The sequence below is a fragment of the Carcharodon carcharias genome, chromosome 13, assembly GCF_017639515.1.
Source record: "Carcharodon carcharias isolate sCarCar2 chromosome 13, sCarCar2.pri, whole genome shotgun sequence".
Lineage (NCBI taxonomy): Eukaryota > Metazoa > Chordata > Chondrichthyes > Lamniformes > Lamnidae > Carcharodon > Carcharodon carcharias.
In genome coordinates, this window is record NC_054479.1 from 136,946,990 (window position 1) to 137,019,078 (window position 72,089).

Here is a 72,089-nt window from a genome sequence, read left to right on the forward strand (position 1 = left end):
CCTTGTGTCCAAGAAGCTCAAGTGAAATATTTACAATTTTTGAGAATGCCAGAGCCTTACTGTCAATAAACAGTGTTGGGTTGAGCGCTCACTTTATGTCTCTTTTCCCAAATACCCTCTTTGTGAAAGATTATTCTCCCTCTGCAGCTTTATTGGCACCATCGCATTTTGTTGTTCTGTTCCTGACCTGACCCCTCAGGGCCAGATGCTGGGCTGGGGACTTCCTTCAACCTGCTCTGTTCTCCGTCACCGTGACGCAGCCGGAAGGGCAGCGCAAATCCCACTTACGCAGGAAAATGGGAGTTCTGCCTCACTTCCGACAAAAGTTGCGGTGGCAAAACGTGACCAGCTCCAAGGAATTTTCCAACCCAATTTCCTGCCATTAAGGGACATCGGTTGGAACCCAAACGTCAGGCGATGCACAAAAGGTAATTGATGCCAGTCGTTTATTGGCAGACATTCAGACTCAAGGGACAGAGCAGGCTAGTGATGTCCTAGGTTAGCTACTATTATGGGTAACAAAAAGCCAATCAGAGTGCTCAGATTCTGCATCGGGCATGAGCCTATATTCCTCTTGAGGGAGCATGTTGTCAACTGAGGCCAACTGGCCCTTGATCCAGCCTATTGTAAAAAAAAACAAACCAACAATAAAGAATTATAAATGTACACTTCATTTGCAAACATCGCAAATTTGAATCTGGAAAAACTCAGCAGGTCTGGCAGCATCGGCGGAGAAGAAAAGAGTTGAGGTTTCGAGTCCTCATGACCCTTCGACAGTTCTTATGTCTTATGACCAACAGACCTCTGCCACACTCCACATCATGGTCCATCTGCAATCTAATTCTGTATATCTGCCTTTGCCCCTCGTCCCTTAATACCTTGGGCAAGATTTTGAGGTGGTCGGGTGGGCGCAGTTGGCAGGCCCAGGAATGGCCGGGAAATGGCTCGTTGCCCGCGATTGGCCCCCGACCACGACTTTACACCGGCAGCTCCACAGTGACCGGGAAGGGGCGGGCGAGGGCGGTGGTCTGTTGGCCACCGGGTCCAATGGCAATCCGGTGACCGATCTAAACGCGGCCCAGGCAGCCCCTGGAACGCTGCCACGGAAGGAAGTGTGTTCAGCGTTCCCAATGGAGCCGAGTGCGGCTGGACATGGCAGGTGGGAGGGCAGGTAGGGATGGCACTCGCCCCCCGCCCCCCCCCCCGCCCCCCTCCGCTTCTCCGACAAGGGCCTCGCCGTCCTCCTGGAGGAGGTGGCAACCAGGAGGGACACACTTGTCCCAGAGATGGGAGGAGGAGGTCAACGCACCTCACCAAGAGGGCATGGGAGGAAGTGGCAACAATGGTGAGCAGCCGTGACGTGGTGAGGTGCACCTGGGTGCAGTGCCGGAAGTGCTTTAATGACCTGCTGTGCTCAGGGAGGGTGAGTACCATGTTGGTGTGGGTCAGTGTGCAGATGAGTTAAGGTGTGGCCGTCCCTCTGTGGACCTCGGGGGTGTTAGGGTCTGAGTGCCAACTGTCAGTCACACCCAAGCTGGCCAAGAAGGTGAGGCCTGGCTGCTTGGACTGAGCGCTTTGTGGATCCAGGGCCATGACTCAGATGAGCCCTGCGAGGTGTCCCACAGCTGGGGTTGGTCAGGCTGCAATGGCGCTACAGGTAGAGAGTGGACTAAACAATGCTCCTCTGTTCTTTCAGGAGAAGAAAAGCCATAACCAGGCAGAAAGGCCACGTACATCCTCCTGCTTGCTCAACAGGTTTGAGCAAGTTCCCCTGGAGCCAGAGAGCCGGAACGCAACCGGGCATAGAGAGGCGGGGATGCCAGACAAAGGTAAGAGTGCAGTACACAGAGGTGAGAGTTTTGGATTGTGCAACCATTCTAGTGTAGTCTCTTCTTTGATGTCAGCCTCGAACCTGGAGTTCCTTTTGATAATTGAAAGACAATGGCACCATGATGCAGATCTCCATTGCCTCACCAGGGTGCCTGGCATGCACAGTGACAGTGTGATGACTTTAACTAATGACATGTCCTTGTTCTCCCTTTTATGTTCACCAGCAGGGATTTGCTTTGCAGATCACAGAGGGGCCACCGCTGATGCTGGAGGACCACTGAGCTTCTGTTGCAAATGCATCATACCCGCTCCCTGAAGCAGGTACCAGCGCAGATACCAGCACCTCGGTGTGCATTAATTCAGTGGCTAGTATCTCGGTGCACATTGGTGAGGGTACTTCACACTCGCTTGAGGTGCAGACGGAGGCAGAGAGTACCCAGGGCGCCTACAGTCGGAGACCAGGATGATACTCAGTCGAAGGCAGATGGTGAGCCTCTGGAGCCATCCATAAGGTGGTAGATGCTGGTTGTCCAGTGAGATCTGCAGGAGGATCTGGTGGAGACCCATGAGGGTGTGCATGCCATGGTCTTCGTTATGTAGGAGTCCATGTGGAGCATCAGCGCTGCATTGACTCTCATGGCTGAGAGCACTGCATTGAGAGTGTGGCGACTCTCGTGGAGAGGCAGCTCCAGGGACAGCATGAGGTGTTCCTGGGGTTGCACTCGGACCTGCAAGCCCTCACACAGGCAATGACCTCAGGTGGTCAGTGCCAGTGGGGGAGATGGAAGATGCACCCAGTATCCCAACAGTGGTGAGCAGGGAGGTCCAGAGTGATGTCACGTTGGCACACGAGCTGCTAGTCAGCTCTGCGGGTTCCTCTCAGGGCGCTCTGGATGATGACACCAGCTCCTCAACCCCTCCACCAGCATCTGATGAGGCTGCGATGACTGGGGAGATGCCAGCTGTGCCACTGGCTGCTCCCTCCCAGGCAGAGCCAGCACAGGCTCCACTGGCCAGAGGCTGACCACCAAGGTCATCAAGGCCAACAAGACAGCAGAGTCAGCAGGCTGTCTCCAATGCTGGTGCCAGCGAGGTTAGGTGCATCAATACCTAACACTCGCAAGTGTAAGTTAAAGGCACCACGAGCACAAGAGGGACTGGTCATGGGTGATTTTATGTGCATTTATGTTTACTTTATCTATACTGGTCAGGAATCAAGACCAGAGAGGTTTATGTAAATGGTTTTGCGGATTGTCAAAATTAGATCAATTTTGTTTTTGTCATCATGACCTGAGCATGCTTCACATTTTTATTTTATTGTTGCAGGGTATGTCAGTATGTAATGCTGGACATAACTGACTCTGAGCTTTATTGCACAGGCACTGAGTGTTCTTTGTGTTCAAATGAAAGGGTCCTTTCAGACATCCAGAATGGAGGTCGCAGCCTTGGCATGAGGTTGAAGCTAATCTTTGGTAGCCTAACTGAAGGAGTGCTGGATCAAGGCGTCCCTGGTGCCCCTGCCTCCCTGGAGGTTACCAAGGTCTGCCTCCATGCCCTCAGCATTCTTGTCACCGTGACTCACTACTGGGCTCACCATCTGTGGCCTGTGCAGCTGTGTCAAGACCCTCTTCCTTCAGTGGGTCCCATCTTGCCAGTGCCAGATTGTGGAGAGCGCTGCACACAACTACTATCAGTGACACCCACTCTGAGGAGTATTGTAGTGCACCCCCTGAACAGTCCAGACATCGAAACGCATCTTGACAAGACCTATAGTCCTCTCTACCACCGCCCTTGTGGAGACATGACACGTATTGTAACACTTCTCTGCCTCTGTTCTTGAGTGGTGGAGAGACGTCATGAGCCACCTCTTCAATGGATAACCCTTGTCACCCAGCAGCCATCCATCCATCCAGTCGGGCTGGAGCACTGAAGAGACTCGGTACCTGGGAGTGTCTGAGGATGTAGGCATCATGGGAGCTGCCAGGGTACCTTGCACAGACTTGCAGAATCTGCATCCTGTGGTCACACACTAACTGCATGTTCATGGAGTGGAATCCCTTCCTGTTGATGAAGACACTCGGCTGACCCGCTGGTGCCTTGATGGCCACATGTGTGCAGTCGATGGCACCCTGGATATGGGTGAACCGAGCAATTATGGCAAAGCCTCTGCCTCGCTCAACCTGGACAGTCTTGTCCGTGTGGTAAAGAATAAAGGTCAGTACCCACCTGAACAGAGATTCTGTCACCAGCTTGAAGCAACTGTGGACAGCTGATTGGGAGACTCCACACAGATTCCCCCAGTGAGCCCTGGAAAGAGCCGGAGGCATAGAAGTTGAGACCCACTGTGACCTCCAGAGCTACTGGCATGGAGTGTCCACCCACACAGCCAGAGCTGATCTCAGGCCCAATCATCTAACAGATGGAGGTCACAGTCTCCCTTGAGAGGTGAAGCGTCCTTCATCATTGCATCTCAGACATATTGAGGTAGCTGCATCACCGCCTGTAAACCCTGGCAGCAGGAGGGTGGCATCTTCTGTGGCCCCTTCCACCTTGGACTTCCTGGTGACCCTGCGCCCCTTGTGCCTGCGCCTCTCCTCCCACAGGTCCCTCCCCTGGCAGCTGAGTAGGGACACGTGGCCTCCTCTCCCTTCTGCCCCTCTCTTCCTCCTCAGAGGAGGTGTCACTAGCAGAGACCAGAATCCCCATTACCAGAGTAAGGGAAGGCTGCCTGATATCTGGAAGGGTCCACACTGTTTGAATCCTCCAAGGGCCTGGCAGACAGCAACGAGCCCTGAAATGAAGCTTGGAAATGCTAAGAATGAAGACCCGAACAGAGATGAGGCTGCCAAGTACCAATGAGTCACCAGCTCATCTACCAAACTCCTCACTACTCGCACTGATGATGCCACTGACCCTTTTTATCCCGCCCTTGGAAGAGGTTTTTGAAAATGTCGGCTGGCCGCCTGCCTGTTTTGCTCATCTGATGATCGCAAAATCACACGGGCAACAAAACATTGCCGTCATCTGGACTGTTAATGGCTTTAAGTGGCCTGTTAATTAATGGCGGGCACGGGTCCGGAACCCGCTCACACCCGCTGAGTCAAATATCGCACTACTGCGTGATGACGTCGGGACACTCGCCTAATGTCATCGTGCATTATATTACGCCCGATGGGTTCAGGCACGCACTCACCCACGGACGTACAATTCTGCCCCTTGCTACATGTTAGAACTGAAGAACATGAGAAATAGAACAGGAGTAGACCATTCAGCCTCTCGAGCCTGCTCCGCCATTCAATAAGGTCATGGCTGATCATCTTGTGTTTCGATTTCCACATTCCCATCTAACCCCAAAACCTTTGATTCCCTCGCCTAACAAGAATCTATCTACCTCTGCCTTAAAAATATTCAATGACCCCACCTCCACCACCGTCTGAAGCAGAGAGTTCCAAAGTGTCTCAACCCTCTGAGAAAACAATTTCTCCTCATCTCTGTCCTAAAAGGGCGACTCCTGATTTTAAAACAGTGACCCCTAGTTCTGGACTCACCCACAATAGGAAACATCCTTTCAATGTCCACCTCGTCAAGGCCGTTCAGGATCTTGTATACTTCAATCAAATCACCCCTCACTCTTCTAAACTCCAGTGGAAACAAGCCCAATCTGTCCAACCTTCACCATAAGACAAACTCAAACTCAGTCCACAAAACAGAGAAAGCTTTTAACTGACCTGGAGCCTGAATTTTACAAACACATTCCTAACGGCAGCTGAATTCTGATTGACCTTATCCCCTGTATCCCTATTACAGCAACTAGTCTAACAGTAAATCAGCTTGGTGGACTTCAATAGACGTGGCCCCATCATTACAACAGAAATACAATTCTCCTGTCCCTTTAAAATAGAGCATTTCCCCAACTCACTGTGAGCAATACCACAGGGCCGAGCGTCCTGATGTCATTGCGCAGCCGCGCGATATTTCAGTCGGTGGATGCGTGCGAGAGTTGGCAGTGCGCCCGCTGACAATTAAGAGGCTTATTAAGGCCATTAATGTTGTAATTAACGGAGATTTTTCGCTGCCTGTACAACGCTACGTTTGGTGGGTGGGCGAATCAGCCAGGTGGCCTTTGCCTTTTTGAGGAAACCTCATCTAAGGGCAGGATGAGGTTTCCGATATTAATTTTTAAAAAATGTTTGCACAGAATTTTCATCCTCCATACATTCAGGCGACTGATTCCATTGCTTGCACATCTCTTTTGGCATTTTTTAAATCTTTATTTATCGCTTTTGAATTCTTCAGCTCCCTGAGGCAGCTCTCTGCCTTCAGGCAGCTTCCATTCCGCACTCCCCTGAGCCCGCGCTGACTTCAGCCCTCACCACCCCCCAGCCCCACCACCACCCCCTCCCACCCCCGCTCCTGGCAGTGTTGAACACTTCAGCGCGCCTTTCCAGCTGGTTGCCCGTTAATTGGCCAGCCAGCGTGGAATCGCGGCCAGGGGCCGATCTTGGTCGGCGGTCTGTTCCCTGGCCACCCCTGAACTTGCCGACCGCGTGCACTCACCCAACAAAAAATCCTGCCCCAGGATGTTTCCTAGTGCACAATAATAATGATGACTCCCTTTTGATCAGCAATAGGACCAACCAAACTGGTCAACCTCAGGGAAATCTTAGGAATGGGATTTATGATTGGGAAATTCTATTTCAATCAATGTATATTTCTGGCAGTGATATGCATCAAAATCGCTTATACGTTATAGCAAGCTAAGTGTAGTTCCTAATGAACTAAACATCATAGGACTGGTAAATATTACTGAGGCTTTACTACTCAGTGGAAGGTAAATACTGACATGGGCTACTTGGAATGAATGGCCTGTTTTAACTTTGATGTCTTTCTTTCTGCTGTGTGTTTTTTTTAATCCCTCCTCTTCTGGACAATTCACATCTTGCTGGGATACAGTTCCTTCATCTATCAGGCGGGAAAGAATTTTCGGCACAGAAGGAAGCCACATTGCCCACCATGAATGCACTAATTCTCTGAACAAACTATCCACTTGGAAACACTCTCCTCCCTCTCCTTTTAGACGTTTCTTTCCGTTCATAGAACCCATTATGGATTTTGCTGTGGATTCAACTGTTTCCGGTAGAACATTCCATGTAGTCCCGCTTTCATCCTTTCAATATGACTTTAAATTTATACCAACTCCTCGATTGGTAAAAATAGTTTGCCCCAATTTATTTGGTCAAAACAACAACAGCATGCATTTATATACAGCCTTCAGTTGTAGAAAAAAACATCTCAAGGTCATTCACAGGAGCATTATCGAACAAAATTTGACACAGACACATAAGGGGATGGTGAGACAGGCAGGCAAAAACTCGATCAAAGAGGTAGGTTATAAGGACTATCATAAAGGAGGAAAGAGAAAGAGCGAGGTGGAGAGGTTTAGGGAAGCAGTTCTAGAGCTTAGGGCCCAGGCAGCTAGCACAGCTGCCAATGGTGGAGTGAAGTTAGGAGCTTAAAGATGATGATTTTTGTGTTACAGGATAAGAAGAGCACAGGGATCTCAGAGAGTTGAAGGTTTGGAGGAGCTTACAGAGATATGGAGGGGGTGAGGCTATGGAGGGATTTGAAAACAGGGTTGAGAATTTGAAAACTGAGACATTGCCTTTCAGTATTCGGAACACCTCCATCAGATCTTCTGTTTACCTTCCTGTTCTAAAGAAAAGTGCCTCAAAAATCTGACCACAGTAAGCTAAATTGGAAGATGGGGGTCATTTTTGCAAACAGGCTCATGATTTTCAGTCTGTAGGTCCGGCAGATAAGGAAAAAATTCAGAACATCAGCTCTGCCAAGCCTTCATTTCAGGCACTGGATTTTGCAGTTGGACAAAAGGGTAGACAAACCCAGTTTAAGTTAGACTACACTAAAAACAACAGATGTACAGCATTGCTTCAGTTGTCTCGATTTGACTCCTAGAATATTGTTCCCTCATGGTAACATGTTTCCCTTCTCAGGAACATGGCTGGAATACTTCAATAATGTGACAAAGAGAGGGAATGGATAAAGTCAACTTGCATCAGAAAACGACCTGCAGGAGGACTGTGGCAAAGTGAAAACAAAAAGCAATTTATTAAGTTGTTCAGAGAGTGTGCATGAACAAGAGACACCATAAGTTAATTTACACTAAAACATTTTATCGTTATGACAACACACTAATCACGTATGTCAACATGACAAATGAGTTTTGGGATATTTCCAAAAAACTATAAACTGCAGTGATTAACCTCCGTTAGCAGGAAGTAGACGGTTAAGGAAAATCTGTTTGTACTGATCCAGGATAAGATCTGCTGTGCATCCAAAGTAATCCTTGGTGTTCCAAAAACAAGCTCAGTTCAGCTACTTAGAACAGTCTGGGAGAGGTCCAGGTCATAAAATTACTTCAATAAAACAGGATATTCTAACAAATTTAGTTTCAGAATTTTTGTAAGTTGCTTTCTAATATTTGTTTATCGTTCCATTACAACATCCTGTTTTGTGGAACAGGAATGGGCTGGAACTGGCTAATTTAGTAAAAAAAAATGACACAGCATGGAATAAATGTTTTGAAGCTGAACTTACTCTTTGTTCAGACAAGACTGTTATACATTAGATTTGTACAATACCATGTACATGGTACTCAAATGGTAAAAGATCCCATAGGGCTATTTGAAGAAGAACAGGGGAGTTCTTCCCAATGTCCTGCCCAATATTTATCCCTCAATCAACAATCGCTAAAACTGATTCTCTGGTCAGTATCACTTTGCTATTAGTGGGAGATGTTGTGGACAAGTTTGCTGCTCTGTTTCCCTGCATGGAGTTTAATCCAGACAAATGTGAGGTAATGCATTTTGGAAGGTTTAATACAGGCAGGAATTATACAGTAAATGGCAGAACCCTTAAGTGCATTGACGGGCAGAGGGATCTGGGTGTACAGGTCCACAGGTCACTGAAAGTGGCAACGCAGGTGGATAAGGTAGTCAGGAATGTATATGGCATGCTTGCCTTCATTGGCAGGGGTATCGAGTATAAAAGCTGGGAAGTCATGCTGCAGCTGTATAGAACCTTGGTTAGGCCACACTTGGAATATTGCGTGCAATTCTGGTCGCCACATTACCAGAAGCATTGGAGAGGGTGCAGAGGAGGTTTACCAGGATGCTGCCTGGTCTGGAGGTTATTAGCTATGAGGACAGGTTGGAGAAACTCGGATTGTTCTCACTAGAGCGACGGAGATTGAGGGGCGACTTGATAGAAGTTTACAAAATTATGAGTGGCATGGACAGAGTAGATAGTCAGAAGCTTTTTGCCAGGGTGGAAGAGTCAATTACTAGGGGACATAGATTTAAGGTGAGAGGAGAAAACTATAGAGGGCCTGTGCAGGGCAAGTTTTTTACGTAGAGGGTAGTGAGTGTCTGGAATTTGCTGCCAGAGGAGGGGTGAAAGCAGGTACGATAGTGGTGTTTAAGAGGCAGCTTGACAAATACATGAATAGGATGGGAATAGGGGGATATGGACCCCGGAAGTGCAATATGCTTTAGTTGACGGGCAATATGATCGGCGCAGGCTTGGAGGGCCAAAGGGCCTGTTCCTGTGCTGTACTTTGTTCTTTATTCATTACAACAGTGACTATGCTTCAAAAACACTTCATTGGCTGTGAGCCACTTTGGAATATCCTGGGGTCATGAAGAGTGCTATATAAATGTAACCATTTCTTGTTTACTTAGTGCTAATGACTAAGCCTTATAGAATGGCATGCAGACAACTCTGGAAGCTGATTGTAGAGGATGGTAGCAGCATTGGAGTGCACCTACTTTATAAATCTTTTCCAATTATCAATGTACTAGAATTGATTGTGGGCAGACCATCTGTCTGGTGGTCAAGTTATATGGAGAGCGTTCACAACGTGCCAGCTAGCTGTTACCAGTAAGTCAAGAATGTGGAACGAGATCCCAAAAACATTTTCCTGGATTCAGCCTCTATCACTGTGCTTTTCTCTATCCTATGTTACTTTTCATAGTGTCCCAGCGTGCTTAGTCTAGGGATCCTCCTACTGTTCTATCAGTGATGTCCATCCAGCAGTAAAGAAGCCCAGGAGCTTCCATTCAATCAGTTCCAACTGTAGTACCACGTTTAGGGCCAGAATTCTATGTCATAAGCTTGGTGCATTCATGTGCTTGCTGACCTCTTTAAATGTTTGCTTGGATTTTGTATTCGGCTTATCATGCTGAGGAGCTATTGGCAAAGCTCTGTATGTTTAGTGGACCCATCAACTGAAGCTGTGGAACAGGGCCAGCTTCAGTCTTTGCTGGTATGGATACATTTACTATGCTGGAAACACCTGGCATCATACAGAAAACGTTCAAGCATGTTTTCACACTTCGATGATGGCAAGAATTTTGTAGTATTTAGTCTTTAAAGAATTGCAAGGTACATTTGTTTTGATGCCAGGATAGTAAATAAACTCACCTCAGAAAGTACAAAGCAGCTGATTGTTTTTTGAAGTAAGATCGTCAGCACTAAATTGGGTATCTCTCTGATGGAGGAACAGCTGATGCAAGGGAGGAAAAGGGTGCCTTCCATTACATAATCAGATCAGCCAGAAACATATAAAAGAGCTCACAAATGATGAATTACTTGGACATAGGATGTCACATTGGCAAGCACTGGAGTCATTCTACAGGGCAAGATCCCTCAAACAGTAAGGAAGCGAAGGAACAGTTCAAGGAGGATTGTGGGCTGGGACTTCAAGACAAACACTTGTTTTTGTTCACATTGTGCGATGGGATCTCACACATCCAACAGAACTGCTGCAATAGGCAGACGTTTTCACATCTTAGTAGCAACCTGCATTTTAGAAAGTATCGTCGATGTAACAAAGTGCCCCAAGGTGCTTCCGAAGAACATTACCAAACAAAACTTGACACCAGGCCACATAAGGAGATATTAGGACACATGATCAAAAGCTTGGCAAAGAGGTTTTAAGGAGTGTCTTAAAGGAGGGAAAAGGTGGAGAGGTTTAGGTGGGCATTTCAGACTTTTGGTTTAGGCAGCTGATGTCATCTGGATCAATGCAGCACTCCCTCAGTACTTCATTGGCGTGTCAGCCCGGGTGATGGCGTAATGGGCTGTGCTCTTCTGAAACAAAAACAGAATTACCTGGAAAAATTCAGCAGGTCTGGCAGCATCGGCGGAGAAGAAAAGAGTTGACGTTTCGAGTCCTCATGACCCTTCAACATCAGTTCTGTTAAAGGGTCATGAGGACTCGAAACGTCAACTCTTTTCTTCTCCGCCGATGCTGCCAGACCTGCTGAGTTTTTCCAGGCAATTCTGTTTTTGTTTTGGATTTCCAGCATCCGCAGTTTTTTGTTTTTATCTCAGTGCTCTTCTGATGCTGGTTGTCTTTTAACTGGTTTGCAAATACTCGATGCTGACACTGGGCACCTAATATGGAAAGTGTTTTACTTGCCAAGACTAACATCGCCTACCCTGAGGAGAAAAACATTCACAAAATTAAAGGTAAGAGTGACTGTCCCCATCAGGAAACATTATTTACACTTGAAGCAGTTCGTAAGATTAGAAATGACTTCCTTTTTTGTCTTTCAGTTGAGTTTCAACACTGTTGTTTAAACAATGATCTCATTGGGGAAGTCAAAATTGGGAGGAGTTACTGAACCCGACAGAGTAAGCAACTTGGGTACCTTGGCAGTTGGCTCACACTGAGCAATGAGGACTCGAAACGTCAACTCTTTTCTTCTCCGCCGATGCTGCCAGACCTGCTGAGTTTTTCCAGGTAATATATAAAGCTTACCTGGCAAGTTTGAACAGCTCCAGCATTTCCAGCCAAACATCAAACCATGCAGGTGTTTGGCCTACTGAGGAGGGTGTGAATGATTCATGCCCAGAATGATTTGTGTCCTTGCTCCTTGCAGTAATGAAGACTTGAAAGGGAAGCTAACTGAGGGTCAGAAATTCATCTGTATCGATTTCATACATTATTGGTGTCCTGTCAACAAAATAACGACAAATGATATAAATGCTATCAACTGTAAAAGACGACACGATACATATTCATCAGTAGGCTCAGAATCACAGCTTCGTTTTGGTGAACTTTACATTGTTGAAGGCAAAGGTCGTTGAAGCTGGGAGTGGAAGTCTTTGCCAGATTTATCACCCAGCTTCAGATTGTCAGAGATGGTGCGAGATAATTGCAGAGAGAAGCCTTTTCTTCCCCAATGTTATATTTAGCGCTTAGGTCTCCTGTGACTGAGTGGCATTTAGTGCAAAGTTACATCAACTGACATCAACCAAATTGTGAAAAAGATAGTTGAGGATTTTGCTAAAACCTCAGGTGCCTCCTCCTCCTTCTCTGCCTCTTGTGATAACGTGGAATTAAGCTAACAGGAAATGAAGGAAATGCAGTCCATATTGCTGAGCTAGTGCAGAGACCAATGTTGAGTGTTGAAGTGTCTACTGGATTGCTTACATGTGTGAGAGCACAGTTGGTAAATTGGGACGCTTAAATGAAGCTCTTGCCTTTGGAAAACTCTAGTTTTTAGCCGCATTAACCTCACTGTACCTGTGTTCTGCAACTGTACGTGGCTCTTGGAGCTATCAGTAGCCTTGGTCTCCAAGGTGCCTTTCTTGCAATCTTCTTTTCCTCTCAAATAATCCTGATGCTGGGGATTATGTTAAAATAAAACTGTCATGTTGAGAAGTGACCATTCACTTGCTGGAACCTATTTTAATGACCACAATCTCACTGCATATTGATGAAAAATGTTATCAACATGGAATTGTGTGTAGTGGCAGGGATATTATCAATAATACCTTACCTGTTTCGCTGTTGCTGGGCCCCAGAAGTTTCTCTCCTATCTCAGCTAGGGCATACAAGCATCACCCATGCCTCAGTTGGTAGCACTCAACCTCTGAGTCAGGAGTTTGTGGGTTCAAGTCTCTCTCCAGAGACCTGAGCACAGGAATTTAGAATGATATGGTAAACAGTTCCCTTTCATTATCTCACTTTTTTTTCAAAGCTGTTGTCACCACCCTCTCCTCAAATAAACCCACCCATGAACCTTCTTGGGGGTTGCAGACTAATGTTCCCTTACCACTGATTCCATTGCCCCCACCCCCACCCCCCTCAGCACCATCACAGGACGATTCTGACTGTTGCTCGGTCTGATCCTTGGCATGTAAGTTTGTCTTAGTATTTCAGGAATGGGGACCAGGGAAGGGAGATGCAGCCAGTGTTCCATTCCCTGGTTGTTGTCCAGTGACCTCTTCTGGGAACTGCTTGTGCGTGGGCACTAGGAGGCAATAAAATTGATTTCAATCATGGTGCTTTCTTTGCTTAAATGCTGCACCAGCAAAGAGTGGATTCACGCAAGAATAGTCACTTGGACAAGGCAGTCTAATGGCCTTCAGAGCCTGTGGAACTATGTACCAATGTAAGTCGCTTCCTTCAAGAGAGATGGAGCAAAAAGAGAAACCAGAACACAGTGCTTAATGTAATGTAGATTACCTTTTATAGACATTTTAAGGGCCTAAATCAGTTTATGTAATGTACAAAAGAGTAATCAGTGCATATTATAATGGGGAGAAAAGATAGGGGGTCATGCATTGAAAAATATGGTTTATAATGCCTTTTTAATAGATGTGGGCCAGTGAACGGGGTTAAATGAGTACATTATTTCTCATGACAGGAAGAACAGTGCACAATTAGCAGATAAAAAGCCAGACTGGCAATAGACTGTTGGGTGGGAGGGTCACATGGCAATTTGGCCAAAATTCAATTAAACAAAGCAAAGTGGCACTTATTATGACATGAATACATTTCCTTATCAATTTATGAAAACCCTCACTTTTCAAATGCATTTGCTGACAGGGCAACTTGCCAAGTATTTGCACACCAATGTGACGGTCTCCTGCTAAATTAGGTGAGATTGGTAACATGAAAAGCACTGAATCATTGACTGAAATTAGCTGCAGCAGATATACCAGCCTCAGATACTGTAATCTAAGCCAATGCGTTAATTGCAACTGCACATGGGATTCGCAGCAGAATCAGAAGCACAAACACAGAAACCCGATAGTCATAAACCAATTTGTTATCCACACAAACACTTCTACGACAATTTACCAAATTCCTGGCTCCTCTGACTCATTTGAATCTCTCCAGTTAAGTTTTAATTATGAGGCTCATTACGGAGTCAGGAAGCATCAAGCTTTCTTTATTTCCCTTAGATCATGGAAGGGGCTGTTTAACGTCTCTGATCCTGGAGACCACAGAGCTGATGTCGCCATGAAAAACTGTTGTTTGTGTCCTGATGACCACAATCAGAATTAACAATGTGCGTTGTTATGTTTAAATGAGGGCACTAAACGCACATCATTTACCCTGTATATTTCTTGCTGACTTTCCTCATAAGACCATAAGAACATAAGACATAGGAGCAGAAATTAGGCCATTCAGCCCATTGTGTCTGCTCCACCGTTCAATCATGGCTGATAAGTTTCTCAACCCCATTCTCCTGCCTTCTCCCCGTAACCTTTGATCCCCTTACCAATCAAGAACCTATCTATCTTGGTCTTAAATACACTCAATGACCTGGCCTCCACAGCCTTCTGTGGCAATGAATTCCATAGATTCACCACTCTCTGGCTAAAGAAGTTTCTCCTCATCTCTGTTCTAAAAGGTCTTCCGTTTACTCTGAGGCTGTGCCCTCAGGTCCTAGTCTCTCCTACTAATGGAAACATCTTCCCCACGTCCACTCTATCCAGGCCTTTCAGTGTTCTGTAAGTTTCAATCAGATCCCCCCTCCTCCTTCTAAACTCCATCAAGTATAGACCCAGAGTCCTCAAACGTTCCTCATATGTTAAGCCTTTCATTCCTGGGATCATTCTCGTGAACCTCCTCAGGACCCTCTCCAGGGTCAGCACATCCTTCCTGAGATACGGGGCCCAAAATTGCTCACAATATTCTAAATGTGGTCTGACCAGAGCCTTTTAAAGCCTCAGCAGCACATCCCTGCTTTTATATTCTAGTCCGTTCGAAATAAATGCCAACATTGCATTTGCCTTCCTAACTACTGACTCAACCTGCAAGTTAACCCTAAGAGAATCCTGGACTAGGACTCCCAAGTCCCTTTGCACTCCAGATTTCTGAATTCTCTCCCCATTTAGAAAATAGTCTATGCCTCTTCTTCTTACCAAAGTGCATGCCCTCACACTTCCCCACATTGTATTCCATCTGCCACTTCTTTGCCCATTCTCCTAACCTGTCCAAATACTTCTGCAGCCTCCCTGCCTCCTCAATACTACCTGTCCCTTCACCTATCTTTGTATCATCTGCAAACTTAGCCAGGATGCCTTCAGTTCCTTCGTCTAGGTCATTAATGTATAAAGTGAAAAGTTGTGGTCCCAACACTGACCCTTGCGGAACTCCACTAGTCACTGGCCGCCATCCTGAGAAGGACCCCCTTATCCCCACTCTCTGCCTCCTGCCAGACAGCCAATCTTCTCTCCATGCTAGTACCTTGCCTCTAACACCATGGGCTCTTATCTTACTGAGCAGCCTCCTGTGCTGCACCTTGTCAAAGGCCTTCTGGAAGTCCAAGTAGATAACATCCATTGGGTCTCCTTTGTCTAACCTACTCGTTACCTCCTCAAAGAATTCTAACAGATTTGTCAGGCATGACCTCCCTTTGATTAAACCATGCTGACTTTGCCCTATTTTACCCTGCAATTCTGAAGTATTTTGAAATCTCATCCTTAATAATGGACTCTAAAATCTTACCAACAATCAAGGTCAGGCTAATCGGCCTGTAATTTCCTGTCTTTTGCCTCACTCCCTTCTTAAACAGGGGGGTTACATTAGCAATTTTCCAGTCCTCTGGGACCGTCTCTGACTCCAGTGATTCCTGAAAGATCACCACTAATGCCTCCACTATCTCTTCAGCTATCTCCTTCAGAACCCTGGGGTGTAATCCATCTGGTCCAGGTGATTTATCCACCTTCAGACCTTTCAGGTTTCCTAGTACCTTCTCCTTGGTAATGGCCACCATACTCACCTCTGCCCCCCCGACTGTCTTGAACTTTGGGGATGTTACTCGTGTCTTCCACCGTGAAGACTGATGCAAAGTACCTATTCAGTTCCTCCACCATTTCTTTGTTCCCCACTACTACTTCTGCAGTCATTTTCCAGCTCATGTTGCACTCTGATTCCCTGGCAGTTCCCTGATCGGTGTAGAAGCCTTTTTTGGGATGGTCAGTGGGTGTAAAGGCACTTCAGCACTAGAAGAGTGTAGACAGCAGTGGATTTTAGTTCTCTTGCCATCATCTGGATGTTCAAATATAGACCAGCCTGGCCTGCAGGGTGTGTAGACGCAGGAAAATGGCATCTGAGGAAGGTGCCCATTTCAAGTAAGCCAAACATAACACGCAGATCTTGAACAGATAAGACACTCGGGGTTCTCAGACCTCTGCCAGTCGAAGTACAGAGACTGCCACTCGGTATCAAATACAAAGGGGGATTGGAAGGATGGGGGCCCACAGAGTTTCCTTTCCCGTAGGACAGGAATGAAAAGAACAGGAAAAGGCAAGTTTATTAGCACATTTAACAGTGTGCGAAAGAGCCATTATATTTTCCTTATCCAGATTTAATTAAGAGTGTTCCCAAATGATGCCTTTTCATGATGCACCCTTCATCTTGAGTTACATGGAGATCCGCTTCAAGAAGTATTTCTCCCTGCACTGATGTGAGGCAACGGGCTTTCCAACCTGTGAACTATCCAACGAGGCTGCCCCCTCAGCTTTGTGCCAGTTCCGAACTATAACCCAATTGGCTGACAATTCATTCGCTATTTTAGGCCCCATTGCATTTGCATTTTCACGGATCCTTAGTGGTATGAAAGCATACCAATAAACGAAATGATGAGGTAAACGTTTACCAAGTTAAAGCTGTGAGTGATTGTTCAGAAATGTCGTTGGCCCTGGTTGGAAGTTCTGGTGAAACTGCATTGAGAAACAAACATAAACAGGCATTTCCGGCTGCCATTCAGCACTGTCCATAGGTGAGTTGATCTATTAGTTTGTCATATAGAATGTCTCCTGACATCAAACTGAGTCTGAGCGTGTGCTTTTCTGGTTCTTTCAAGCCCCTGGTCTTCCCAGTTTTACAGGTCAGTGACCAGCTGCCCATTCCAAACGTATGCATTATGAACCGCAACTTAAAAGCAGTTTAACAAACCACCTTTGGCTAAGGAAAAAACAGAAAATTCTAGAAAAACACAGCAGGTCTGACAGCATCTATGGAGAGAGAATCAGAGTTGACATTTCAAGTCTGTATGAGGAAATGTCAGCTCTGTTTCTCTCTCCACAGATGCTATTTAGGCCTGCTGAGTTTTTCCAGCATTTCCTGTTTTTGATTCAGAGTTCCAGCATCCGCAATATTCTACTTTTATCTCTGGCAAAGGCAGTTTTGCAATGCAAAGCAAGCTATTTACATTTCTCAGTACTCTGGGCATTAAAGAACTACAACAGTTCCCTTTGTTGCTGTGAAAATCTTTCCGGCAAAGAAGCAGTTCCAGTTTCGGTGCACATTACTTTTGAATTTTTGACTGTCAGAGTTGATTCAGTGCTTTGTAGAGCTTTAACTGAAGCTGATGGATTTGACCACTTGCTTTGCCCCTTCCAACACAAGATGCATGACCAGTTCCCTGGGCAGCAGAAAGCACATTGCGCTCTGGAGCTGATGGCCAACACGGCCTTGAATAAATTCAATGACTCAGCGTCATTGTTCTCCGGGGTAGACAATTCCAAAGATTCACAACCGTCCTAGAGAAGAAATTCCTCCTCATTTCACTTAAATTCTCACTTCCACAACCTCTCCAATAGGAGATATTGAACAATTGCTTGCTGTTATCACATCCATAACACACACGCACCAGGCAAATTGAAGTATTCCTATTGGAACCTGAGCTAAGATCAGCTCATTCATTAGGACCTAGTGATGGAACACACACCTTTTTGGTTCAGAGTACATCACAGCAAGTGTTTTTTAGCAATTAAACCATTGGGGAGCTGGCGTGGCCTCTAACACACCCATATCGTGTTTTACCTTCAAAAAAACAAGGAGCTGAGTGTAAATTCTATCGGTCATGGTACAGTTGAAACATTTCTGAGCAGGGTCTCAGATTTCTTATGAAATTACGGAATTGAGATTGGGAGCCTGCACCACCGAAAGCAACCATGATGTTATGGTCCCTGTTGATTTTAACGTGATTTCAGTTCTTTGGGTCTGGGCCCAGTTTCAGGAGATAGTGACACATTCACATATTCCTAATGGAAGCTATTTTTGTTTAATCGGCCCACAGAAAAGAGAGTCAGATTTCTGCCGGCTTTTTTATTTGTTTCTGTCCAGTTGCTCAGAGTGCTGCAGTCCCTCTTAACCGAATAAAACCCATTGTCGTCTTGGCGCTACAGCAAACACTTTCTTCTACAGAAACCCATGGGGGTTATTTTTTGGAAACCCAAGACCCATAGGGTGAGGTTGAAGGCCAGAGTGGAATGAATAAGCATTGAGACAAATCAGGAACTGGTGACTACAGAGTGATGACAAGTTTGAGCTTAAGAAGCCTGAAGACCTGCAGACAGAAGTAAGCAAAGAGTTCCAAGGCACTTGCATTATGTTTACTTAATGCTTGATAGAGGGGAAAAGTGCAGTGAGTGTTTGAAAGACTTAGGAAAGTTGACCGAATAAGGTTTTGAAAGTAACCACAGAAGTAGCAAGGTTTAGAAGGGAGTAGGGCTTTGGTCGCTAAAGGCATGGCAACTAATAATAGACTAATAGTCGTTTGGTAATACGGAACTTGGGTATTACTGAAAAAGAGACATGGCGAAGCTTTTTGTCTTGCACTCAGGACACTTTGCAAGAACACCAACAAAAAGGGAAAATAACAATTTATGCTGTATGTGAAGACAGTGCTGATTGATGGTTGGCAAGTGGGATCTGATTGGTAGAGGCGTTGCTATGAGGGATGCACCAGTTATAGCGACTGACAGCTCACTGCCAAACTGCCAACTATCAAGCTCCCTGATCTAAATTTCAACCAATGCTTGGCAGTTAACTGTCAGTCACCTTCACTGGTGCATTCTCCATAGCACCGCTTCTACCAATCAGGGTCCACTTGCCAACCAATCAGCACTCTCATCACATACAGTATAAATTGTTGTTTATCCCTTATATGTATTCGTGCGAACTGTCCAGACAAGTGCGAGACAAAAAGCTTCGACATGACTCTTTTATCGGCAATGTACATGGGACCAGAGGATCAGAAGGAACCAGTGGGGGCATAGAGGTAAAGGGGGTTGCAAAGTTAGAAAAACTTGAAGCTATTGAAGGATTCATAGGTGAATTTAATTGAGGGCCCAGCTATATTGCCATGTTGATGTTAATGTGAAATAGTTTCAGGTTTGCCTTGATGCAAAACATGTTAGTATAGCTCAGCTGTTTGGCCTGTATCTGACACAATGGCAAAAATTTTCCCCTCCCACCAGCAGCAGTTGTCATGAGAGATGAGGGTGGAGAATATGAGGGGAGGGAAAAAAAAATCAGTTTCCTAATGGTGAGAAATGACGGTGGGACTGTCATGGTGGGATAATGTCGGGCCGCTATTCCCGCTGAAGGTCATCAGAAGCTGGATTGATGATATGAAAACAAGCAGCCGACCGGAATATTCCCCACTTCCCCCTGCAACCCCTTCCTGTCCGCCCCACCACACGAGGTAATGTAATCCTCCCGGCTGCATACTTAATCTGGTGAGCAGGACACGATTTGACGTAGCTCACCCACCCCGCTCTCCAGCTGGACTCCCTCTGACTTCCCACTTTCGCCACCAGATCTAGGCCCATTAAATCCGCTAAGGCAAAGAACTGGGAGATCACTTCCAGGAGGCCTTCTCAAAGAGCTTTGAATTTGCAGCAGGTGCAGTATAACTCAGGTCCAATGCAAACCGATGTCCAAACATTTAAAAAGCCTGGGAATTATAAACAAAAATGGAATGTTTTCATTGTTAGCAAAAGACAGATGCTCACACCACTCTCTCCTAATATGCACAGTGTTCCATTGTTGCTGTACTGGTCAGACTGGTAACTGTACTGTAACTGCAATCTGAGATTAGGAGACAATGTGACAAAGATTGATTTCAATGCAGTGATATATTGCCAAGTCAGTGTGGTGTGTGACTTGAAAATAACTTGCAAATAGTTGTGTTCTATACGCCGGCTGTCCTTGTTCTACTAGGTGGTGGAGGTTGCAAGTGTGAAGCATACTGTTGCAGCCTTGTCAAGTTGCAGCAGTGCAGACTGTAGATGGTACACATGCAGACGTGGTGTGCCAGTCATGGAGGGAGTGAATGTTTAAGATGGTGGATTGTGTGCCTGTCAAGTGTGCTGCTTTGTCCTGGATGGTGGGTGTTGTTAGAACTGCACTCATCCAAGAAAGTGGAGAGTATTCCAATGCACTCCACAATAGTGCCTTGGAGTTGGTGGACAGGCTTTGGGGAGTCAAGTGATGAGTCACTCACCGCAGAATTCCCTGCCTCTGGCCTGTTCTTGTAGCAACAGTATTTATGCAGCTGATGCTGTTAAATTTCTGCTCGATGGTGATCCCTAGGTTGTTGATTGTGGAGGAGTTAGCAATGGTAATAATGAATCCATCAGTTATATTGCAAAGACTGATAGCTAGTTCGGCAATGTGATCAAAGAGGATTCACCAATTAAGAAGAGAAAACATGGAAGAGATGTTTTTATTTGATTTAAAATTGATGGCATGTTAAGATCAAATAGCTGCTCATAAGAAAATGGGGGAAATTTTGACTTTCTGAGCTAGTGTAAAATGAAGTGGCAGCCGGCTTTCCATATCTCCTTATTTCTATTTGTATGCAAGCAAGGGAAAAGAGCATGGTGAGAGAGAGAGAAAAACAAAAAGAAAGAGAAGCATGGTGGAGAAATAACAAGAGAACAACAGATGCAGAGAAGGAACCACAAACACAAAGGGAGAGAAAGAGGGCGAGTCCAGCACAGAGAACAAGATGAACAATGAGTGGAAAAACACCGATAAAGAAAGAGAGAAAGAGCAATAATTACAGAGAAAATTACAGATCGACAGACAGAGAGAGAACCACAAATAGAAAGAAAGAACCACAAATAGAGAGAAAGAACCACAGATAAATAGGCGGAGATAGAAAAGGAACCACAGATGCACGGAGGGGAAGAGAGTGAGAGTGGTTTTGATCATTCACCAAAACCACTGTCAGAATGTATGTCCTGTAAATTAGTTCCATATGAAAGTGGTCACACAAATTATAAAAATGCTCCAATTAAATTGGGAGTGCCCACTCCTGCAGTCCTGAAAGAAAGTGCAGAGAGAATGCACCATACACCAATGATGCATAGATATTGGTTTGACTGCAATGATCATTTCCTTTCCCCATCTCACAGTTCAGTGGTCAGAATACAAGGGGATGATTGGAATGGGAATATCTCAGTCTTAAATGCTGTGCTGAATAAAACCTGGGTGAAAGGGAACATTCCACCTGAAGTTGAAAGAAGCAGATGAGAGAAGGTGATAACAAAGGACAGGAGAGAAGGGGGAGAGAGGGGAGGGGGAATGGGAGCGATCGGGAAGAGAGGTCAGGCAAGGAGTTTGAAAAGAATAAGGGGAAAGGAGAGATAAGGAAGGAAAATAAGAGAAGAAATGGAGAGAGACAAAAGGCAAGGGGTTGAGAGGAGATACAAAGAAAGGCAAGTGAGGGTGAGATGAGAGGAAAATGGAAGGGAAGACAAAGTGAGGAGGGAAAATTGAGGGAGAGGAGAGAATTGGAGGTAAAAAATAGTAATAAAGGAAAAACTGAAGATGTGAAGTAACAAGTCTCTTATGAGCAACTCAGAAATACCATTTCAAAGGGGTTGTACTCCGGCATCGAGATTCTCAGCAAAACTTCCTGTTCTACAGAGGAATTTTTGTAAACTGCAATATTTTTAAATGAGTTGAGGTGTATGAGTATACTCCGAATGTAAGTGCCTCTCCATAGCTTCTGCATTATGAATCTTTATCAAAACATGAAGCGCTTCAATAATTATGCTACGTTTAACTTGGTGTAATCTTCAGTTTAACTGAAAGAACGCATTATTATATTATAAGCCTTTGTTCTCAGATGTATTGGCCAATATTCAATGATGGTCCATTTGTAATTCCTGTAGTGTAAGATAATAAATTTACCACATTTGAATAAGAATTTCCTTGATAATTTTTTTCATATTATGTTCTAAATTATTGTTGTATTTATTGTTAATATTGCTCCCTTTTGAAAATTGCTATTCATTTTACACCCGCGGAGTCAGGAGGTGAGTTACTCATGAAAAAGTCTTGTAGCCACGCTATTTATATGGAATTTGGGTGAATGGAGGATCTGTCTCAGCTGTGAAATGTTCCACAGTTGAATAGCCTACCCGCATCTACACTCTTGGTTGACATGTGAAGAATGATCTTTTTGGTGACTTACCAGAGGGCTGGCAGCTGAGTTAATACCTTCAGGAAAGGAAGGAGAAAATCAGTGCAAGCCTCAGAAATTATGACCTTTTGGATAATACTGGATGCCTGTGAATAACAGGTATCAATGTCAACCAACCCCATTGTTTAGGCAACATCTAATTTTCTATGTGTGCTTATTGCTTGCACACTTGATATGTACACATGTAGTGCTTCACTCTCCAGCACCCAGGAGTGCTATGCTATTGCTCTGCACCCTGGTTCAAAATTAGCCTGGGAAAAATTGCTCTCAACAGCATAATCTATTGTGATGGGTTCTATTTTAGATACTGAGTTACATTCTATTCATCCTAAAGAGGATAAAAGTGTCAGCAGCAGCCAAGACCTGACATGCAACGAGGCCGTCACATCACCATCACTGTTCTGTGACAGCATGTCCCAAACCTGCGACCACTACCATCTAGAAGGACAAGGGCAACAGGCGCATGGGAACACGTGCAAGTTCCCATCCATGTCACACACCATCCTGACTTGGAACTATATCGCCGCACTGGGTCAAAATTGAACTCTCTTCCTAGCAGCACAGTGGGTATACCTGCACCAAATGGGCTGCCGAGATTCAAGAAGGCTGCTCACCACCACCTTCTCAAGGGAAAATGGGGATGGGAAATAAATACTAGCCTTGCCAGGAACAGCCACGTCCCATAAATGAACAAAGAAGGCTTGGAACAAACCTAACAAAGCTCTTGGGCTGTAGTGTAGTTTGATCTATCACTCGTAAAAATGGGACATGATAAGGACTATCAGATTTGAAAAGTAAGGTTCTTTTTTAATCCTGCTTACATGTATTTGTTACTGTCCTTTGATTTTCACGTGTTGCATTTCCAACCCCTCGCCTTTCCACCTCACAACCAAAAATTAGACCATGTTGTAGTGTAATGGTTTATAGAATAGCTGTGCTAATGAGTGATATAGGCTATGATGTATCTGTGACATCAGCAGTCACGTGCTACTGACTCTGTATAGAAGACAGGCAGCACTCAGTAACCCACCTTGTACATATTGTACTTAGCATAAATAAACTAGTTTTGAGGAACTACCTGAGTCAAGCTACAGTCCCTCTTCACAAGATACACGACATAGCACAACCTTCAAACACATATCACCACACATCTCAAGCATCTTAGCCCTGACTGTGCTGCATGAATTATACCACTAGAAGTCACACCTCAGCATAACCAAGTATGCTAAACCTTCCTGAGACACACTGACGCTTATGGGAGAAAGAAGGTCGTAGCAAGTATGTAACCCCTGTTGAATGCTGCCAACACGAGAGGAATCACGCTGCTCACTATCCAAAATAAAAATAGAAACCACTGGGAACACACATTAGGTTCCATCAACATCTGAAAAGACAGGTTAACGTTATATTCATCACAAGCGGTCACTGGAAGGTGAGTGAAAGCCTTAGCAGAATTGAAAAAAAAATAAAGGGAAGGAAGGATGATGGCAAAAGTCAAAAACTAGATGTGTTGATTCATGTTACAGAGAAGCAGCTAATAAATTTAATAATTGATGAACCCACCTTTAAAGCGCTCCTTAAACTCAAATTTTGACAATGCTTTCAGTCCACCCTTCTACTAACCCTTTTGTTACAAACAATTGTTTAAATAGTTACAGAGAGGCATGGAAACAACTGGCTGATAGAGAAAGTTAAGCAGTCAAAGCCATTAAAAGAATGAACAACTAAAAGAAAAATTTAAATGCACAATAGCTTTTCTATGGCGTTTTTGCAGTGAATTATCTAAGGTTTAAATAAAAGTGTAAACAGAGTTTTTCAAAATTCCCAGAGCAATCAGAGTAACTGAGAAAACAATTTGCGATAATTTGCCTCTGGAGATTGTTGTGACAGCTAGAAAGGTGAATGATTTGCCCTTGCTAAATATCACACAAGTGTGTAATTGTACCAAATACAGCATAGACTGGGCAAGTGCTGAACAGCTTCTTGAATCCAAAATTGCATGTTGTGTTTAGTCATGCTTATACTGCTACTGTTCTGATTCCAGGAATCTGTGATTTTTGCTGTTCCCTCCTACTGCCGGCAGACAGTTAGACGCAAATTTTTATGGGGTCTAATAATCTGCCAAAGGGATCAGGAAACCAGGTTTATCAGTGTAAACATGGGGAGCTGATCCACGGGTACTGATCTCCCCGAATCAGTAAGACGTTCAGTCCCTAGAGATAAAAACAAAAAACTGCGGATGCTGGAAATCCAAAACAAAGGCAGAATTACCTGGAAAAACTCAGCAGGTCTGGCAGCATCGGTGGAGAAGAAAAGAGTTGACGTTTTGAGTCCTTGTGACCCTTCGACAGAACTGTCATTTCTGTCGAAGGGTCACCAGGACTCGAAACGTCAACTCTTTTCTTCTCTGCCGATGCTGCCAGACCTGCTGAGTTTTTCCAGGTAATTCTCTTTTTGATTCAGTCCCTAGAGTTTGTTCAGCCGTTCTATTAGATCATGGCTGATCTGTAGCTTACTCCAGCTACCTGCCTTGGTCGTGTAAACCTTGCCTAACAAAAATCTGTCGATCTCAGTTTGTAAATTTTCAATTGACTGCACCTCAACAGCTTTTTGGCAGAGAGAGTTCTTGATTGGGTAAATAATTGAACACATAAAATCGCTGGACTATGGTGAAAGAACCCAGAAATGGGACATATTGGATAGCTCTTTCAATGGGCCAGTACATGCATGAAGGATCACTTGGCTCTCTTCTGTGCTGTCTCATTCTATGGTTGTATGATGTCAGCTACCCTTTGCACGAACTAGTGCCTCCTGACATCACTCCTGAATAGTTTAGCTCTGATTTTAAGGTTATACCACCTTGATTTGGACTTACCCACCAGAGAAAATAGTCTCTATCTACCCTTTCAAATGCTTTAATCATCTTAAATGTATTTGAGATAGCACATTCTGTACAGATAATCTGCACAGCTATGTAGTTAATTTCCAGCTTCAATAAACTCCAGCAAAATAAAAAGGAGAAGCAACATGCATCTTTCAGGTAGCTTAAATGCACCTGGAATACTGTGCACAGTTTTGGTCCCCTTACTTGAGGAAGGATGTAGTTGCACTGGAGGCGGTTCAGAGGAGGTTCACTAGATTGATTCCAGGGTCAAGGGGCTTGTCTTATGAGAAGAGATTGAGCAGTTTAGACCTATACTCGCTGGAGTTTAGAAGGATGGGAGGAGATCTAATTGAGGTATATAAGATGCTAAAGGGGGTAGACAAAGTAGACGTGGAACGGATTTTTCCCCTTCTGGGGCATTCTAGAACAAGAGGCCATAGTTTTAGGCTAAGGGGTGGTAGATTTAAATCAGAGATGAGGAGGAATTACTTTTCTCAAAGGGTCGTGAATCTGTGGAATTCACTACCTCAGAATGCAGTGGATGCTGGGACGCTGAATAAATTTAAGGAGGAGATAGACAGATTGTTAATTAGCAACGGGTTGAAAGGTTATGGGGAGAGGGCGGGAAATTGGAGTTGAGGCCGAAATGAGATCAGCCATGATCGTAATGAATGGCGGGGCAGGCTCGAGGGGCTGAATTGCCTACTCCTGCTCCTAGTTCTTATGTATATGTCTTTCTAGCTTCAGCTTTCTGGCTCTTGTTCCTTGTGGTTTTTTCAAGCTCTTTCCCAACTTGCTGAATATAGTATCCTAGGCTTTATTAATAGGGACATAGAGTGCAAGAGCAGGGAGGTTATACTGAATTTATTTAAGACATTCGTTAGACCTCAGCTGGAGCATTGTGTAAAGATCTGGACGCCACATTATAGGAAGGATGTGAACACATGGGAGAGAGTGCAGAAGATGTTTACAAGAATGGTTCCAGGGATGAGAAACTTCAGTTACGAGGATAGATTGGAGAGGTTGGGACTGTTCTCCTTGGAGAGAAGAAGACTAAGGAGGAGATTTGATTGCGATGTTCAAAATCATGAGGGGGCTGGACAGAGCAGATAGGGAGAAGCTGTTCCCATTTGTAAAAGGATCAAGAACGAGAAGGCACAGATTTAAAGTGATTTGCAAAAGAAGCAAATGTGATGTGAGAAACAACTTTTTTCACACAGCGAGTGGTTCGGGTCTGGAATGCACTGCCGGGGAGTGTAACAGAGGCAGGTTCAATCGAGGCATTGAAGAGGGAATTAGATGATTATTTGAATGGAACCATTGTGCAGGGGTATGGGGAAAAGGCAGGGCAATGGCACCAGGTCATAATGGCACTAGGTCCTAATGTCATAGTGCAGGCACGATGCGCTAAATGGCCTCCTTCTGTGCCGTTAAAATTCTGTAATTCTGTGATTCTGTGAATAATCCCTTGTCTGTACCAAAGGTGGATTTTGCTCATTTCTTTGGTCCTAGTTTCCTTCATTTAAAGCCCAAACAATAGATTAATAGGTTCCAGTGAGTGAAATGTTAATTGCGGAAATTACCGAAGAATCTGAAGGAACTATTTTGTCAATGTTGACTTGGCCAATCGGTCATACTCGGCTGCTAACTTTAAGGACAGCGCTGACTTTTGGGAGGCTCTAAGTAAAAATATATCAATAAACATTTTTTTCACTTTTTCACCTTAATTTTCCTTTCAACCTTATTCAAAGTCTTTCTTCTCCTGAGGACAGATCAACAAACTCAGCATATCTGGGGCATTATTGCACAGGTGCCAAAAACTTTTGATACCTTGCCCAAATGTATAATACCAGTCAATGAATGACAGCAGGCTGGTTGCCAAAGACTACAATTAAGATCGGACCTAATTCTGTTGTCAACTGATTCCACAAACATAGGCAGGAATTTTTAGCTCAGCGGACGGGCCCGTGATCAGCCTGGAAATGGACCGTTGACCACGAACGGCCCCTGACCACGATTTCGCGCTGGCCGGCCAATTAACGACCAGCCGGTGTGAAACGCGCACCGGAAAGCCCAGCGCTTCCGGGGTGGGGGCAGGGAGAGGGTGGGCGGTGACGTCAATGCCGGCGCGAGCGAGCGCTGAGAGATAGGTCCCCGAAGGCAGAGCGCTGCCTCAGGGAGCTGCAGACCCGAAAACCATCAAATTTAGTTTCAAAAAGCCGTAAAAAAAAGCAAATGTCCAAGCAGCAGAATTAAGCAGCTGAAAATATCGACAACAAAACTGCTGCCCACAGATTTTTACTTCTATTTTATTTCATAATGGCAACCTCGTCCCGCCCTTGGATGAGGTTTCATAAAATATGTAAAGGCCGCCTGGCCAATTTGCCGATCCGACATTCGTAAGGTTGGACGGACCACAAAAAATCGGAGTCAATTGTTCGGTGCTTAATTTCCCCTTAATTGTCGGCTGGTGCGCTTCCAACTTTTGCGCACGGCTGCCAACCGAAATATCACACGAGCGCTAGATGATGGCGGGACGCTCGCCCGACGCCATCTCATGCAATTTCACGTCCAATTGGGTCGGGCACGCGCCCGCCCAATCAGCGTAAAATTGTGCCCTCGTTGTTCCAGCTGTGTGCATTGGTTAGCAACCCTGAGAAGGAGGCCCGAGCGACTTTCCCTTTCTTTATCCTGAGGACATGGTTTGCCTTTATACGGTGGTCAATTTGAGGAAGCAATATACTAGCACTGGCTTCATTGTTTCTGGATTATGTTTTTTTCACATGGCCTGCAGCAGCTGTCATCATTCGGCTCAGAATATTGGGAAGCCCCCAGCCCCCCGCAAATATATAAACTTGCTCCCTACTCAATGCCGCTTCTACACTGCTTTGGCTCACTGGCTAGCACTCTTGCCTCTGAGTCATGGGCTTTTGGGCGCAAATTCCATTCCATGACTTGAGCACAACAATCAAGGGTGACACTCCTGTGCAGTACTGAGGAAGTGCTGCACTGTCAGAGGTGCCATCTTTAAGATGAGACCTCCAACATATCTACCTCTCAGGTAGACATAAAGGATCCATTGGCACAATTTTGAAGAGCAGGGGAGTTATTCCTGGTGCCCAGGCCAATATTTATCCCTCAATCAGCATCACAAAAACAGGTTATCTCGCCATTATCTCACTACTGTTATATAGGAGCTTTCTATGTACAAATTGGCTATTGCATCTCCCACCTTACAACAGTGACCACACTTCAAAATATTTAATTGACCTTATAGAGCTTTGGGATGTCCTGAGGTCATGAAAGGCATTATATAAAGGCAAGTCTGCCCTCCTTTTCACAACTTTGAAAATAAAACAAAATGGACTTTACATTTAATTCCTTATGCAGGGTCCTGAGTTTCAGATATCATTTCCATTCACAGTTTACTAAGGTCATGCTTTGAAAGCAAGTACTCTGGACTATTGGTGCCCCTGAATATCTTTATTGATGGAAAATATGATTAACATTGAATCTGCTAACACACCAAGACCAAATTAGACATGTCACATCCCCCATGGTGATAAGTTGCAGCCTCACCTCTTGAACTTTACCAAGAATAAGACAGCCTTTAGGTACAGGAGGTTTCTGAAAATGTTAACAGTGAGTAACTATGGAAATTACTTAAATCTTTTACACAATCTCTAGTTCCCCTCCCAAGTGGTTTGAAATCTTCTTGGAGCCTCTACGTGACAGACAAATGATTCCCCTTTGAGTGCAATACTCACATTTTAAGCCCATATTAAGCCTCCTACACACATTTACTGTTTCTTTTCTAAGTATCCCCAACAGAACCTGAGCCAAAGGAGTATGGATTAGTCAAATGAAAAACAAACCCATAGATAATAGCAATTTCATTTTACAGCAGTAAACTTGCATATTAAATGAAAAATATTGAATTGTTGGAAACTAGATCCTTGTGTCCATATATGAATATTTTCTAAAGTACAAACAGAAAACACTGGAAATATTCAGCAGGTCAGACAGCATCTGCGGAGAGGGAAACTGAGTTAGTGTTTCATGTCAGTGATGTTTCATAACTGAAAGAAGTTGGAGGTTCAGCAGTTTATAAGCTAGTCATCCACTTTGGGCCTAAAATGGGTAGAACACTGCACTTTCTAAATGGTGAAAAGCTATAAAGAGTGGAGGTCCAAAGAGGCTTAGGGATCCATCTACATAGGTTGTTAAAATGCCATGGACAGGTGTAAAATATAATCAAATAGGCTAATGGAATGATAGTTTTATACCTGGATGTCTACAATACAGGAAGGTAAAAGTAATGCTTTGTTCATAAAAAGCCATAGTTAGACCACAGCTGGAAGACAGTGTTGAGTTCTGGGCATTACACCTTAGGAAGGATCTATTGGCCTTGGAATGAATGCAGAATGATACTTAGACTCCAAGGGTTAAATTATGTCCAAACATTACACAAACTGGGGTTGTACTCCTTTGAATTTAGAAGGTTAAGGAGCGATTTGGTTGAAGTTTTCGAGATATTCTGCAGAACTGATAGGATAGATAGAAAGAAACTATTTTTACTGGTTGGGGAGTCCAAGACTAGGGGGCATTAGCAACAGATTAAAGCTAGACCTTTTGGAAGTAAAGATAGAAAATATTTCTACATATAGAGGGTGGTAGAAGTTTAAGATTATTTTCAACAAAAACAATAGCTTATATTTATTTAGCAACTTTAATGTAATAAAACATCTCAAGATGCTTCACAGGAGCATTCTAAAAATGTGTGACAGTGAGCCACATGGGGAGATATTAGATCAGAAAAGCTTGGTCAAAGGGGTTGGTTTTAAGAAGTGTCTTAAATGAGAGGAGTGAGGTAAAGAGACAGAGAGGTGCAGAGAGGGTTTTCCAGAGCTTGAGACCTTGGAGACTGAAGGCGTGGCCACCAATGGTGGAGTAATTAAAATCGGGGATGCATAGGAGGCCAGGATTAGAGGAGTGCAGGTATCTCAGAGGGTTTTGGGACTGGAGTAGATTAGGAATCGGGAGGGGCAAGGGAATGCAGGGATTTGAAAACAAGGATGAGAATTTTAAAATCAAGTGTTTGTTTGAGCCAGGACCAATGTAAGTACACAAGCACAGGAGTGAAAGGGGAACAGGACTTGGATGAATTTCTAATTTTAACTCTGAGAGTGATAGGGTTTTAGTATTAAGGATTATGCGGCAAAAGAAGGTATATGGAGTTAGGTTACACATCAGCCATGACTTTATTTAATAGCATAACAAATGGGCTACATGGCCTCCTCCTGTTTCCATGTTCATAAGGACAGAGCTAGGTATAAAAAGAGTGGAGGGAAGGAAAGAATAAAAGGGAAGGACTGTAATAGGGTAGATGTCGGAAGTGATTAACTGACAAGTGGTGATGGTGCAAGGCAAAAGTAGTGGTAATGGGACAAGCAAAGAGTGTTCCAATGAAAGGTCATTTTACCTGAAGCATTAATTCTGTTTCTCTCTCCAGGTGTTGCCTGACCTGCTGAGTATTTCCAGCATTTTCAGTTTTTATTAAAGAAACAGATGATGGGTCTAGAGTAAATGGCAGCAGCAAAGCCATTACCAACAACTACTCTCTGAAAAAAATGGGACCAGTGGTTGTGACCTGAAGTTATTGAATTCATTATTGAGAGTTATAGATCTTTTCAAACTCCCACCATTTTTTAAATTTCTGGGTCGTGAGTCATTGCTGAATGTGGTGCAGTAATTCATACACCTCCCACTTGCTGGCTTCTGTCTGCGGTTTCTTATGGGAAGTGTGCATCTTATAAATGCAGGTTCAGCTGTTTCATGCAGTGTTGAGGTTGAAGAAAAACTCCAGTGGTTGGTCCACCCCTCGAAAATACTGTGAGAGTGAGGACCCCACAATCTCTGATATGAAGCCACACTCCAGTCAGATATGACATGGAACTCAGAACAGTCTCCTCCTAAGCCTCAGAGAAACATCTTTCTATGAGTTGGGCGGTGAGTAAGTAAAAGATTTGAATGGGCTCAATGCAAATAACAGGCAAATTAAAACAGTATTAAACAAACTTGTGTTCAAAATTAACATTTAAATGGCCTCATTAGCAAGATCTAGATTGGCTTATAAAAATATTTTACAGAAAGCTTTTGTTAATTCATGTATCTCCCATGAAACAGCATCAATGACTTGCATTAATATATCACATTGAATATAACAAAATGTCCTAAGGTTCTCCATATGAATGTAATAAGATAGAAATGCACACTGAGCCAAATAGAAAAGAACATTAGGACAAGTGACCAAAAACTTGGTCAAAGACATAATTTTAAGGAGAGTCTTAGAGGAGAGAGACAAAGAGAAAGAGAGAGAAAGAGAAAGGCGAGTCAGAAACATTTAGGAATCTTTGGGCCCAGGGTAACTGCCAATAGTGGGACAAGTGAGTAGGGGATACACAAGACACCAGAATTTGAGGAATGGAACAATCTCAGAAAGTTGCAAGGCTGGATAAGTTTATAGAGATGGGGAGGGGCAAGGCCAAGGAGGAATTTGAACAAGAGGATAGTAATTTTTAAAAAAGAGGAATTGATGGATTGGGAGCCAATGTAGGTCAGTGAGCAGACGGATGGGGGGTAAGCAGGACTTGGTGCAGATAGCAAAGTCTTGGATGAACTCAAGTTTATGGAGGTAGGGAAATCCATTAATCAATTTGTCTACTTTTGGTTTTGCTTTGTTATTCCCTCAGTGTATTTAAAACGGATGCCTAGGGTTCCCTGATGCATATGCTGGCAAATATCCAAAATAGAACTTAGCTATTCAGACCAAAGATAACAGAAATCCAATTCCTGGCTTATTCTGAGAAAACCACAATGCCAGCTGGTAGGTATTGCAATATGCCTTTAAGGGGTAGCAGCATGTCATCACCACAAGGAAAGGGTGCCATGTGATCCAACCTCAGTTTCATTTCAACCTGTGAGCAGAGCAGAGCCCTGCTGCTGATGTCTTCAAGATTTCTATCCATGTATATATGCTCTCACGTTCCTAGTTTAAATAAATGAACCCACAGAGTGTTTACCTAATCTGTTATGAATGATTGGTGCTTTTATATCATTATAAAAATCCAACATGTTCAGCAGTGGTCAAACAGCGTAGCAGCAAGATTAAGTACAGGTATAATATGGTGAACAGCCTTAGATCCTGTTACATCAAAAACAGAAAATTCTGGAAAAACTCAGCAGGTAGACCTGCTGAGTTTTTCCAGCATTTTCTGTTTTTGTTTCAGATTTCCAGCATCCACAATATTTTGCTTTTATCTTAGTTCCCGCTACATGGCTTGAGGTGATCTTCAATGTTTTGTTCAAACCACAACGAATTTGCAACGTCGGAGGCTGTTGGAAGGGCAGCGAGCTGACTGCATTGAAAAGCTTGGAAGACACAGCAGGTTCGTGCTCCAGTAAAGAGCCGACAAGCAGATGGATCCCTCAGGGTGAGGTTGCAGCACGTAGCCTGTCAGTTCCGTGAGTGGGACAGGGCATTGAGAGGACCAATGGCAGGTTTGCTCCGTCAGGAAAGTCAAGTGACCAGGGTGTGGGCCAGATCAATAGTGAGCACGGGAGAGTCAAACAAAAAAAAAGCAAACAAAGCCGTCATAAAAACTGGGCCAGAGAAGGTGGAGATTATAATAGGTGGCTCGGGAGTTCCTGAACAATAAATTGAATAAAACAAAAAAGGAAAATCAAAGTCAAAATGTCCACAAAATTCCCCAGTTTGAATTGGGTTGCTGCTAACCTATTAGCCAAAATCAAAATTCTTTTCCAGTGTACAGATCTGTGATTTCTTGATTCAGGTGTGTCTGAACCAGACAAGCAAGCCATAAAAATTCACCGAGCAATTGGGAACGAAGGTCTACACAGGCTGAACACATCAGCATTAACAGAAGAAGAGCTAAAGGAGGATCCTCAAAAGATATGGACTACATTGGAAGACTGGTTCAGGATCAGGTTAATCTTCCATATTCATCGACTGGAGCTCTTGTCATTTTGACAACAGCCTACAGAATCCATAGACCACTTCATTAGCAGGTGTGGAGAAAAGGGTACGTACTGTGATTTTCAGATACAGAACGAGCAGACAAGATTGTTGAGTTGGTGATCACCTTCACTCCCATGGAAGTGTTCCAGAAAGATCTTCTAGACAAGCCCAAAATGTATAGCGTTGACCAACTACTCAAGGATGGACTTAAGTACAAAGAGATCCTCACATATCTATGAAGCTAATAGGTCCTAAGCACACTCACGAGGACACCCAGACCTAACAAAACATGTGGAAGATGTGGCCTTCTGCATGCAACAAGGAAATGTCCAGCTTTCCATCAATTCTACAAGGCATGTGGCGGAAAGAGACATTGGCAGCGGAAGTGCACTAGAGCAAAGGCTCATGCAGCTACAAAGAGCCATGCACTAATCCAAACAGACTGTACATAACGGGTATCTTTAAGCAATAAGATCGACCACCCACATGAGGTGATTGACAAACCAAAAAATGATGATAATGTGCACAAAGGGACGAAGAGTGATGAACAAAGGTTTCACACCATCAATCTTGTCGAAAACATAAATGCTATCACACCATCTGAGGTGTTTGCCAAGGTTCAAATCATCTGTCCTAGGAAAGTTGGTAACAACTCATTATTGGACAAGATTGACACAGAGGCAAGAGCCATTACACTATCCCAACGAATTCTAAAAGACAGTATCTACAGACATGGAAGTTCATGACGAAGGCTATTACTGCGCAACTTTCAACATACAACAGCGCACTAATTCCATTTGCAGGACCCATAGTCTAGATTGCAAGTACAACCAATGCTCCTGGGTGACCCAGATGCTCATAGAGACTAAAGGTCCAACAATTATAGGTCTACCAGCATGCTGTGACCTTGCACTGGTAACATCCCAAGAAATTATTCAAACTTCACAAGGTAGATCAACCTCAGAAACTATTCTTATTGCCTCAGTTCATGACCTAACATCAAAATATCCAGAATGACAAAACTGGCAGTTTCATGGGAGCTGCAATATTATATTTGCAGGAGAATGTAAGTTCATCAATTGATCCACCATGTAATTGCAGCATCCATATACAAGACAAATTGAAGATTGAACTAGACAAAATTGAGAAATTCGGGATAATTGGAAGAGTGCAAGAGCACACTGATTGGTACAGCTCAATTACATGTATCGTTGAGAGTATGCCTTGATCCACAATATTTAAAAGCAGTTTTCAAACATTGTCCTTATAAAATACCCACATTAGAAGAGTTAAGTTCCAGTTTTTCAGGTGAAGAGTTCTTCTCAAGTCTTGATGCCAAGCATGTCAGTACATCACATGGAGAAGTCCCATACCCTGTTCAGACAATACTGTTTTCAATGACTTTCTTTTGGGCTATTTGTTAGCCAGGATTTCTTTCAAGCTCACATGAAGTGCATTACATGCACTGTGCCAGGATACAAATGTATCACAAATGTACTGTAGGCAGAACGAAACAAGAACATGACCATAATCTGCATTTATTAATGCAAGCGTCTCATAATGAAGGATTAGTGTTCAACTGTCTGAAGTGCAACATAATGTGCATACTGTCATACAAGTAAAATAGAGGATATTAAAGCCATGCCAACTCCTCAAGATAAGAACAATCTTAGAAAATATCTCCATGCATTCCAAATATTGCTCAAAAAATCGTCATCGTTAAGGGAATTGTTGAGAAAGGATATGCCTTTCCTGTGGCATGAAGACCACAAATACCTCTTCGAAGCACTGAAATAGTCATTACCAAAAGCATCAACATTGTATTTTTATGATCCTAGGGAGACAACTGCCCTGGAGATTGATGCCTCACAGAGAGGCCTGGGAGCATACTCACTACAAAAAGGCAAACCGATTGCATTTGCTTCAAAATCTCTGCCATTATGCAATCCAACTACCCCAACATTGAACAGGAAATATTAGCTTTAGTGTTTGGAATCATACATTTTCCTACCTATCTATTTGGAAAAAGATTTGTGGTAGAGGCTGACCACAAGCCACTAGGGATGATTTAGCAAAAACCTTTAACCAGTGCACTGCCAAGATTACAATGTCTCCTGATAAAGGTTAAAGGTTATTACTGAGAAATTAGGCACAAGCCAAGTTTTTTGATGGTCACATCGGATATACTCAGCAGGTTGCCTAACCTAATGAAAACAGAAGATATATCCCTGGATCTACAAGGTGACATTGAACTTGAAGATTGATCAGGTACTCCAAATTGATCAGGCACATTTTGTGCAATGCAAATACCAGAAGCTACAAGGAGAAGCAGCAAAAGATTTCACACTACAGAAACTGTGGAAAACCATCATCGAAGGATGGCTTGATTCAATCCAGCAAGTCCACAAAAACATGAGACCATTTTGGCCTTATCAGGATAAGCTAGGCATCTCCTAGTGGAGTCATTTTTAAAGGCAGGCAGATCATCATACCAGAATCTTTGTGACCTGATATTCTTCAACAACATCATCACTCACACATGGGCATAGATCGAATGAGAAGACTCACAAGAGAGACAGACTATTGGCCCGGTATGAACATTGAAGTTATCATCAAGATGTGTGAGGCATGTCAAGAGCATATGCCAAGTCAGCACAAAGAACCATTGATTCCACATGAAGTTCCTGCCCATCCTTAGTCCAAAATTGCATCTGACCTCTTTCAGGTCAATGCCACTGACTTAATCATCATCGGCAACTATTTTACTAAGTATCCCATTTTTTGACAATTGCATAATATATCAAGCACAACTGTTGTGCACACTCTAAATGCTATTTTCAGTTTTTTTTAGTGTGCCTAGGGAGATAATGGTCCACAATTTATTGGTAAGCCATTTCAGGATATTTATGAGAAGTGGAATATCAGTCACACTACTTCTCCTCCTTGTTACCCTAGATCTAATGACGTGTCTGAATGAATTATTCACACGGTGAGATCCCTAATTCTCAAATGTAGACAGACCAAGCAAGATCTACACATTGCAATGTTACATCTGAGATCGACACCTTTAAGCGCAACTATTACCTCACCGATAGAGTTCATGTTTGGCAGACCAGTGTGTACTGAGTTACCTACTCTTACCCATTGTATTCTCTCAGAAATTAGAGCAAAATGTTTAAACCTGCAAGAGAAGACCAATATAAACAACAGAACTGCGGGTACGGAATTTCCAATTTTACAGTTGGGACAACAACATCGCGTTGAGGATCTCACAGAAAGCACATGGCAATCAGCCAAGGTGACAAAGATTTGTTCAGAACCAAGGTCCCATGAAGTCATTACACACAAAAGTGTAACGGTGAGGACAAATCAGATCCATTTCCAGCTCCTCAACCATCATACAGTCCTATTGCATCTCAGACAAGATCCAAAATGCAACATACAAGAATGAAAATCCCACAGGTCGCAGTGAGCAATTAAAGACACCTCCAGACAAGATTACCATTACAAGATCTGGACGTACCAGCAGATTAACTCTTCATTTTAGGGACTCATAGATTCACCAACCCTATACACTTATGTAATGGTAACTAAAGATGAACATGTATTTTAAATAGTTATGCTTCTTTGGAAGGAGAGAAAGTATCTTAAAAAGAAACAAGATTGTTGTAATATGTCCTTAAGGGATAGCAGCATGCCATCACCACAAGAAAAGTGTTTCAAGTGATCCAGCCTTAATTTTACTTCAGTCTGTGAACAGAACACAGCACACACAGCTCTGCTTCAAGATTTCTATCCATGTATATATGTTCTCATGTGCCTAGTTTAAATAAATGAGCCCACGACTTGTTTACCTAATCCATTATGAATGAATGGTGCCTTTATATCATTATAAAAAGACAACAGCTATTGAATGGCCAAGTTGGAATATAGGTGTGTATGGGCATCAAGACATCACATGACAGTGGTTGAAGGAGGCCACTTGAACCATATTAATTCATCCAAAATGGCCCTAAAGCATGTCCCTTGTCAAAATCCAGCTGTTCCTTCAAAGATTCCAGGTCTTTTATCTCCACTCACCTTCATGTTGCATAAGGAAGAATTTCCAGGCAGCAGTGCCAAATTTACCTTTTGCTAGCTTGAGCTCATGTTCCTTTATCTTTACATTATAATTTTAGTGGAAGTAATTTTCTCATTTTACCTTTTCCATTCCTTTAATGATCTGTCAGTTTGCCATTGCTGACAATCTAGGCGCACACTTGAAGACCTTGCAATGTGTGTTAAAGAGTGGGACCCCACTCCAATATGACTTAGTGCTGCCGAGGGAAGAGAGAAGGTATAGGTTCATTTTTGTAAGGTAGAAATCAGTGATAGCTGGGCAGCTTCTATAACGGGTGGCTGTTTTGCTCATGGCAACAAATTGAAAACCTAACCCTTTGTTTCAGAAGTTGAGACTAAGGGCAGCAACTTCGTATTGAGTTACATAAAGTTTTCATGCAGCCTAACTTGGATGAGACAGGGGGCCAAGTCCCTGCCACTCACCGCCGAGTCAGCTTTCCACTTCCTAAGCTCTAAACTCTGAAATTCCCTCCCTAAACCTTTTTGCCTCTCTCATTCTTTAAGACACAGCTCAAAACCTACCTCCTTGGCCAATCTTTTGGCCAACTGTTCTATATCTCCTCATGTAACTCGGTGTCAAATTTTATTTGATAACATTGCTGTGAATCAGTTCCTGTTTTAGTATGTTAAAGGTGCAATATAAATGCGAGTTGTTGGTGTTGAAGCCTGATACTTCTCACCTCATGTAGCAACAAGCCTTGAATGTATCTGTGCAAATATGGACGACTGTATTCAAAACAAGGAACAGCAATGGATTTCTTTCTCAGATTGCCAACTCTCCAGAATTTTCTTGGAGACTCTGGAATTAAAGACTATTTTCCAGGACACTGCGGTGAGCGAGCCAGGAGAAAAATCTCAGACAATAAAAATTACATGTTCTTCAAATTTTATTTGCACACTTGCATTTACTAGTTATAGAAACATCTGAGAAGAGAAAAAAGGCAATTTCGCTTACAGTGAAAAATCATCCATTCTGGTAATGAACAGTTTAATCACTTTCCAGTTGGCGTTAGAAGGCAGTGCCCAGCGAATATGGACATGTTAGGTGACTAATTACAGAAGTGTGGGGGTGGGTAGTTGGAGGAAGGACAACATGTGACAATATCTCCAGGATATGTCCAACCAGATTTGACAACCCTAATGGTGTCATTTGGAGACAATCTTGTGATGGAGTAGGTTGCATTCCTGCCCTCTAAGCCAGAAGCTCTGGGTTCCAGAACCATTCCAGAACTTGATGACCTAGGAAGGTGCATTCATAATGCAGCCACACAGGTTAAGTATCAGCCTGCCAATCCTTCTAACCCACATCAATGGAAGATGGTAGGAGTGGAAGAGATTCCTGGTCAGCCATTGTGGTGGAAGGAATTTTGGAACCCCTATCATCACTATCCATAGCTCCAAACTATAACATGCATGTAAAATGTTAGGAGTCTAATGGAATACTCTCCACTTGCCTGGATGAGGCAGCTCCAACACTCAAGAGATTGGATGCCATCCAGGACAAAGCAGCCTGCTTGATTGTCACCCCATCCACAAACATTCATTCCCTCCACCATCAACGCACAGTGGCAGCAGTGTGTACCATCTGCAGGTTGCACTGCAGGAATTCACCAACCTCCTTAGACAGCACCTTCCAAACCCATGATCACTACCATCTAGAAGGAAAAGGGCAACAGACACATAGGAACACCACCACCTGGAAATGCCCCTTCAAGCCAGTCAACACCCCGACTTGGAAATATATCGCCTTTCTTCACAGTTACTGGGTCAAAATCCTGGAACTTCCTCCTTAACAGCACTGTGAGTGTACCTACGTCATATGGATTGCAGCAGTTCGAGAGGGCAGCTCACCACCACTTTCTCAACAGCAGTTAGGGATGGGCAATAAATGCTGGCCTAGCCAGCAACGCCCAGATCCCACAAACAAATAAAAAGGTGTATGCTGACACGGCAACTTGGAGTCTCTGGGTTAACTGTAGCACACACACAATGGCATCATTCATCATATTTTTTATCATTATCATTTAACTAATACTAGAAGACTGACAGGGTCAGGCTGAGCTGGTGATCAGGCAGAATTGCTGGCCTGTCACACTGCTGGTGACATCACCGCTGGAGAGGATGATCCTGACCACTGGGTCCCTCTTCAACGCGTCAATACTTGATAGGGTCTGTAGGGTTTCGCCAAGGGATCTAAAAAAGTAAGGAGAAAGTGCTGACAATATGTAGCACCTCACTCACTAGGCTATCAGGATGCCCCGAGCTTTTCAAAATCAATGAATCGCATTTGAAGTGGACCAACGTTACACTGACAAATGGTGAGCTGCTCCCTCTTCTGTAACCATGCTAATATCCTCCTCTGCTATATTTTAAAAGTTACATTTCTTTAAAGCATGCAGGTTAGGATAGGGGCACTCCTGAATCGTCGGTTTTAGATCAGTTTGCAGGAGTGGAAAGCTGACGGCAATCAACTAAGAGCAACGTTCTGAGGGCGTTTGATAAAGTAACTGCATTGACTAACATCACCTACTGACAGGTGCTTCAAACATCAAATCTGCATTCTTGCTGGAAGACTTCCTGCAAATAATAAAGCTAGTTTTGCGGCCATTGAATATGAGGAGCTTGCACCCACAAACAAACCAGTGAATAGACAGATTAGCTTGAGGTGTGCAGTTACAGTTTGCAACTGAAAAATAACACCACCAAGAAAACTACTACAGAGTTTGTCCTGTGAATATTTGTATTAGATCTAGAGCAGTTGAAATAGCAAGATAATATCATGCAATATTTCACTTTCTGAAATATCCATCCCTGGAAACATTTAATCTTAAATCTTTGGGTGAAACACTTATTGTATTTGACTTTCTCAAAATATATACATTGCAAGGGATTTAATACTGTTTTAAAACATGCTTTCAATGGCATTGCTCTGCATCTTACGGTACACATATGTCTGTTGGTAACCAAAAAAATTAACATCAATGAATAAACATGTTTAAGGCAGGTTCCATTCCTTTTGTTGATTGATATTCTTGTCCTTTATTTCTCTAGTACAAGGGCACTTTTTCAATGAATGCTGAACTAGGATAAGGGAGACAAACCAAACGCAAGACTCAAAAGAGCATACTTCTTGTTCATCTGTCTCAGCAACCACTTTGCCACCATGACAGGGCAAATGCACAGGAAGCAAAGTGTTTCTGCATACATGTGCCATACCATCCCCTGTGTTCCATGTCACTTGAATGGAGAATAGGTTGCATTGCTCCACCCAACATTTTCCCTCCATAGTCCAAGCGGTTATCAAGAAAAGGCTGCTTTAATGTATATTTCTTTGTCCATTTTTCCAGTCTTCCCTCCTCACTCAGAATAGCCATATTTTCATAATTTATGCAGAGGTAATTTGTATGTCTTCAGGCAAGGGGGCGGAGCCCATAATATTTACAGAAGTACTGAAATTCCTGGCTTTGGATGTGACACTTTGTCGAAGCTTGAGTGTTGTGTTCACCTACCTCCTTCTGAGCTGTATATTTTAACAGAAAAATGTCCAAATTCACTATTGTGCCAAATAGTTAAAAGTCATGAATGGTGGCCTCTTTTTTTTATTTTTTCGAATAACCTATTTAGCATCACATGTTACTAACACTAAATTCTCTGTCACTCCTGTGCTAGCTCAGCGGACCAGCAGCAGTGAGAATACACTTGGCATCAGTTTTCCTGTCTTAAGGCAGGGAGAAAAGAGTGAATAATTCCTGATCAATGATCCTATTCCAGATCAGTGACCCCATTCCCGATCAATGGCCCTATTCCCAAATAATGATCCCATTTACGATCCATGACTCTATTCCCTATCACCGAGCCTAATTCCAATCAGTGACTCCATTCCTGATTAATTATCCTGCTCCCAACCAATGATCCTATTCCCAATTAGTGATCTCATTCCTGATCAATGAGCCATGCTAAAAAAAATATGTTTGGATTTGATATAAAACAGAATCAGGCTCGATTCTAACCTTGCCCAGTCAAAAGACAATTGCCGACTGGATTCACACATGAAATCACACCCACACTAGAGAGGTACAAGAGATTGGTTAATTCCCGTGAAATTCATTAGGTATCCAGTCCTTCAGAATCTTCAGGACAGGAGTGGAAAAAACTGCAAGAGCTTTTTTTTAAAGATTGACACAAAACAGATATTTGCACTTTTTCTGAAGTTAATTTATTTATCATTATAGTTAATGATTTCAATATATTTTTACATTTACAATTTCAGTTTAAAACTTCTAACATTTTTGTTGAAATGTATCAATCGTACGTGTACCTAACTGCAGATGATGGGAGCCTGAGATATTCTTTATAAACAAGGAAGTGGGCAATTGTAGGTTTCTCTGGTCTAGAAATTATATCTTCAAACTTACTGCTCTGTGTAAAGTTAATGATCATCATCAGAAGTATACTCGAGATAAAGTGGATGAGAATGTTCTAAGTGAGTGACACATTGGACTAGATATCAGGCAATTAATTACATCCTTGAATTTTCACATACAGAAGTATCAGACAAGTGCCCTGTTGCTTTCTCATTTACTAAGCTTCCTTTCATTATGACTTTTCTGTCAGCCTGGCCCAAGATTTGTGGATCACGTGGTTGTCTACACTATTATCTGTGCTTGTTTGCCTCATCTTCATAGCAGAGCCTTTACAATAGATTTGTGACTCTCAGTTTATTTCTCTGTTCAAATGAAGGCTAGATATCAATCCCATTGTCTTCACATTGCAGTTTTTAATGCCCAGCTAAAGTAGTATTATGACCTCAGTTTAACATTTCACTGGAAGTGGACCATGTCTGTCTAGACTTTACCTTCAAGCTCTGTGTGTTGCTTAACCAAACCAGTATCTTGACTCAGAGTGCTACCAACTGACCCAAATTGAGACTCAACTATTTCATCATCACTGCACCCAGCACTTTTTTGGAGGTGGTCTTTCCATAGCACTCACTAATTTATAAGGTTAGTTAAGCAAGCTGGCCCAAAATTATACTTGAGTCAGTTTGTGTCTGGAATTCGTTGCCAGAGGAGGTGGTGGAAGCAGGTACGATAGTGGTGTTTAAGAGGCAGCTTGACAAACACATGAATAGGATGGGAATAGAGGGATACGGATCCCGGAAGTGCAAAATGTTTTAGTTGACGGGCAATATGATCGGCGCAGGCTTAGATGGCTGAAGGGCCTGTTCTTATGCTGTACTTTTCTTTGTTCTTTGTTATCAGTATGGGCATGAATAGGAACATGGTTCGAGATAATTCCTACAAATGTTTTCTCCCATTGTTATCGGAAGGCATCGCATCTGCTTCCTTCTATTGAATGCACAGCAAAGACAAGGTGCCAGCCTTAAGGTCAGTGGCGAAAGGGTTTCAGCATCACTGACCAATTCCGTGCCAGAGGTACAATTGGATAGGAACCAAAATATTTCACCGGCAGTAAGTAGTATGAAATAAAAAACAAAATGCTGGAAACACTCAACCAGTCAGGTAACATCTGCGGATAGATAAACAGTGTTATAGCTTCAGGTCAATGGGCGTTCATCGGAACCGAAAGATGTCAGAGCTTAAGAGATTCTAAGTAAGCACCAAGCCAGAGAATAGCAGGGAGGAGGAAACAATAAAGGGGAAGGAAATCTTGAGAAATCGGGGGAAATAACAAATAGATGCATTTTCTTATGAAGGGCTTGGTTAAAGTTCCCATTATATCACATTGGGGTATTAAAGATTTAACTCACTTGCCCTTAAAAAAATTATTGCTTTCTTTTGTTCTCTCTGATAGAGTTCTGCTTTCTGCCTAGCCAGCATGAAGGAGAATCTCTGGATTGTGATCAATGGGTTTCAGGGACTTTTGAAATAAAAATACATTATGGAACAAATTTTCCTATTTAACGACCCAGGCATGAGAGCTTGGTGGAGAGGACATACTGAACAAAATTCATGCCAAAACTGCTCACAACTTTCCATCCATTAAAATAGCAGGGAGGTTGACTGTACAATTGGGAATGCCTTTCTTCAAATTTGCCTTGGGTGTTTCTAGCCTCCAAGCTCTCACACTGAAAAAGGAAAATCTTACCCAGTGACTGCGGACTCACATCCGTGTTCAGGAACCAGCCACTGCTGCTCAATGCTACACATGCTGAAAGGAATGTTACAATTTGCTTCAGTTGATGGAAAGACACAGAAGTGCCCTTGGCAGCTTTCCTCATTACACACAAGAGCAATCTCTCCTTGGAGAATCTACAGAAGTAGCTGTCAGTAGCAAATGATCATTTTTGAGTTCTTTGATGTTTTCAACTTTAATGAAACAAATTATTTAGCCTCTTGCTCCAATGACCACCGTTGTTTAGAGTTATTATCGAGCTGGCCTGCAGAATTCACTTCTGTGGTGTGCAAATGTGGTTAGTCAGTTACAATCGAGGCCATCACATTCCATTTATTATGCAGAGTGGGACGGAATCAGAGAATGCAATCCACGGAAAAGAGTGAGGGCAAGGGAAGTGACATGAACAAGGTATGCAGGCGGTTGAGGGGAGAATGACAAGGGAGGATATGAAGAGACTAGGAGGGAGGTCAAAAAGCAATTAGGAAGGTAAAGAGGTAAAATGAGATCGAATTACAAAGGAACATAGGACAAAATAGTAAAATATGGACCGATAAATAAAAAACAAGATTATCAAGATGGGAGTAGGGACACTAAGGAATGGTCAGGATAAAAACACTGAGAGATAATGGAATGGCAGAAATATTAAATAATTATTTGGCTCCAGTATTATGAGGGAGACAGATCAGGTAGATGAGACATTGGGAGAAGAAATTAGAAGTGATATAACTGCATTTAAAATAAAAAGAGGAGAAACATAAAATCTACATACTAAACTCACAATTACATATATTTGGTTATTTGTTGGAAAAAGATGTTTTGCCAGAGGACTGCCGGTTGGCTACCAAAACACCTATATTTAAGAGGTGAGATGGAACATGTCCAGGGAACTATAGAGCAGCCATCTAACAACACTAGTAGGAAAAATGCTGAAGGAGATAATAGGACAACATCTGTAACCAAAAGTATAATGCTGAATAGTCAGCCTGGATTTCAAAAAGGAAAGCTTTGCTTGATCAACTTCATGAATTCTTTCAGGAGATCAGGAGAGAGTAGACAAGGGTACAGTAGTAGATGCAATATATCAAGGTTTCTTCAGCAAATTAAATGCACAGATGAGGAGGAAGGAAATAGAGGGTTACGCTGATAAGGTTGGACGAGAAAGGATGGGGAGAAGTTTGAATGTTACTTGTTTCAATCATGAGGACACATGATCATTGCATTTTGGGACTGTATTTTTACACTTAGAGTAAATTAAAGTGGTTATGTGACCTGTTCAGAAGTCTGCCCAACAGTCAGCCTGAATGGTTTGATTGTTGGAGGTCAAAAGCTTAGATTGTCTTTCTGAGAAGAAGGCAAAAGATATTCACACTTGGAGACAATGGCAGTAGTCTCAGGGTTTAAAATGAGTAGATTCTCTGCCTCCCAAAGATCCAGAAAAGTATTGAAGGTACCTGGCTGTAAACAGTTTGGTTGTAAACTGCCCATTGCGAGAATGGATATTATTTTTTAATATTTTGGGGGAATATTGTGTTATTCTATGATTAAGACTGTGTGTGTGTGTAAATGATTTAATTAAGCTGGGAAAAGGTTACTAGAGACAGGTTGTCTGGGAATTTAAGACATGAAAGGATAGAGGCGTTAGATGTACTTTTGTGATGAGATATTATGGTGGGTTTGAGGTACACGTAAATAGGTTGGATCTAACATTTGCATTTTTAGATAAGCTGAGAGTTCATTTGAGTATCAAAGGGAAGTCAGAGGTGACAAGAAACAATTTTTGCATCTTACAAGAGTTCCATGGGTAAACAGCAGAGGGTATATTACATTTTACTGACTCAAAAGCAGAGACAAAATAGAAACATGGGGCAGAATTTTATGCCTTGTGAGTGGGCATGCAACCTAATCAGGTGCAAAATAGCGTGAGAAGATGCCGGGTGAGCGTCCCAATGTCATCCCACATGCGCGCAATCTTCAGGTCAATGCATGGAGTCAGAGCCGCACCCAGCATCAATTAAGAGGTCGCTTAAGACCATTAAAAACCAAATTGAACCTGATTTTACATTGCCCATGCGATTTTGCAATCATCGCACAGGCAAAACAGGCAGGCGGACAGCCCACATTTTGCAAAACCTCATCCAAGGGCAGGATAAAAAGGGTCAGCAGCATTGCCAGTGTGAGTAGTGAGGAGTTTAGGAGATAGTTTGCTGCTGGTTGCTTATTTGAACTTGACAGATTCATTGAGCTTCATTCTTAGCATTTCTGGGCTTCATTTCAGGACTCATTGGTGTCCCCAAAGCCCCCAGAGGATCTTAACCCATGTGGACTCTTTCAGATATCAGACAGTCTTCTGTTACCTGGGTAATGGGGATTGTGGTCTCCGCTGGTGGTACCTCCTCTGAGGAGGAAGAGAGGGGCAGAAGGGAGAGGAGGCCATGTGTCCCTACTCAGCTTCCAGGGGAGGGACCTGTGGGAGGAGAGGTGCAGGCACAAGGGGCGCAGGGTCAGCAGGTAGTCCAATGTGAAAGAGGCCACAGAAGATGCCACTATTTTGCTGCCAGGGTTTACAGGCGGCGATGCAACTACCTCAATATATCTGAGGTGCAATGCCGAAGGAGACTCCACCTCTCCAGGAAGAGCATGATCTCCATCTGTCAGTAGATTGGACCTGAGATCAGCTCCGACTGTATGGGTGGAAACCCCATGCCAGTGGTTCTGAAGGTCACAGTGGGCCTCAACTTCTATGCCTCCAGCTTTTTCCAGGAGTTAGTAGGGGGTCTTTGTGGAGTGTCCCAATCAGCTGTCCACAGTTGCATCAAGCTGGTGACATAAGCTCTGTTCAGGCGGATAATGACATTTATTCATTTCGCTATGGGTGAGGCCAGCCAGGCTGAGCGAGCCAGAGAGTTTGCAGTGATTGCTGGATTCCCCCACATCCAGGGTGCAATCGACTGCACATGTGTGGCCATCAAGGCGTCAGCAGGTCAGCCGGGTGCCTTCATCAACAGGAAGGAATTCCACTCGATGGACGTCCAGATAGTGTGTGACCACAGGACGCAGATTCTGCAAGTCTGTGCATGGTACCCTGGCAGCCCCCATGACGCTTATATCCTCAGACACTCCCAGATGCCGAGCTGTAGTAATCTGATATGTGATATACCATTAAGACAAGTTTTGTAATGTAAGATCACATGATCTTAATACCCAATAGCTGAGTAGTATGGGCTACCACTGAGAGAGTCTTGAATTAGACACTGAAGAGTGAAGACAGAGTTTTGAGTTGTGAGCACACAAATGTAGCAGCTGAGTTTGGTTTGTAAATAAACAGCATGTGTTTATTCTAACAACAATCTCCTGATATCCTCTGTTTCTCCACCAACTCGGTCACCCCAAATTAAGCATGCAACCCAGATCCTTTAGCCCCAACAAACCAAAGGGCACTGGATCCAACAAACTGGTGAAGTGAGTAAAAGCATGAAAGGCCACAGAAAAAAATGAGGTACTAAGCAAGGAAGAACGAAGGAAATCAGAAGAACCAAACACGGTTGTTGTAAGTAAAAGAAACTTTCTTTCTCGATCGTCGAAGTAATCCCCTCAGAGCGTGCCATAATTTGGAAGAGTGGAGCCTTTCCACCCAAGCTCGGACGACTGGTCTCACAATGTTTGATATCTTGCGTTCTTCTTCCAGGTGAACAACATTACGGGGGAGGCGAAGAGATGCACGGTCCATCTGTCCACGTGTGGGAGTAAGACATGCAGACCAATTCGATAGCTTTTGGTGCCCAGGGCACCAGACTGGAAAGGTTTTGATGACTTAGTGAGCCTCATAAAGAAGCATTACCAGCCCAAGCTGTCGGTGACCATACAAGGTTTAAATTCAATGCAAGAACTAAAGTTACGTGGGAGCCACTTGCTGGTTATGTGGCAAGTCTGAAGTGATTAAGTGAATACTGCGAGTTTGGTGCTTCTATCAATGATATGCATAGAGATCGTTTGGTGTGAGGTATAATTGAAAATGCGATTGAGAACAGATTATTGGCTGAGACAAATTTCAATTTTCAGAAGGCGTTGGAAATCGCTCTGGCGATGGAAGGTGCAGTGCGAGACTCAAACGCCATAGGAGGAGCACAAAGTGACACTGTCCTCCATGTTGGGCAGGAAGCCTCAACCAAAAAGAGCACAAAAGTGCAGGGCTTTACTCAGAAGTGGGAAGCAGCCCCCACTAGCAGAGAAATTAAAAGGGAGAACTTAGCGGCAAAAACGTGACAAAAAAGTAACAGAGATGGAAGCAGACAACTTTGTAATGAACCACCTTTAAAAAGATCGAATGTTTCTTCTGCCATCGATATGGACACCTCATGAGACATTGTAAAGACAGAATCAGGCAGACTTGCAGACAAAAGCAGAAACCCAATGAGATAAATGGCACTGAAAAGCCCGAAGTAATAAATTCTGACATCTATTTGTTATATCATTTAAAGGAAGGAAGAACAGAGCCTATCTATGTAACCATGCGAGCTAATGAGAAGCCAATCAGAATAGAGGTGGATACTGGTGCAGCTTCTAAGGTGATCGGTAAGCATGCTTGTAAATACTTGAATCATGGAGAAAGTAAGCTGAATTTAGAAGAAGCTGATGATAAATTAAGAACATATGCGGGAGAAAACATTTAATTCCACAAGATCATGAGACCATAAGATGTAGGAGCAGAAGTAGGCCAATCGGCCCATCGAATCTGCTCCGCCATTCCACGAGATCATGGCTGATCTGATGATCCTCAACTCCACTTTCCTGCCTTTTCCCAATAGCCCTTGATTCCTTTACTGATTAAAAATCTGTCTATCTCAGCCTTGAATATACTTAATGACTCAGCCTCTTCAGCCCTCTGAGGTGAAGAATTCCACAGATTGCCTACCGTCTGAGGGAAGAAATTCCTCCTCATCTCTGTTTTAAATGGACACCCCCTTACTCTGAAATTATGCCCTCTGGCCCTAGACTCTCCCACAAGGGGAAACAACCTCTCAGCATCTACCCTGTCAAGCCCCCTGAGAATATTATATGTTTCAATAAGGTCGCCTCTCGTTCCTCTAAACTCCAATGAGTACAGGCCCAAACTATGCAACCTCTCCTCATAAGAAAATCCCTCCATCCCCGGGATCAATCTAGTAAACCTTCTCTGGACTGCCTCCAGTGCCAGGGCTACAAGCAAAAATTCATGTAGATCCAAAGGCAACACCAAGATTAATGATGCGAAGACCTTATGCAATGCCGGATAAGGTAGAAACAGAACCGGACAGATTAGAAAAGCTGGGGGTGATACAACCAGTACAATTTTCAGAGTGGGCAGCTCCAATTGTAGCAGTTCTCAAACCTGACCGAAGCATTAGAATATGTGGGTACTACAAATTAACAGTCAATAAAGTTGCAAAATTGGATAAATACCTCAGGCCTAAAATTGAAAATGTATACGCTAAATTGGCAGGTGGGACAGCTTACACAAAGTTAGATTTAAGTCACACTGACCAACAATTGGAATTAAAGCAGGCATCCCGGAAGTTTGTCATCATAAATACACATAAGGGATTGTGTGAATACACATGTTTACCTTTTGGCATATCTTCTCCTTGTGCCATATTCCAAAGAATCATGGAAAGTTTATTACAGGGATTGCCCCATGTTGTAGTTTATTTGGATGATGTTCTCATGACTGGACTCACTGAAAAGGAACACTTGGTGAACTTGGGAGAAGTTCTGAAACTTATTTTGCAGGTGGGGGTGAGATTGAAAAAGCAAAAGTGCACATTCCAGGCAAAAGAAGTCACTTACCTAGGTCACAAGGTAGACTTACAAGGCCTAAATCCACTTGAAGAAAAGGTAAAAGCCATTAATGAAGCCCCAGAGCCAAAGAATACATACGAATTGAAATCATTCTTGGGAATGATTAATTACTATGGATGCATCTGGCCTAATTTGTTGACAGAACTGGCATCATTGTACTGCTTGCTCAAGAAGAAACGAAGGTGGTCAGGGCAAACACCACAGGAAGAAGCTTTCCCAAAAGTAAAACAGTTGTTACAATCATCCACACTTCTAGTACATTTTGACCCAAAAAAAGAGCTGATATTAACGTGAGGTGCATCACCCTGTGGAGTGAGAGCAGCGCTTTCCCATCAAATGGATGATGGATCAGAATGACCTAAATCATATGTGTCGAGAACACTTAGTACTGCAGAGAAAAAGTGCTCTCAAATTGAAAAAGAAGACCTGGCAATCATTTTCGGTGTTAAGAACTTCCATCAATACGTATGGTGTTGTCACTTTACTATCAGAACGGATCACAACCCATTATTATGACTATTTGGGGAAGACAAGGCCACACCCCCTATAGTTTCCCAAGGGTACAAGGATTGGTGCTGACCTTGGCAGTGTTTGAGTATACTTTCATTCAGAAACCGGGAAGTCAAATTGCAAATGCAGATGCACTTAGTCGTTTACCTTTGCAGGAATTTGTTTTGTTATTGAGCTTCCTGGACCTGTCACCAATATATGCAAGACAAATTAAGGATTGGGAGGTGATGGTGTAGTGGTATTGTCGCTAGACTAGTAAGCTGTGGACCTGGGTTCGAATCCTGCCATGACAAATGGTGGCATTTGAATTAAATAAAAATATGGAATTAAAAGCCTAACAGTGATCATGAAATCTTACCTGGTCAGGCCTACATGTGACTCCAGACCCACTTGTACATGCCATCTGAAATAGACTAGCAAGCCATGCAGTTGAATCAACCACTATAAAGTCACAAAAAGGGAATAAAACCAGACAGACCACCTGGCATTGACCTAGGCAGTGGAAACGACAAAGGCAATCTCAGCCCTGTCGACTCTGCAAAGTCCTCCTTACTAACGCCTCGGGGCTAGTGGCAAAAGTGGGAGAACTGTCACACAGGCACTAGTCAAGCAACAGCCTAACATAGTCATCCTTGTCGAATCATGCCTTACAGATATCACCATCACCATCCCTGGCTATGTCCTGTCCGACTGGCAGGACAGACCCAGCAGAGGTGATGGCACGATGTATACAATCGGGAGTTCCCCTGCTGAGAGTCCTCAACATCAACTCTGGACCCCACGAAGTCTCCTGGCATCAGGTCAAACATGGGCAAGGAAACCTCCTGCTGATTACCATGTACCAACCTCCCTCGGCTGATGAATCAGTGCTCCTCAATGTTGAACATCACTTGGAGGAAGCACAGAGGGTGGCAAGGGTGCAGAATGTACTCTGGGTGGGGGACTTCAATGTCCATCACCATGAGTGACTCAGTAGCACCACTACTGACCGATCTGGCTGAGTCCTAAGTGATGTAGTTGCTAGACTGGGTCTGCGGCAGGTGGTGAGGGAACTAACAAGAGGGAAAAACATATTTGACCTCATCCTCACCAACCTGCCTGCCACAGATCCATCTGTCCATGACAGTATCAGTAGGAGTGACCACCGCACAGTCATTGTTGAGACGAAGTCCTGCCTTCACATTGAGGATACCCTCTATCATGTTGTGTGGCACTATCACTGTGCCAAATGGGATAGATTTTGAACAGATCTAACAACTCAATACTGGGCATCCATGAGGCGCTGTGGGCCATCAGCAGCAGCAGAATTGTACTCAAACACAATCTGTAACCTCATGGCCCAGCATATGCCCCCATTCTACCATTACCCTTGAGCCAGGGGATCAACCCCGGTTCAATGAAGAGTGCAGGAGGGCATGCCAGGAGCAGCACCAGGCATACCTAAAAATGAGGCGTCAAACAGCATTATCAGCAAGTGATAGACAGAGCTAAGCGATCCCACAATCAATGGATCAAATCTAAGCTCTGCAGTCCTGCCACAGCCAGTCAAGAATGGTGGCGGACAATTAAACAACTCACTGGGGCAGGAGGCTCCACAAATATCCCCATCCTCAATGATAGAGGAGCCCAGAACATCAGTGCAAAAGATGAGACTGAAGCGTTTGCTACAATCTTCAGCCAGAAGTGCCGAATGGATGATCCATCTTGGCCTCCTCTGGAGGTCCCCAGCATCACAGGTGCCAGTCTTCAGCCAATTCGATTCACTCCACGTGATATCAAGAAACAGCTGAAGGCACTGGATATGGGCCCTAAAATATTCTGGTAATAGTACTGAAGACTTGTGCTCCAGAACTTGCCGCGCCCCTAGTCAAGCTCTTCCAGTACAGCTACAACACTGGTGTCTACACAGCTATGTGGAAAATTGTCCAGGTATATCCTGTACACAAAAAGCAGAGGAAATCCAACCTGGCCAATTACCACCCCATCAGTCTACTCTCGATCATTAGTAAAGTAATGGAAGGGGTCATCAATAGTGCTGTCAAGCAGCACTTGCTTAGCAATAACCTGCTCACTGATGCCCACTTTGGATTCTGCCAGGGCTGCTCAGCTTCTGACCTTGGCCTTGGTTCAAACATGGACAAAAGAGTTGGACTCCCGAGGTGAGGTGAGAGTGACTGCCCTTGACATCAAGGCCACATTTGGCTGAGTGTAGCATCAAGGAGCCTTAGCAAAACTGGAGTCAACGGGAATCAGGGGGAGATCTCTCCACTGGTTAGAGTCAGACCTAGCACAAAGGAAGATGGTTGTGATTGTTGGAGGTCAGTCATCTCAGCTCCAGGGTATCACTGCAGGAGTTCCTCAGGGTAGTGTCCTAGGCCCAATCATCTTCAGCTGCTTCATCAATGACCTTCCTTCCATCATAAGGCCAGAAGTGGGGATGTTCATTGGTGACTGCACAATGTTCAGCACCATTCACGATTCTTCAGATACTGAAGCAGTCCATGTCTAAATGCAGCAAGACCTGGACAATATCCAGGCTTGGGCTGACAAGTGGCAAGTAACATCTGCGCAACACAGGTGTCAGGCCATGACCATCTCCAACAAGCGAGAATCCAACCATTGCCCCTTGATGTTCAATGCTATTACCATCACTGAATTCCCCACTATCAACATCCTGAGACTTACCAATGACCAGAAACTGAACTGGACTAGCCATATAAGTACTATGGCTACAAGATCAAGTCAGAGGCAAGGAATCCTGTGACGAGTAACTCATCGCCTAACTGCCCAAAGCCTGTCCACCATCTACAAGGCACAAGTCAGGAGTGTGATAGAATATTTAGGGGTTCCCCTTATCTCTCAGAGACTCTCCCCACACTCAAATTCGTGACACCAGGTTCACAAGTGTATGAATTAAACAGAATGACCAGCAAGACAAGTTTCTTCTGATAATTCACAATTACTTTAATGAATCACCCACAATCCCACAGTACAAAACCAAAAATTTAAAACAACCTATTTCCAGTACCCAACATAAGGTTACCACGAATTGGTTAAAACTTACAAAAACATAGACAAAACACCACGTCCTGTCCTGAAATCTTAAGAAATAACCCCTCAGACCAATGTCACCAAGATATGGCTGAAAAACATTACATAGTACCAACAAAAAAACATTAAGTTTTTGCCCCAAACCTTCACAAGACTCTCAGACACATATCACTATGATTTGGCTGAAACTTACAATCCCCAACATGGCTGGCTTCTCCAGTGTTGACCATAGGCCTTAGTCAAGGTGACCAAACTCAACCCTTCATATCACTGCAGCCGAAAACCTCAGATCTGCTCTCCTTTTATAATAATTTAGCTCAGACATGTCAAAGCATATTTCCTGTTGTTCCAATATCTATTTTGTTGATTCCACACAAAGTCCAGACAAATGTCATCAACTCCTGTTGGTTAAAACAATAGAGAGTTTTCCACAGAAGATGTAACCAGATGAATATTATCAGTTCTCATTGTATGAGCAACTCTAGAGCTGTTTGAGGTGGCACAGTAAGAGCACCTGGCTCCAAAGTTAATGAGTGTTTTGGGGACCCTATTCCAGTGCTATTGTCTGGTGGTTTATTAATTCCTTGAGTGTACTGTATTGATGATATGCCCTTTGTGCCATTGTATTGGGTAATCAGGCTTCTTGATCACATTTGTCAATGTCCAAAACCCTTTTGATGAGTCACTGTGTTTTCACTAAATGTCTGAATTAATCCCTTGCTACCCAGCCCTGCACTGCTGATTGCAGCTTATCTTTTTGAAATTTGTAGTCCCAATCATGAGGTCAAAACATGTCCATGGATTTGAAATCATGTTCCATAAATTTCCCAGTTGGAGGTGATTTCAATCCTACAAGTACTCCCCATGTGCCTGGGTGAGTGCAGCTCCCACAACACTCAAGGAGCTTGACACCGCCCAGGACAAAGCAGCCTGTTTGATTGGCACCCCATCCACAAACATTCAGTCCCTCTACCATTGACGCACAATGGCAGCAGTGTGTATCATCTGCAAGATGCACTGCAGGAATTCACCAAGGTGCCTTTGACAGCACCTTCCAAACCCATGACCATTACCATCTAGAAGGACAAGAGCAGCAGACACATGGGAACACCACCACCTGGAAGTTCCCCTCCAAGTCACTCTCCATCCTGAGTTAGAACTTTATTACCATTCCTTTACTGTCGCTGGGTCAAAATCCTGGAACTCCCTTCCTAACAGCACTGTGGGTGTATCTACACCACATGGACTGCAGTGGTTCAAGAAGACAGCTTCCCACCACCTTCTCAAGGGCAACTAGGGATGGGCAATAAATTCTGGCGCAGTCAGTGAAGCCCACATCCCGTGAATGAATAAAAAAAATTGGACAAACCAAGGCCCAGTCTTATCCAAAGTGAGAAGTCAAGTTCTTCATGGTTGGTCACAAAAACAAGAACCTGATGAAATGAAGCCATATTTCCAGAGAAGATATGAGATATCCAGCCAAGAAGGTATTTTAATGTGGGGAGCTCGGATGGTTGTTCCTCCAAAAGCGCAAAAGCCATTGTTATCCAAGATTCACAGTGCACATCCCGGAATTTCCAAAATGAAGGCAATAGCACGTAGCTATATGTGGCGACCGGGAATGGATGGAAAAATAGAAAACTTGGTGAGAAACTACGCAGTGTCAACACGTACAGAAATTACCTGCAGCAGCTCCATCTCACCCCTGGGAATGGCCAGAAAGGCTATGGGTACGAGTACACATCGACTATGTGGGACCTTTTATGGGAACAATGTTTCTACTTATCATAGACGTGCATTCAAAATGGATGGACATACACGAAGAGAGGTCACCCACATCTTCTGCGACAGTAGACAAACTACGGCAACATTTCGCAATTAATGCATTGCCTGAAGCGTTAGTATCAGGTAATCGAACAGTATTCACAAGTGCTGAATTTAACTGATTTACCTCAAGTTAATGAGTTAATAATCCCAAAGCCTTAATAGTATTGTTCATGTGAAAACATCTCCATACCGTCCTTCTTCAAATGGACTGGCCAAGAGAGCAGTTCAGTCGTTCAAATCTGGTATGAAGAAATTGTCTGGAGATTCGATAGCAACTAAATTAGCACAATTTCTATTCCATTATACAACCACCCCTCATTCCACAACAGGTTTCACACCAGCAGAATTGTTAATGAAGCGCTGTCTACGATCGAGACTGAGCCTAATCATGCCACATTTGGCAGGGAGAAGGTAGAAGGAAGGCAGCAAAGTCAGAAAATGGGTCACAGTCGGGACAGAACATTTAATGTAGGAGAGAAAGTATTCGTGAAAAATTTTAGAGAAGGACCAGCATTGATGTTCGGTGAGATAAGTGCAGTGACAGGAACTCTTTCCTACCACGTGAAAGTCAAAGATCGAGTAATTAGGAGGCATATGGATCACATAAGAAGAGGAGAAATGAAACATCCAGAGATGATTACACAAGTGCTCAAGACTGAATCAACATCTCCTGTTGAAAGAACTCAACCGAGTACAAATGTGTTTGAAGGACCGAATGTACCTGAAAGAGTCGAAGAAACATATTTACAGGTACCTACTGAAGAACCAGAAGCTCAGACGACTCCAGTAAAGGAGGTTCCAAATCAGCCTTCAACAGCTGTAGAGCTGAGATGTTCTACACGCATCAGGAAACCCCCAGAGAGATTGACTTTGTAAATAATTGATCTGCGTAAATAACTTGATATATTGAAAAATTGTGAGATGTATTTTTCAGTAAAGGGTGAGGGATGTAGTAATCTGATATGTATTATACCTTTAAGACACGTGTTGTAATGCAAGATCACATGATCTTAATATGCAATAGCAGAGTAGCCCACTGTGAGAGATCCTTGAATTAGACACTGAAGAAGTAAGACAGAGTTTTGAGTTGTGAGCACATAAATGTAGCAGATGAGTTTAGTTTGTAAATAAACAGCATGCATCTATTCCAGCAATAATCTCCTGATGTTCTTGTCTCTGTACCGCCTCAGTCACCCTGAATTATGTGCGTAAACCGGATCCTTTAGACCCAACAAACCAAAGGGCACTAGATCCAACATGAAGCTATTCAGTGCTCCAGCACAACTGGATGGATGGCTGCTGGGGTACAAGGGCTATCTGTTGAAAAACTGGCTTATGGCACATCCCCGCCACCCAAGAACAGAGGTAGAGCCGCATTATAATAGGAGCCATGCCTCCACAAGGGCGGTGATAGAGACAACCATTGGTGTTCTGAAGATTTGCTTCCGATGCCTAGACCATTCAGGGGGAGCGCTACAATATCCCCCAGAGCGGGTGTCACTGATAGTGGTTGCAAACTGTGCTCTCCACAATCTGGCACTGGCAAGAGGGGACCCACTGGAGGAAGAGGATCTTAACACAGCTCCACAGGCCACAGAGGATGAATCCAGTAGTGAGTCAGAAGAGGGGCACGGTTAGGAGAATACTGAGGACGTAGAGACAGACCTCTGTATCCTTCAGGGAGGCAGGGACACAGGGATCCCTTGATCCAACGCTCCTTCAGCTAGGCTGCCAAATATCTGCCTCCACCTCATGCCAGGGCTGCTGCCTCCATCCCGGGTGTCTGAAATGACCCTTTCATTTGAAGCTAAAGTCCACTCAGTGCCTGTGCAATAAAGTTTAGAGCCATTCTCATGTCCAGCATTACATACTGGTGTACCCTGCACCAAAAGAATACAAAGGTGAAGCATACACAGGCCATTTGGACAAAAACAAAATTTATTTCATTTTGATAATCCTTAAAAAAGTAACACCGCCTTCTCTGGTGTTAATTTTCAGACCAGAAAACATAAAGAAAACATTACACAACAGAGGTTCACCCATGAACAGTGCCTCTTGTGCTCATGGTGCCTTAAACTTACATTTGCGAGTGCCACATCTTGGTGCTCCCCCGTCACTGGCACCAGCACTGGAGATAGCCTGCTGACTCTACTGTCTTGTTGGTCTTGATGACCTTGGCGGTCGTCCTCTGGACAGTGGAGCCTGTGTTGGCCCCGCCTGGGAGGGAGCAGCCAGCGCCACAGCTGGCATCTCCCCAATCATCGCAGCCTTATCAGATGCCAGGGTCACTGGCAGAGGGGTGGAGGAGCTGCTGCCATCATCCAGAGCACCCTGAGATGACAAGCAGCTCGTGCACCAACTCGAGGCTGCTCTGGACCTCCCTGCTCACCATTGATGGATGGGCACCTAACTGGGATATCGGGTGCCTCATACATCTCCCACACTGGCACTGACCACATGAGATCAGAGCCCATGTGAGGGTTTGCAGGTCCAAGCACAACCCCAGGAACCCCTGATTCTGTTCCTGGAGTTGCCTCTCCATGAGAGTCACCACTCTCTCAATGGGGGAGGCAGTGTGGTCGGCCATGAGGGTTAACAGTGTGTTCATGGTCCGCATGGACTCCTCCACAACAGAGACTATGGCATGCATACCCTACACCAGATCCTCCTGCACATCCTGCTGGACATCCAGCATATGCTTCCAAATGGATGATTCCAGAGGCTCAACAGTTGCCTTTGACAAAGCATCATCCTGGTCTCCAGCAGTCCTCTGACTGCCAGCATCCTGTGCACTCTCTGTCTCCGCCTATTCCTCAAGCGAGTGTGAAGTGTCCTCGCTTCTGTGCTCCAACATTCTAGCCAAAGATCTAATGCCCACTGAGGTGCTGGTATCTGGGCTGGTGCTGGTTCAGAGAGCGGGTGTGATGCAGGTGCATGTGAAGCTTGGCAATCCTCTGGCATCAGGGATGGCTCTTTGATGTCTGGCGATTGGGTACATGCTGGTGAATCTAAGGGAGAATAACAACATGTCATTAAAGTCACCATGCTGTCACTGTATATGCCAGGCACCCTGGTGAGACCATGGAGATCTGCATCACGGTTCCATCCTCTTTCAATGATCAATAGGGCACCAGTTTTGAGGCTCCCATTAATGATGAGACTACACAAGAACGTTTGCACCATCTGAAACTCTCGCCATTTTTAAGCTGGCCGCCAGGTTGCCATTGGACCCGCTCTTACCTTCATCTGACACCTCAGCCTCTCTGCGGCCGGTTGACCGAGGTGTGTGGTGCCTCCCCAGCTCCAAGGCATCCTGCTCGAATCTGGATAGGATTAGGAGGTTTGGGGGGCCTCCTGCCTCTCCGTGACCTTTCAATGTTGTTATGGGTCATCTTCTCCTGAAAGGACAGCGGAGCGTTGATTAGTCCACTTTCTATCTGCAGCACCGTTGCAACCTGGCCAAACCCACCTAAGGAACACCTCGCAGGGTACATCCAAGTCGTGGCCCTCAGGCCACAAGGTACAGTCCAAACAGCCAAGACTCGTCCCCTTGGCCAGCTCTGGCATCATTGACAATTTGCACTCAGGCTCTAACACCCCCAAGGTCCACGGAGGACAGTCAGACTTTAACACTTCAACTGGTCCATGCCAACATGGTACTCACCATTCCCGAGTGCAGCAGCTCGTTAAACCTCTTGTGACACGGCACCCGTGTGTGCCGCACAATGTCGTGCTTGCTGACCTGTGCTGCCACCTCCTCCCAAGCTCTTTTTGTTAGGTTAATTGGACTCCTCCTTCCATCTCGGGAGACAGGGATGTCCCTCCTGGCAGCCACCTCCTCCAGGAGGACCACAAGGCACTCATCCAAAAACCGGGGGCTGAGTGCCCACCCTACCTGCACCCCCCCCACCTGGTGTCTTCAGCTGCACTTGATGCCATAACTTCAGTGTTCACAACAGAGAAGATACGTTCTCCCCTGGCAGCCTTCAAGGAATTACCTGCGCCATTTTTAAGCTGGCCGCCAAGTTGCCATTGGACCTGACGGCCGACAGGCCCCTAACCCTGCCCACACCTTCTCGGCCATTGGGAGGACGCGTTTCACGCTGGGCCGGCCTTAAGTGGCCAGCCAGTGTGAAATCACGGTCAGGGGCGGATCACAGGTGATGGCCCTTTTTCCTGACTGCTCGCGGGCCCACCAAGTGTAAAATTCAGGCCATGAAAGATTTTGTGTTTGGAAGGATTTAAGTTTCAAGGAGGTGTGAGATCAATGGGACCTGAGATGAAAGGCGGAGAAAGGTATTTTACAGATACTGTGGAGAGCTTAATGGTTGACTGTTGGTTACTGGCTGTGTAAGGAAGATCTCCTGGAAACAGGTCTAGGCTGGGAGAAGATGCAATTTGAATCAGCCATCCAGTCAAGCCAAAAAAGTCTTGGGCTGCAAAAAGCAGTCTCATTTTAAAGTCTTCGATTTCTACAGCAGAATGGGAGAGAGTTTAAGAGGTCATGTGCTATGCCTTTATTAAAGCTACAGCAATTTGCCTTGGGTAATATTACTGGATTTTTATGATTAAACGTCTATAAGGGAGTTTTGCCTGGAAGGTGTTTACTTGTGGATCTGACCAAGTGGTGAGTTTTTTTGAGCTGGATGTTTTGTTAGACTAATTTTAACTATGTAACTGTACTTTTATGTACTTAGGTTATCTTTTATTCTTGTTAATAAAACTTTTACTTTTAATTTCTAAAATGCCAAAAGTTACACTGGACTTCTTGCTGCTGAAATCAATAGGTTTTCCACTCATTTTCAGAATACAAAAAAAAAAGGCAAGTTTCCCTCTGGGATTTGGTTTGCTCAGCAATTAACATCTGCTGTGGTCATACCACCATTTACTTCTAAGAGGAAAGTGATTTGGGGCCAAGGATAGCAAATTAACATTTGTGCCTGAATGCAAAGTTAATGTGCCCTATGTTGCCAAAGGGAAGAAGGCAGAGGAAGCCATTTTAGCGATCAGGCATCCCTACAAATCAATGACAGACAGCAGTTTTGTGTGGTCAGCAGAGAGAAGAAGCTGTTTGACTTCATAAGCTATCACTGCCAGGTGTGGTAGGCAGATGCTCTCGAGCTGAAGAGATGCATTTTGCAGCCTTCCAAAAAATCCAGGAGATTTGTTCTTGCATGACCAGAGGGGAAGAATCATTAGAATAGACTTTAGTATTGGTGGTGGATTTAAGAAATCCTCCAAAAATTGCAAAAAGTGCCTGAAGACAGTAACTGGAAGTTATTACTCGGCAAAATGGGGGTATGAGAAACCATTGAAAGCTCAGAGCAACGGTGAACTGTTTGCTATAAGGACTGTAAGTCCGTGGGGAGTGCAATGTAAGATAAGTATATAAGGGGAGTATCACTTTCATTCATTAAAGTATAAGTTCCCTACAAATAGGAAATATTGTTTAGCCAATAATATTTTCTTGGTCATATTTTGCAGTAAAAGCTTTAAAACATGAAATCTTGTCATGTCATTCTTTCAGCTGGTAACTGGAAATTTGAATTTCTTTTTAAAAGTTATCAGTCTCCACGGAGATCATAACATACTACACTACACATTCTATGCGCTTTTATACAGTAAAAAAAGAAAATTTGTTAATCCCATGTAATAAAACCAGAATTTGACTCATTCAGCCACCATAATCTAATGCACCTAATTATAAAAGAAAATGTAGCCATGATTATGGCAGCCTATGATTAAGTTTACCAAGGTATGTCACCAGCCTAGCTTTAATATTAAAGTCTCTGTGTATTCTTTAATTTGTAAATGTCATTGTAATTTTAGCCTATAAATACTTAGATCAGTATGTTGGTACTGAATCTATTGAAATGTTAAGTGATGTAGGACATGTCAATGCAAAGCCCAACATTGAATTGTTACAATTAAGAGTAATTGTTAACCTGGGGCAAAACCTGTGCAAGGGCATAATATGAACTTCCAGCGAATGCTGAGGGAGAAGGCAGTCTTTTAACAGCCTGAATCATTATAATAATTGAAGATTGGTGAGAGGTGGGGTGGAACCATTTGATAGTACAATGAAGATTACAACAAGTCTACAAACTCAGACATTTGTGGTCTGTTTCAACTGCACTGAATTTCACTCAAGTCAAAGAAAAAAATACAAGTGGATTACAAACCACGTTTCAATTGATCACTGTTACTTAGAAAGCAAAATTGTTCGCATTAGTAGTACCAATCTGTAACATGATCAGGCATAAATCAGGAAAACTTGAACATAAGTATGGGCAGATGTCCATAGCATTAAATCCCCACCCATTTTACATCACAACTTGCACTTAAGTAACATCTTTAACATAGTAAAATGTTCCAGACAAAATTTGACACTGAGTCACGTAAACAGATATTAGGACATGTGATCGAAAGTTTGGTCAAAAAAGTAGGTTTTAAAGGGCAACTTAAAAGGACACATTTGTTTCCAGCACTTGAATCTTCCAGTGCAGAAATTGTCACTTGCGTTCACTAGCCAGTGTTCAAACATTTACATTACCAGGGTGTACATTTCTCACCTTGACAGAGGGTTGGTGCATGCAGAAACTCCTCTTCCGAGGGGAATCTAGGATAGTAGAGTGGAGGAAAAGAGTTAAAATTTGGCTCAAAATAATGTGGAATGCGTTCATAGAAGCTTCCCAGTCACAGTCTTTCTTTCAACAGCGTTGCAAGGCAGAATGAAAGGAGTTTGATCAACACTTTACACTTGGGTTGGCGAACAGAGGATAACAGCAAAACGCTATGGATATTGGAAATATGGACTAAAAACGGAAGGCAGAATTTCCCCACAGGTTTCAGGACCCGATGTCAAGGTCAACGGGGTTCCTGACCCTGCACGTGCCAGGAGCAAGATTGGCTCCACAATCTTCCTGGAAGCTGCCTCCTAATTGGCCATCTCCATGCTCACCGCAGTCAGCTCTGTAGCCTCCAGAGCTCCTTCAGGATAGATGTGTACTACCGAGGCAGGTTGGTAACCGCAAATGCAATGGAGTGGAGTGGGGTGGGGGGGCCGGGGACTCAGAATGGAGCTGCCTTCTGAGCTATAAAAGTAGCTAATTATTTCAGAGCAGTAAAGGAGGAAAGCCCTGCATAACGAAGGGGGCAGTGCTTCATGGGGTCATTGACAATGGGGTCTGGAACCTCCATTGAGCTGGCGGTCTCCCAATGCATAGGTTGCCACAATGGCATTGGCAAAATGCTGGCAAGCCCAAAAACCTGCCCCGATCTACACCCCAACCTGCACCTGGTAACCTTGCATGGTAGCGGGAATATGTCTGTGATAGGTTGGAGGGCAGGAGAGATTCAGTGACAAAAGAAACATGAGAATTAGGAGCAGGAGTAGGCCATTCGGCCCCTCCAACCTTCTCCACCATTCAATAAGATCATGTCTGATCTGCTTGTGTTTCGAATTCCGCATTCCCATCTGCCCCCCATCCCCGATAACCTTTGATTCCCTTGCCTAACAAGAACTTGTCTACCTCTGTCTTAAAAATGTTCAATGACCCTGCCTCCATCGCCTTCTGAGTTCCAAAGTCACACAACCTTCTGAGACAAAAAATTTCTCATCATCTCTGTCCTAAATGGGTGACCCCTAATTTTAAAACAGTTCCCCCTAGTTCTTGACTCACCCACAAGAAGAAACATCCTTTCCACATCCACCTTGTCAAGACCATTCAGGATCTTGTATACTTCAATAAAATCACTCCTCACTCTTCTAAAGTCCAGTGGAAACAAGCCTATTCTGTCTAATGTATCCTCATAAGACAACCTGCTCATTCCAGGTATCAATCTAGTAAAACCTCCTCTGAACCGCCTCCAGCATTTACATCCTTCCTTAAATAAGGAGATCAAAATGTACATAGGGCTCAGATTGCAATCTTAAGGTACAAAAGGAGAGCAGTGGGCTGCTCTGTAAATGTTGAATATTATATTTAAATATTACTTTTATCAGGCAAGAGGCATTTACAGCAAATATTTCTAGCTTCCAACACCTTTAAAGTAGCAAGCAATAGACCAGGAGGTCACAGGGTTGATCTCTCACCTGTTTTGAGTTGGCAGATCTGGGCTATCATACTAGTTGAGGTGTTATGAGTGATCTCAGTGGCTCTGGGCCAGAAGAGATGGGGATCCATTTCCTGCACCGAATTTCCATCCAATGGTGGTAAATGCATGTCTGTTGACATGAGGGGAGCTTAGCTGTAATGATCACCATGGTGAATAGCATGACAACACTGAATGTCTTCAAGAAGGAGAATCTGGATATGTCAACCGAGGGCCAGTGGAACCCTACTTCAGCATGTCCGAACTCCTTCAGCTCAGAAGAGGCAAAAGGAGAGAGTTTGGAATAGAGAAACCGGCAGAGCTGGGACTTAAAGCTACATCTAGGGTTGAGTGTCTGCTGCCTACGTATTCACTCATATTGAGTGCCCTCCTGTTCACTATCCCACTTGTCACCCACCATTAGCTTGAGTTGTCCAAAACTCTGCTACTCATATCCCAACTTGCAGCAAGTCTCATTCAGCCATCACTTGTTTGCTCACTAATGCACACTGGCTCCCAGTATGGCAACACCTCAATTTCCAAATCCCTCCATGACCTCACCCTTCCCTATTTCTGTAGCCTCCTCCAGTCCTACAGTACTGTGAGATCTCTGTATTCCTCCAATCTGGCCCCTTGTGCATTCCTGATTTCCTTTGCTGCACTATTGGGGGTTGTGCCTTCAGCTGCCTAGATCCCAAGCTCTGGAATTCCCTCCCCAAACCTCTCCGCCCTCTATCTATCTCTACCCTTGAAGATTAAAATCTACCTCCTCAACCAAGCCTTTGGTCATCTGCCCTAATATCTCATTATATGCCTCGGCATCAAATTTTGTTCATTAATGCTCCTGTGAAGTGCCTTGGGATGTTTTATATATTAAATGTACAATATAAATGCAGGTGGTTTGATGTTGTTATCTTTTAGACAAGTATGTTAAGAACATCACAAGCATGATATTTTATCCTGCATAAAATTAAGTCCTTCAGAAATTCAAATAAATTATTTGGATTAAAATCCCATTTTTAAGAATTAAAAAATTGAATTATTCAAATTAAGTGGGATTAACTTTGACTCATGCGAGATAGTGTCAAACAGATGATAACGAATCAGCAGATGTTTTAAATCTCCGATATTTATTACTCCCAGTGCCTTAAATTATCTGAAATACACTGTAAGTTAAACTTTGTCCTGCAATTCTAACACACTCTCAACATTAATCTTTCCTTTTGATTGTTGCTGATGGATATTCAGCATTTTCTATTTTTATTTCTGAACCAACAAAGTGGAAACAGAAAGTTTCTTTTTCAAAAACAGAAAGGAAAAAAGTTTTAGCAATATCCTCAAAATGCTGTTACAAATCTGAATTGCCATTGGGCCATTCAAAGGTTTTTGGAAACTGCCCTGGATTCCCTTTTTGTGTTGGATGAGAAATAAACACTGAGAAATTGCACTGACCCTCAAAATAATATCATCAGGACCAAATCAAACTGCACAATATCCAGATTCAAAGGAACATAAATTGGTAAAGATTGGGTGCAAATTTTCCTGATCTGTTGTGCCTAATTTGTGCGTCATAGGGTAAATTTAACAGCGCTCCACCCCCCTCCCCCATCATTCTATTTGAAGGCTGGGGACATGTGAAGCAAAGCAAGTGGCCAGCCCATCGCCTTTCCGGCCAACCTCGGCCTGACCCCCAAATTACAGGATTTGGGGGGGTGGGGGGGTGGGGGCAGGTAAAGTGTCAGGCGGCCCACCCACCCTTAGGCCTATTGAGGTGGCTGAGTAGTTGCCACTTAAGGAGCTCATTCTGCCTCTGCTGCAAGCAACTGGACAAGCTGACCAACCTAGCAAGTTTCTCTGCACTGGCTAAAGGCCAGCAGGGAGCCAGGGTATCTCCTTTGTGGGGTCCCCTATGCCGCACATGGGGAGCACACCGCCCCACCCAACCTGCTGCCCAACAGGAGTGTAACCCCCCAAGTTTATGCTTCACTCCAGCCTCTAAAACCCTCCCCGAGCTTTGGTAGGGTCACGAAAATGTCCCGACCAAAATTCCTGAACTTAACCTGAAGTCCAGTATTCATTTTCAGTTCATCCTCTTGAGACTCCCTGTAGTCCCAGCAGCAGCCGCTCTCATGGGTGGGATTTCTTGTCCTTGAGCGGCAGAAGTCCCCCACTTTTAACTCATTAAAGCCACCCATAACTTATTATCGTTGTAGGGCATCCAGATTTAAAGTTGGCGTGATGTTGACCAGCTTTTGGACCAGGAGTAGAGGGAGTGAGGAATACACCCCCCAGTAAAACTCACCCCATAGTCTCCAGATAAAGTATCAGCCATTTAGGACTGAGATGTGGAGAATTGTGTTTTGCTCGGAAAATTGTGAATCTTTAGAATCCTCTACCCCGGTGTGGTTGAATCCTCAGTCATTGATTCTATTCGAGACTGAGATCCATAGATTTTTGCTTCCTAAGGAAATCAAGGTACATGAGGATAGGGCAGAAAAATGGATGTGAAGCCAAGATCAGATCAGCCACGATCTTACTGAATGGCGAACCAGGATCGAGAGCTCTGAAGAAGAGTCATACGGACCTGAAACTTTAACTCTGTTTCTCTCTCCACAGGTGCTGAGTTTGTTCCGGAATTTTCTGTTTTTATTACACCAAGGAGAACTACCATGCTCCTCTTCAAAATAGTGCCATGGGATCTTTTTTCGTTAACCTGAGACGACAGAAGGGGCCTCATCAGAAAGATGACATCTCCAACAGTACAGCGTGCCCTTGGCACGGCACTAAAGAACTGTACAGCATTTTCATTACAATGGCGTCATGCACAAATGCTGTGATTAATGCCGGCAGGTCATACGTTTGGACCCTTTTCAAAAAAATGTCCTGAATGCGTTTCCTTTCAAATAACGACGGCTCCCTTTAAAATGCCTTTTGGACCAAAACCCACTAAGGCATGCAACACAACAGCAGTCAGCAAGTCTGATATAATTTGCAGAATAATTACACTTTTAAACAGGTCTGAAGGTCTCATTCTACACTGGCGTCTTTGAAACTGTTGATACATTGTTATATTGAAAATTACAGGAAACTCAATGCAAAGCTGGATTGCCCAATTTGTCCCAGTGGAGGTTTTGTCATCAAGGACCCTATTGTATTATTATCCTCCTGTCAGGTAGAACTCCTTAGATAAAAAAAAATCGTTCTCTAGGTGGGAGAGTGAGTTTTTTTTTGGCGGGGGAGAGGGGGTTGGGGAGTTGAGTTTTTTTTCATGATGAAGTGAGGGAAGCTTTTTCTGGGGAATCCATACCACATTGTAAGCACCCAGTGCTAGCGCTGTTAGAGGATAGAAGCAAAGTGAAGATGGCTGCACCCTGCTGCACAATGTACCTCAGTCCCAAACTCACATGGTTAACCCTGCCACCATGACTATTTTCCATTGCCCAAAGGAGTGACGCAAACAATCAGTGCTGATTAGGACTGCATTTGAGTTAGTTTTGTTCTGTGAGCACGAGCTGCTAGGAACAGAGTTAAAGTTGGAAAAACTCAGCAGGTCTAACAGCATCTGTGGAGAGAAAAAAACAGGGTTAACGTTTCGAGTCCTTGTGACTCTTCTTCAGAGCTCTGAACCAGAGGACACACTCACAGAATAAGAGTTGGGCCATTTAGGACTGAGGAGAGGAGGAATTTCTTCACTCAGAGGATGGTGAATCTTTGGAATGGTCTACCCCGGCTGGTTGTGGAGGCTCAGTCATTGAGCATGTTCAAGATAGAAATCGATAGATTTCCAGATATTAAAGATATGAAGGGATCTGGGGATCGGGTGGAAAATGGCATCGAGATAGAAGATCAGCCATGATCTAGTTGAATGGTGGAGCAGGTTGAAAGGGCTGAATGGACTCCTCCTACGCCTATGAGCCCAAGACTGATATTTATATATCATCGTTCACAACCACACAACTCCCAAAGTACCTTACAGCCAATGAAGGACAATGTCATCACTGCTGTAATATAGACCCAGTGCCTCTGGTCATGGGAGGATTTCACCCTGATGTGCTTCCTCTAACCTTCTCTTTATTTTTACTATTACCACATAAAAACAGAAGAAATAGGAGCAGGAGTAGGCCATACTGCTCCTCAAGCCTACTCCACCATTCAGTTCGTTGATGGCTGATCTGATCTTGGCCACTTGATTCTCATATAGTTCAAGGGCAGAATTTTATGGCAGTGGGATTTTACGTTCCCACTGAAGTCAATGAGGTTTAGAATGTCTCGTCGCATCTTATGACCCCATCCCTGCCGAAAAGGAGCTGTAAAATTCTGCCCCAAGAACCTGTTTATCTCAGCCTTGAATATATTGTTGACAGCCTCCACGGCTCTCTGGGGTAGAGAGTTCCATAGATCCCCTCTGAGAGAAGAAATTCCCCCTCATCTCTGTCTTAAACCATTCCTTATTCTGAAATTATAGCCCCTGATTCTAGATTCCCCTGTTGTATATTTTATAAGCGCCAGAGCAAGGCAGAAATGACACTAGTTTCTAAATGTGTAATAGGTTTAATTCACAGTACTTTGAAATATTCTCTTGCTTACATCTCAGCTTCTAGTAGCTTCTGTCTGTCTGTTTATTATCTCTGAATTAACACCCAAGCTTAAGCAATCAAACACAGTGAGTATAGATCAGTTACCAGACTCGCATAATTGAACACAGAACAATTGAACCATTGAACAATATGGGCTGGATTTTCAGCGAGTCTGGATGACTTGGGAACCTTTTAAAAATGGCAGCCAGGACCCAATTCCAGAATTCCCAACCCCATTCCCAGGGTTTCCAATTTTTGGGAGTGCCTTTTAATGGCATGGGTGGTTCGTGTTAAAAGTCCGACCTGGCTGGCTCCATTACAGGGAAAAACCTGTCCTAGTCCCCTACAATTTTCAGGGAATTGGGCCAGTTTTTCAAAGAGTTATAGTTCTCGGCACCTCAGATGTATCGTGAACCATAGTCTGCATGAGGGAACCTTTTAAAAGTTAAGTTCAAAAGGTCCTCCTCATGCCCCCCCCATGCAAGGTTATGCCTCCCTAAGCAACTCCTGTGGTCTTTAATGCTGCCCATGCCAAGGTATGACCCCCAAACAACTTCTATGGCCTGTTATGCTCCCATGACAAGGTGTGCTCCTCTATCCATCCCCCATTGCTCCTCATACCCCCATGCCAAGCTGTGGCACTTCCATGCCCATTGATCCACTATCTTATACACTGTATAGAACCAATGAACCCAATAATGATAATAAGATGAATTCTAAAATAATGCTTTTTACAAAACAGTCACTCATTCATAATTTTCCACCGTGTTCATTAAAAAGTCCTTTTAACTACAGGGCAATAAAAGTGTCAATTAAGAGATCCATTAAAGCTGAAACTGCAGGCACTTGAAACCTCATAACCTTGTGTAAATAAACATTGTGCAATTGACAGCAGGGATCAGAGAGCCAGAGCTGTCAATCAATAAATGTTTTCTCCAGGGCTCAAGTGTTTTAATATTCTGATTGATATCTGGGATCTCAGCTGCGAATACATAATGAGATTTGGCTGAGAGCACAGGAGCAGAATTTAGCCACTGTCGGGTGGGCGGGAGCAGTCAGGAAGCCGAATACTGCCCGTGATCAGGGCCGGACCACAAGTAGACACTGGTGGGCCAATTAAGGCCCGCCCAGCGTGAAACACGAGTGGCAACACACAGCGTTGCCTGTGCGGGGCTGGGGTGGGGGGGCGTGGGGGTTGGTGGTGGGGGGATTGCGAGTGGAAACTTCATGCATGCACATGAGTGCACATTTGCAAATCCCCCTGAGGCACAGTGCTGCCCCAGGGAGATGAAGACTTTTCAGACAAATAAATAAAGGCACATAAAGTGCTATAAGACATGTCTCCTCATGTGACTCTCACATGGGCAGGAACATGCTAGCAATTAAATTTTACATTTTTTTATTTCATTTTTATTTGCTTTGGGAAACCTCATCCTGCCCATGGATGAGGTTTCCTAAAAAGTGCAAGCGGTCGCCTGGTCTTTTCGTCTGCCCGCCAACCGTAAGCTTGGATGGGCATTAAAAAATATCAGTTAATTAAGACTTTAATGGCCTTAACGGGCCTTTTAATTGTTGGTGGGTGCACTGCCGATTCCCCTGTGCGCCTGCAGACTGAAATGTTGCGCGACTGCGTGTTGATATTGGGACGATCACCCAACGTCAACGTGTCATTTTACGCTCGAGCGGTTCGGGTGTGCGCCGCTTGCCAAGGTAAAAATTTTGCTCCAGAAATCCATTAGCTGGTGAAAACACCTGAGCCCCAGAACAGCCATGCGGGGGTGGGTGGAGGACATAACTTGGCATGGTGTGTATAAAGGGTCACAGGGGGTGGGTTGGGGAGGGGGGTGCTTCGGGTGGCATAGAATATGCATGGGAAGCGTGTGGAGGGTGAGAGGATGTGGAGATTGAGGGCTAGAGGGTCTTTTTATTTGCATTTCAACTGGGATGAAGTTTTGCTGAAAGAAAGAGAGCTGTCTGGTTTAAATTTCAAACAATGCTTGGCAGTTAACTGTCAGTCACCATCAGTGGTGCATACTCCATGGCAATGCCACTTGTCAACCAATCAGCACTCTCTTCACATACTGTACAAATTGTTGTCTCCCCCTTTATATTAGCATTCTTGCCAGTGTCCTGATGAGTGCAAGACGAAAAGCTTAGACATGTCTCTTTTCTCAGCAATACTTAAGTTCTATACTACCAAACGACTATAGGATGAAGTTCCACAGCACCAAGGCAGGCCTTTTAAACAGCCCACCTCAGCACTCAGCGGCCTCCTGTGACTGTATTTGAACATTTTCCCAGATTAGCTGGCTCACCTCCAGCTCGTACCCGCTAACCCTAATGAAAATCCCATCTCTGCGGGCACTTTCTTCCAAGGTGGGCAGGCTGAGCCAGGAATTTTCCCAAATCCCCTCACCCACCTCAAGGATGAAAATCCAGGCCTACATTCCCCATGAGGGGACACATCCGCTCTGTACCTATAGCCCCACTCAGGTACCCTGTGGATGTACCTGCACCACAGGGACTGCAGAGGTTCAAGAAGGCAACTCACCACCACCTTCTCAAGGGAAATTAGGGATGGGCAATAAATTCTGGCCTAGTTAGCGATGCCCACATCCCTTGAATGAATTTTTAAAAATTATAAGATAAAAGCAAAATACTGTGGATGCTGGAAATTTGAAACAAAAACCAGAAAGTGCTGGAAAAACTCAGCAGGTCTGACTGCATCTGTGGAGAGAGAAACAGAGTTGACATTCCAAGTGCGTATGACTCTTCTTCAGAACTACAGAGCTGTAGAAATGTGATGAAATTTATACTGATTAAGGGGAGTGGAGCAGGTGAAGCTGAATAGAAGGCCGGCAATAGGTGGGGGCTAAGGAGAGACTGACAAAGATGTTATGAACAAAAGGACAAAGGGAGTGTTAATGGTAGTGCAAGGGCCAAAAAATAAGCTGCCGATAGTGGCATTAAGATAAGAAAGCAGAATGTGATAACAGCAGGACCAGGGTAAGCACTCTGGAAAGAACATGAACAGATAACAGGTGGCCCTTGTGGGGTGAGGGAAGGGGACAGTGGTAGGGGAAAATAAAGGGATCGAAAATGGGATAAAAAGGGGGATAAAAAAGGGGGATAAAAGAATGAATAAATGAATAAAAATAAAAATAAGCGGGTAAAAATAAAAATGAATTTTGAGAAAAGGGATAGAAAGGGGAGAGAGGAGAGAGTTCATGGTCCAAAGTTGTTGAATTCAATGTTAAAAAGAATTGTATATGTTTTAATAAGATGACCTCTCATTCTTCTAAATTCCAATGAATATAGGCCCAACCTGTTCATTCTTTCCTCATAAGACAACCCTTTCACCCCAGTGAACATTCTCTGAACTGTTTCCAATGCAAGTTTATCTCTCCTTAGGTAAGGTGACCAAAACTGTACACACCGCTCAAGCTGCAGTCTCCCCAACACTGTCTATGGCTATAGGAAAACATCCCTACTTTCATACTTCATCCCCCATGCAATAAAGGCCATTCGCCTTCCCAACTTCCTAACTCAACTCATAAATGTACAAATAGAGTTGAATGGCCTTGCATGATATGAGTAATAAAAATGGAGAAGCATTCATATGAAATCCCTCTGTCCTTCAATTCAGCAAAAACACTAAGCCCTCAAAAAAAAGTCAGCTGTTGTTAAAATAACAGAGGGCTGCCATGCAAGCACATTAACTCATGCATCACTGATATTGTTCAGGACTTTCTTGACCCCAAAAGCATCTTATTCTCCTCATCATGCTTGGTGCAGTGAGAAAGACAGTAATGATTTCAATCAGATCAGGCTTTGGATCATGACTCCATCTGCTCTCAATGTAATTTTAACTGATGTTTCCCACATAGGCCAGTGCAATTCTGATCCATCCCCTGCCACCACTCATAACCTTTCCTGATACAAATGGCTGGTGCTGATTTAATTTTACAGTTTTCCTTAACTAATTACAGGCATTCATTCTGAAGCAGTTATCTGATGCCCACGACCTGTAATTCAATGTAAGTGGGAGACAGGTAACCAGCATCTATTCAATTCTGGGTTGTTTAACAATAATTAAAGTCAGGTGGGACTAGTTTTGATACTGCTGCAGGAAACGCAGGTTCCTAAATTCAAAAGTATCTTTTATGTACTTTTTTCTAACCAGATTTGAAATGATTGCTCAGTAATGACAGGGTTTATTAAAGAGAACATTCCTTACTTCATTAAGGCTGAAAAGCCTTGTGGTTGAAATGAAGCCTGTCTAGACAAAATATTTATCAAATCAACGTACGACGAGTATTATGAGGATCAAAATACCAGCTGCAGGTATCTTAAAAAGAATTTAAACACTTTGTGAAATCTAATTATTGTTTATGAGGTTAAAGATGTTTTGGGAAGATTCCCTCAAAGCTGTCAGTTACCCATGCAAGATAAGTCCAACCAGTTGAATGAGCCAGAATTATTTTGGGCTTGTTTTTGGGTCCAGGCTTAGGGTAGCGCACATGACCCTGCAGGGAGGCCTAAGGCGCTCTCCTGAAATTGGGCCTGGGGTCTCATTTGCA